The sequence below is a fragment of the Furipterus horrens genome, unplaced genomic scaffold (genome assembly GCF_987537825.1).
Source record: "Furipterus horrens unplaced genomic scaffold, mFurHor1.1.pri manual_scaffold_6, whole genome shotgun sequence".
Lineage (NCBI taxonomy): Eukaryota > Metazoa > Chordata > Mammalia > Chiroptera > Furipteridae > Furipterus > Furipterus horrens.
In genome coordinates this window covers 90,278,702-90,330,224 of record NW_028327176.1, presented here as the reverse complement: position 1 = coordinate 90,330,224, position 51,523 = coordinate 90,278,702, and the positions used below count along the sequence as shown (strand labels likewise).

Genomic DNA, 51,523 nt, shown 5'->3' with positions numbered 1-51,523 from the left:
TCCGAGGGGAGTTCTTATCCGCATCGCACTCGTTAGTTACCTGCGGCTCCGGGAGGTGGAGGACCCTCCCCACTCCGGTCCCTAAGGCTCCAACTTTGCTGCAAGTGAGTTTAGGAGAGAAAACCGCCACAGACAGGAAAACGGAGCTCCCTGGATAACCTGACCCCGAATTTGCCCCAAAACCTGTCGTAAGAAGGTATTCGCCAAAATCTCCGCCAAGACCTTTCTGAATTTCTTGTCCCTGATGGAAAAGAAATCTTTTCCCAGTGCCATGAAAACAAGGTTGGAAGAATGAAGATGTTACATAAACTTGTGTGGTATAATACGATAGTTTCCAGGGAATATGTAGTTGATTGATAAAGAGGTTAATTGCCCCAAATTATATTTAATACCCATTGTGGAGTGAAGGATTAGCATCTCTTTAAAATCCACACGACCCTACTTCAGATTTGCTTCTGGTGGGATATACCTCCTCCCCTTCCTTCCTTTCTTCTGCCATTTTCCTGTGAACTTGATCTGTTAGGTTGAGTCATATGAAATTGCTCTTAATATAGATGAAAACTAGTTACACATTGGCAGTTCCATGTGTTTAACTGAATATATTTTGGAAAACTTTCATATTTTACAACATGCAAGGGAAATGTTTGATTAGGGTTGTAGAAGTCCTGAGATTCTCACTGGCTGGAGCAGTTTGCACATGTGCTATGGCTGGAGGAGTGGCATAGAGGAGTACTGGCTCACCACCTAGTTGTCAACTATTCAAGAATTTTGGAAACCAGTTTTTAAACCATTGGTAGTTTGAAATTGGCCATGGAGGAAATATTTACACCCTAGGAACTGGCTTCCCTTTCAACACTCCTGGCATCCAGTTTACCAGCACACCACTGGTTTTTTGTCTCTTCTTAGGCCAAGTGAAGTCGGTTTCCCCAGAACCATATAGAAACCCAAATAGGAACCGAGACTGCATGCTGGGGAGGCAACCAATAAGTTCATAGTTGTGGGAGGAAACATTGAAAACTTGGGGATGAGCTATCACTCACCATTATAGTTCACTTTAGTTAATAATTATTAAGCATTTACCATCTGCCAGGCATCGACGAAGCACTTTATATGTGTTAACTCATTTGATTCCCCACAATGACTTTATGACATGGTTATCATTAACATTTACATTTTTTTGGATGGAGACACTGAAGGTCAGCTAAATAACTTGGCCAAGGTTATACAAATAGTAAGTGGCAGAACTTGGCTTTGACCCCAGGTCATCTGACTCCAGGACATATGCTTTTAACCATTATACAACCCTGCCTGTATTATACCATTAGGTTATGCTGCAGTAACAATGCCCAAATCTTGGTGTCTCACAATAAATAGCAAAGGTGTATTCTTGCTCACATTACATATTGGCTGTGTATCAGCTGTGGTTTTTCTTTACATGTCTTATCCTGGGATCCAGGCTGAAGGAGCAGCCCCTATTGTGGCCTTTCCCCAGAGAAAAGAGCAATTCTAGTAACGTGATGATTCTGAAGAGTCAAGTAATGTGTAGCATACATTACTTCTCATCACATTCCATCGGCCGAAGCACATCACATTGCTGCTTGACTCAGTGGGGGCTGAGAAATAGGTTCCCTTTCCCCCTGGACACAGCAAGTCATGTGGCAACCTGTTCAGTAGTGAATGACTGGAAATTCTTTTAGGTTCCCCAAAAGTAGACCCTGAGTCAAGGATTAGTGGCAAGTGATTTATTAAGAAGTATTCCTACAAGAATTCAGAAAAGGAGTGGGGGAGCAGGACAAGGAAGGAAACAAAGCAAAGGGTATAATTTCAGACAAAGTCCTTGGCTAAGCCTCATCCTTCAGGGGGTTCTGGAGTATAAATTATACTTCAGGGTCTATCCCAACTCAAGGCCTGGGAGCTAGGCTTTCATATTTCCACAGTTGTCATTGGTTGAGGAGTGCTCCAAGGGTACATAAGCAACTGGGTGCTCTTGGCTTTCAGAACCTGTGTGAAGCAGCTCTAACAGATTGGTAGCAGTCCTTCAAAACTGGTCATGGGTGCATGGCCCTTAGAAGCAAAACCACACAGAAATTGGGAGAATAGACAGAATAGGGATCTGAAAAGATCTGGTCAGAGCACCAATAATGTCCACTAAAGGAACATTAGTGTCATCTACCACATTGCCTTTATTTTATACTGTCATACTCTGACATTATTTCTCCTATTGGCATATTTTTTATGCCAAGCAGAGGAGCCACAGTTTAGTCCTATGGAAAGAACAGGTGGCCTTGGCTGGGTAGCTCAGTTGGTTAGTGCATCATCCTGATACACCAAGGTTGTGGGTTCAATTCCCAGTCAGGGCACGTACAAGAATCAACCAACAAATGCATAAATAAGTGGAACAACAAATCTGATATTTCTCTCTGTCTAAAAATTGATAAATTAAAAAAACATAGGCAACGAGGAGTCATTCCAGGCTTCTCAGTAAATCAGTGTAGTATTTGATGAGCACAATGTGTCTTAACTCTGAAGTCTTTCCATAGTGAAGAAAGATGTGTGCAGTACTGCAATGCAATTCTGGCAGTAATAACCCAGAGTTAGCATAGCCTCCCCAGGATAAGGGCACAGTCCCCAATAAAACTGCCCTACTCAAATCCAGTTGCAAGTTCAGGGGTCCCCAGGCCATTCTTACTTCTGACCAATTGGCTACAAATCTCATGACCCCCTTAGGCACCATAATTTGCTAGGATGATTTACAGAACTCAGGAAAGTGCTATACTTAATGATTACAGTTTAGCTGTAGAGGATACAATCAAGAACCAGGTAAATGAAGAGACACATAGAGTGAGGTCTGGGAGGGTCCCAAACATGGACTTTCCATGAGCCCTCCCTGTGAAATCAGGATGCATTACCTTCCCAGCATGTCAATGCATTCACCAACCAGGAGGCTTACCCAAGCTTTGGGTGTCCAGAGGTTTTACTGGTCTTTCATTATATATGCATGATTGATTGTACTCAATCTCTAGCCCCTACCGCCACCCCAGAGGAAGTTGGGTTAATATCAGGGCTCCAATCCCAAACCCTCTAATCACATGGCTGGTCTTTCTGGTGTGACAAGCCTCCATCCTGAGTCATCATTAACATAAACTCAGGTGTGGTCTGAGGGCCCCACCATGATTAACAAAGATACTCCTATCAGGAAAATCGGGAAAGGTTTAGAAGCTCCCTTCTAGGAACCCAGGACAGAGACAAGATAGGATACCTTATTAAACAACATGTGTCATCAGATTACAGAATTATAATAAACCCTGAGCAGAATTGTTTTAACTCCATAGGTAGACATATATGTAAGAGCAAACATCTTACATATGTGTATCTGTACACCAAAGACAGAAAAAAATCTTAACTGCAACCAGGAAAATAAGATAACTTACAAAGGAACTAAAACAGAGTAACAGCAGATTTCTCCTTAACAGCAACAGAGGCTAGAATATAATGGAATGATATCTCTGAGAGAATTCTAAGGTAGGTTGATCTTGCTTCTTGGAAGGTTACACATAAAATATTTATAGGATAAAATAGTAATATTGACCTGTCATCATGTTGAAAGGTTAATCTGTTATTGAAGTTATCCATTTAAAACTGAAAACATTGTTAATGATTTCTGAGGTAAGTCATTCCAAAATATATTATCCCATCCCTCCATTATTAACAGGGGGTTCAGGTTCAACGTCAGTGTGCTGTTAGTGAGACTCTCAGGGGTGACTGAGGTCTGCATTCAATGGTCCCACGCTGCTGTACTTTATACTTTTCCCTGCTTTTCCTAATTCTGTCTCACTGCGGCAGCAGTTTTACTGAGCCTCTTGATCTGTTGCTGCAATTAATAGGCATTTGTCTGACTAGCGGTCATGGGCTTTATCCATCTTCCTAATGTCTATAGCTCACTAGTTATATGTGACAGCTTATATTTTCCAAAAATGGGCACCACAGTATAGCCCATCCAACATGCTTCCCTTTCAATGTAATGCTGACACGCCACCCATCATGTACGCTTTAGCTCCTTGAATCTGAGTGGGTCCATGATGCTGTGTGACGAAGCTCATTGAGGTGATACAGCTTCCACCTGGTCCTCTTGGAATACTTGTTCTTGAAACCTAATCACCATGCCACAAGGAAGGGGCATATGGTTTACATGGAGAGGCCCCATGTAGGTGTCTGGCAGACAGCCCTAGCTGAGGCGCCATTCAACAGCCAGCACTAGTGTCCAGCCAGGTGAGTGACTGAGCCTTCAGGTGATTCCAGCCCCAGGCTTAAAGCAGCCCCAGCGGATGCCCAAGTGGAACAGAGAAAGGCTGTCCCTGTTGAGCCCTGCCTAAACTACGAGTTTATACACAAAAGAAATGATGGTTGTTTTTAAACCTGTAAATTTGGGGTGTGATCATTCATAGCAAGAGATAACTGGAAAACTGTGACCTCTTTTTACCCTCTGCTTCATAGCTTCTCCATGTGACTTGGTTAGAGCCCTGTGGGAGCTCAACCCAAAGGTCTTCCTTGCCAATTGAAAGGAAGTTCAAACCTTATAAATTATTTCAAGTTTCCTCTTGCTCTAGACAAAGCTTCTTTAGTTTCAAGGAAGAGAAGAAACATTCAATTTACCTCAGGAAAAGGGGGTTTAATGAAAGGCTCCAGAGGACTCATGGGAATCCAGGAGCAGGAACTGTGGAGACTGCAACTGTCATGTATATTGTAGGAGCTCGTCTGCCACTCTCTGCACATAGACTCCACTCTTTTCTCGTCACAGAGGCTTGGCTTATTTATTCACCAGTTCAGAAGTGGATCATCACACCTTCCCCCACTTCCTACATCACAGCATTTATAATTCAAGTGCCCCTACTGATTCAGTGCCCAGTTTCCAAGTTTTGGCCAGGCATCTGATGGAAAGAGCTCCTCTTTGCTAAGCAAGTTCCCACAAAGCACAAGTAGCTGAGCTAATTACAACTGAACTGACCTTGGTCAGGCGTCCATCTTGGAGCAATTTGCTAGGACCCTGGAGGGCAGGTTTTGAGGTAAGCAGTCCCCCAAGAGAAGTGTGGGTGAGCCACACAGTGATTGACATCTCCAGAACACCGTCTCATTAAGGCTTTTAACTCCTCCCGGCCAGAAAGTGAAAGCTGTAATGGGCAGCATGAGGTCCAGAGGAGAGCAGCACACAATCAGGCCTGCCCGCCCAGGGGACCATCAGAGACAAAGGAGGATGAAGAGGAGCCGCGTCTGTCAGTAGATGGTGGGACCTGCAAGCCTTCATAAAGCTTGGAGGTAGCATTTCACCCCTGAAGGCTCCATGGTGTCCTATGTGCAGTCAGTCTCAGGAGTTCAAGAGATGCTGAGTTCAAATTCCAGTCTGCTAATTTAAAAGCTGTGGGACTCAAGACAAATTACCTGCTCTGAGCCTTGGTTTCTTCATCTGTAAAATGGGGTTAATAGTATCAGCCTCCTAAGGCAAGGGTGGGAATTAAATGAAGTAACTCTGTTAATTATTTCACCCAAGGTCTGGCTCATCACATCCACTTACTAAATGTGAACTGCCTTTTTGCCTCCACTTGGGATTTGGAGCTCCCCCTTCCAAATTGTGAAATGTGCTGGGACAAAGATCCCAGGACCAGAGGTGAAAAGGCTTCTCACCCCAGTTACACCCTCAATGGAGTTCCCTGCCTCGGGGCTTTGCACCTTGCAAAGGTGAAACAAGCCTGCATGGGTCCAGAGACACCTTGCTAGGGCAACCATCCTCACGTTTTTTCAGTTCTTAAAAATCTGCAAAACAGAATTAGACCGCAAATGGTTTGGAGTCACAACCAAGAAATGTGCACATTAGAAATCAATGAATAGAAACACATGGTGCAACAACATTGAAGCAATGCTCTTGGAAGGGCCCCTCTCATTTTAAGAGTTCACTGAAGTTATGAAACCAGCAGCAGATCCCTTGCTGTCCGCAGGCAGTTCCCAGCTCTGCACAGTGGCAGTTGGAGAAAGCCAAGGGCATCGCGCATCCAGTGCCAGCGCGGGGGCCGAGGGGAGGAGCCCTGGGTCGGGAGTCCCAGGCCAGCAGCTCAGTTCCACCTTGCTGCTGATGAGCTCCTGTGTCCCTGGCAAGTCGCTTTCCCTCTCCAAGCCTGGGTCTCCACAGCTATGAAATAGGAAGTTTGGGAGTGGAGGTATAAGGGGACTAAATGGTAATGGCAAAAAATACAATAAAGATTGAATTAAAAAAAAAAATAGGAAGGTTGAACCAGGATTTCTAAGAGGACTCCAACTCACATAGGAAAGGGGCATCTTAGTAATTAAAAGAATCCTCAGAGTCACCCACACATCCCTGTGAGTCCTGTCTCTCTCACTATCGGTGACGTGACCTACGTTTAACTCCATATGCCTCAGTTTCCTTATCTGTAAACTGGAGATAGTTTTTAGTGTAAGGTTGCTGTGAAGATTAGGAAAGGTAATCCATGAATGCATGTAACACAATGCCTTGCCAATAGTAAGTTTTCAATGAACGTTAGGTATCATTATTGTTAGTGAATGGGGACTTAATAAAAGATATTTTTGGAAACACAGCTTCATTAATCATGTTGACCTCCGAAGCTCCGCAGGCCAGAAGCAGTGGGTTTCTGGAGTGTCAAAAGAGGAGCAAATTCCAGTTTGTACAGCAGTCATTGCTTTCTTTCAACCAACAAGTTTCCCTTTCTGATGTGTTGGGATGAGCGTTGCTCAATAATCTTGAAAGCCAGGCTTTGGGGAGGAGGAAATGCTTTTATAAATGTTTTCAGCCTGGAGGATTTGGTGATGAAGGCTAGTGTAAGCGAGGCTACAGAGAACTCAGTATTTCTCTAACTTTCCTGGGAGGCAACCAAACACGGAATCTTGGGCCCTGTCCCAAATCTCCTCGATCAGACTCTCAGTGCCCTAGTTACTGCTTCTTGCCAGGAAAGTTTAGGAAACCCTGGCAGAGAGGCTGCGCCTCCCCTCAGGCCCTGGGCATTGTGGGGACAGAAAGACAGGGCAGGGGAAGCAGTGGGCTCCGTGTGTGAGAACTGACCCCCGAGGTGGCATGGGGAGGCAGGGGAGAGAAGGGAGAAGTGGCCCTATTAATGAGGTGACTGGATATTATCTGTTAGATGCAGATTAAATGGGAACAAAGAGGCCTAACTGGCTAGTTGTCTCCTCCCTTTCCAGCTCCACTCCCTGAGGTGGGGCTCAAGAGGCAGATTAAATCAGTAAAGGGAAAAAAAAAAAAAAAAGGAACAGTATCTTTGCACATCTAAGTGTCCTGTGAGTGAATTGTTGCTCTTATTATGTCACATCATTATTGTCATCAAAATGTCGCATCCTTGTCATCAAGAAGTCTCCAGCTCTGAAGCCTTACAAGTCTGAGGTCACTCAGGAGCTAAATCAGGTCTGGGTGCCTTTATATCCAGGGAGCTGCCCTTTGCCCTGGGAGCGAGAACCAGAAAGGACCCTTCCCTTCTAGTCTGGCTGGGAAATGGCTTGGGGGCAGGAGGCTGGGGATAAAGTCTTCCCCAAGGGATCACACAGACACTAAACTCAATGGGTGAGCCCATGCAGATGGATTCTGAAATTCCCTGATCAGTGTGCATCCTTGGCCTTGGTGTTCTGTGTTTCCCTCTGGTCACATCGCTCCTGTCTGAATGTCTGGTTCATGTCCCTGGGGCTCCACACACTTTCCGAGTGTGACTCCCTTTTTTTCTCTTCTAGTCACTTCTCACATTGCCCTGGTACAAATGAAGGACTCTCAAATTCTGGATGTCTAACCCTTTTGATTATTAATTGTGGAAATAATCATTATAATAAATGCAGATTTGAATAATCATTTATACTTGTTACAGTTTTTTTAACTGTGGTAAAATACATGTAACAAATTTACTATTTTAACCATTTTTAAACTGTACAATTTGTTGGCTTTAGTACATTCATAGTGTTGTGCAACTATCATCACTATTCATCTATTCTGGAATATTTTCATCACTTCAGAAGGGAACACTGTGCCTATTAAGCAGCCTTTCTGTATTTATCCCTGCCCCCAGCCACTGGTAATTACTAACCTGCCTTCTGTCTATGAATTTGCCTATTTCAGATATTTTGTAATAATGGAATCATATGATACATGGCCTTTTGTGTCTGTCTTCTTTCATAAGTGAAACAGCATAATGTTCTCAAGGTTCATCCATGCTGTAGTATATATCAGTACTTCATTCCTTTTTAAGATTGATTAGTATTCCATTGTATTGATATACAACACTTTGTCCATTCATCTGCTGACATTCTTTATACTTTTAAAGTACTTTTATATACATTATATTATCTGATTTTTTCAAAAACTTTGGGAGGTAGTCAGGGCAGGTACTATTTATTATTATTATGGTTCTTCCCTTTTTACAGATGAGGAGACCGAGGCTTAGAAAGGTGGAATTACTTGTCCAAGGTCCCAAAGCTGGTTAATGGCAGACCCAGAACCCAGGTCTATTGAGTCTGGGTGACCAAACCCTTGGTGGACAGTTTGCTTTGTAATCACTAGTGGCGTCCTTCCACCTGGAAGATTCTGCTTGGACGTGTGCTCACTATGAAAAGGCAGGTGAGGACCAGTGAGGGTTCAACCCTTGGACAGGCCTAATTTTGTCCATTGGTGAAGTTGGTCACTGCCTACAAGACCAGATCTTGCCAGGCCTCTGCTCAGACCTCACTGAGGACTCCCCTCCCATCTCTGCATGAAACACACTTGTCTTAGAATTCTATAGCTGGCTGGAGCCCAGAGAGGGCAGAGACCAAGTCTTGCTACGTTTTACTCATCCCCCACCAAGCCGCGCTGTTGGGGCTCCATAAGTGTTTGCCCTCTGAAATATTTTAAGAGGATAGGGATTCTCTGAGTTTTGCTCTCCCTCCCCAGCAGCACATTACCAGCAGCTGTCTTCCATCAGCCAGAGCAATCCCTTTTGGTTTGTTACTTGGGATGAATAACAAGCAGTTAGGAGCTCTAGCTCTTTAGCACAAATTTGCAGGTCTTTGGGGAGTGAAGTCCTGATCTGCTGCAAGAAGGGTTTTATTCCTGCTAAAATAACAACAAAACCACATAATGAAAAGCTTGGAAAACTGAACAAGTCAGCAAAAAAGACCCGTAATCTTACATAACTGTCATACTGTCATAACTGTCTTACATAACTGACATAACTGTCATTTTTAAGAATTCCCTTCCACTAGAATTCCTGCTTATCGTCATGAAAATAATACAAAATATTTTACTATTTTAAAAATCACCTACGATCTCACACCTAACGACAACCACTGTGAACATTTTGCATATTATTTTTCATTCTTTTCCAATGCCTTCTTTTCATAAATGGGATTATACAAAACATACATACAGTTCTCTTAGTATATTTGTACTTTCTGTGTCACTAATTTTTTTTCTAATAATAAAAGCAATGTATATTATTGAAATTTCTGGGAAAATACAAGAAGGAAATAAAAATTACCTAGAATGTTTCTTTCACAAATAGAAATTTTAACATGCATTTATTTTACATAGTTGTAATCCTACTAAATATTGTTTAAAATTTGTTCCCATCTATATTATAAGAATTTTCCAATGTTGCCTCATAGTCTTTATAATTAATTTTATTTTTATTTTCATTTTTAAGAGGTAACACATTGACATGGTATAATATTCAAAAGATTCAGACGTTCAGTGGAAAGATTTCTTTTCACCTCGCTCCCCATTTGCCCGGTTTTCCTCCCATGGCGCTCACTGGCACCGTTTCCGCTGAACCCTCCCTGCGGGACCCTCTACGCATAGCTAAACAACTGCATGTGTACTTACTTGTGTTTCTTCCCCAGCACACCCTGCCCCCCATTTTTTAAACAAAGAAAAATGAACTACCCTGTTCTTCCTCACCCTCCTTTTTAATTCAACAATATATCTTACAGGACTTCCTATTTATATTCAGAAAGAGCTTCCTCAACTTTTTTTTCACAGCTCACACTCCATAAATGAATATTTAAGTTGTTTCCAATCTACTGCAAACAATGCTACAGTGACCAACATGGTACATATATCATTGTACCTATGTGAGCATCCATCTGTCAATAAACTCCTAGAAGTGGAATTGTGGGGTCAAAAAGAGACTGTGCTTATAATTCTGATGTTATGGCCACGCTGTACTCTGTAGGCTGGCAGCCGCAGCTCAGTCTAACCCAACGTCTAGCCTGCTTATTCTTCCTATCTTTTGTTGTCTCTAAGTAACAGAGTTAGGACCAGCTTCAGGCATAAACCAATTGCCCTTTTAGCCAAATGTCATCTGCAATCTATGGAAAGGCCTATCCAATGATAAGCACTTGCTGGGTGCTGAGAAACAGATGCAGAGGACACAGTGCTGGCCTTGGGAGCTGGTCTGGAGCTGGTCGGGGCTGGAGGGCTGGAGGTGGAGGAACAGCTATGTAAACGCCCCGCAGAGGAGGAGGTGGGTCTGGTTTTGTTCTTCTTAAGGCAGCACCCAGCTGAGCAGGGTGGGTGGCCATCAATCAATACACATCAAGTGGATAACTGCTATGAGGACGGAGGGAAGAGCATGGGAGTGGGGCATTGGTCAGGGCAGGTTTCACAGAGGAGAAAGAACATCTGAGGACCTCTTTTCTGAGGATTGATTTCACCAAGTGAAATTCTGGGCCAGAGTGCCTGATTATCTGTTGGCCTTCTGACTCTCAAAAGGTCAGTTTGTTGAGGCAGTGACAGGGATGATCTGGGTGCAGGTTGCATGGGTGGGGTTCGGGAGTCCCACTGATCAGTCCTGGACAATGGGCATCTCCAAAATAAGGCAGAGGGCCTCTGAGTTAAGACAGAGGAGGGCAAGGGAGAATAGCTAATAAAGGCCGCCAAGGATAAGTTCCCCATTTCTGGCTCTGGTGCAGAACACAGCTGCTGTGTGGGGAATGACCACTTTCCATGCCCCACCCCAGACCCAGGTACACCCTGTGCAGGCCAGAGTACACACCCTGCTGGCACAGGCTGCAGGAAGGATGCCCACTCTCTGCCCCACCAACCAGATTGCAAGCCCCAGAAAGTGGTCCCATGGCTCATAAGCTCTGGCTGCCTCCCCAGGAATGCAGGTGCCTATTTCTCTCTTTGGGGCAGAAACCAGCATAGTTTCAGCTCCTGTAGTTCATTTCCCAGAACTTTATTTTATTTTTAAAGATTTTATTTATTTTCAGAGAGAGAAGAAGGGATGGAGAAAGAGAGGGAGAGAAACATCAGTTGGTTGCCTCTTGCACGCCCCCAACTGAGGGCCTGGCCCGCAGCCCGGGCACATGTCCTGACTGGAAATCGAACAGGCGACCTTTTGGTTCGCAGGCCAGCACTCAACCCACTGAGCCACACCAGCCAGGGCCATAGAATTTTAAAAAGAACAGTTAAAGATCTGACTCTCACAGAAAATCAAGTACTGACCCATCCCCCACCAGCCCAGCCATTTTACAGATGAGGAAATTGAGGCCCAGAGAGGGGAGCGTAGACTGCCTGAGGTCACACAGAGTTAGAGGCAGAGCTAGGTCTAGAAACAGGACTACTGTTTCTGCATCCCATGCTCTCGGCTCCCAACAAGGGGGATGGAGGTCAGGATGGTGCTTAGATGTGACACTGGGGCCAGAGAGGAAAGACGAGTGCCAGAGCTGGGGGCAGAGGCAGAGATGGGGTGGGGGTGAGGGTCAGCTACCTACACCTGTTCCAGTTGCTGCATCATAAATCCTCTAGGAATTCCAGATATTTCACTCATGTCCAAGTTCTCTGAATGGAAGCAGGTTTGCCAACATGGGTTTCAGGGAGGCTGAAGAAGCCCAGAGAAAGGGGGCTGGACTGAAGGAGAGGGTGGCCAGGACACAGGTTCAGAGAAGCACCTGGTGGGGGCAGCTGTCCCTGTCTGCACTCCTGGGGCCCAGGATGGCTTCCAGCAAGAACTTGGGGCTTGCAGACAATGTCCCTGGAAACCCAGCCAGAGTGCGGAGGGGTGGCGGCAGGCCCAGACCCCTCCGTTTCCTGGGCAAAGGGTAGGTGGCTACGCCTCTCCTCGCCTCTTAGGACATTGCTGCCCTTTGGAAGCTGATCTGAGAATTTAACAGAATTTAATTTTACCTGCATAAAATCCTTAGGAGAGTCTCACCTTGGAATTCAGCCTCTGAAATACTTCTCTGGATACCTCTGAGCTCCTGGCTCATCTCCAGCCAGGGATTCCTGAGGGGAGAGGGGCACATGCATTTCTTTCTCTTGAGTTAGAAGAGTATTTTGCCTACCAGAGCAGACAGACCTGAATGAAATGATGAAATAGCAAAATTGCCTCTTCAGTGGCTGGGGGCCAGAGGATCCTTGGCTCCTAGTAATCCTCACAGCTGCCCTTGCTGTGAGGAGCTTTGTAAGTCCCCATTTACAGAGAGGGAAACTGAGGCCCAGGGAAGTCTTGTCACTTGTTCCAGGACACATAGAGGAAAGAACCTAAGGCCAGAGCTCCATGGCTATTTGCCTAGACAAAATGGCTGCACCCATTTTAGGCCCTCACCCTGAGGGCCCAGCCTCACCCACGCCCCAACTCCCATGCCTCCCCTGGACAGCTGACTGGCTCTTCAGCTATAAACTCACTCTAAGAAATTGAGAAGACCTGTAGACAGTGTTTTTTCAGACGTTTTGAATTATAATTTATAGTAAGAAATGCGTTAGTAAACAGACACAAAACCAAATTCATAGCCTTTAAAATAATTCGTTACTATTTTTACAAATATATAAGCCCAAACACAAGTTTTATGAAATAATGTTCCCCCTTACTGCCTGAGACATATCTGGCATTTTCTATTCTCTGCTATGCTGTTATTATTTTTGAAAAGCACTCATGTGAATCACTAAACTGATTCTGTGACCTGAAGTTTGAAAAACACCTTGGTGAATGGCAGCGGGCGGGCAAAGTAGACAGTGAGAACCCAGGTACTTGATGCAGATGTTGAACTGTGCCATCCGGGAACACAGGAAAAGATACACCTGCCTGGGTCTCACCCTCACACACAAAACAAGGCTGATGTGAATTAAAGGCAGAATTGGTACCTTGTAAGTATTGTTAGTCTAATATTAGAGCTGCCATAACAAAATACCACAGACTGGGTGATTTAAACAAATATACTTTCTCACAGATCTGGAGGTTGGAGGTCTTAAGATCAAGATGCCAGAGGCTTGATTTCTCCTAGCCCCTTGGGCTTACAGACAGCCACCCTCTTGTTGCCTTTTCAGATGATGGATCCTCTAGGCATGCTTGCCCCTGGTGTCTCTGGGTCCTGATCTCCTCTTCTGACTAGGACAGCAGTTAGACTGGGTTAGAGCCCACCTGAAGGGCCTCATTTTAACTTAATTCCCCCTATAAAGACCCTATCTCTAAATACAGTCACATTCTAAGGTACTGAGAAGTTAGGGCTTCGACATATGAATTTGGGGTGACCCAATTCAGTCCATCACAAGAACCTACTATGTGCACAACACATTAACTCATGCATCTTCATGGGCGCTGGAGGCCTTATTCCTGTTTTAAAGGTGAGAAGGCTGGCGTTGGGATAGGCTGGTCATGGCTCATCGTCTGCCGGCCACAAGTAACAGTGCAGCATTTGGGTTGTCTCTGCCCTCCAGCATGTCGCCTTTCAGGGGCAAAGCAGCTGGAGCTGGGCTGAGTTTTAAAAGGCCAGCTTGCAGGTGGGCAGGAGATGCGTGAAGCCAGAGGAAGGTGGGAGGCGGTGGGGAGTGGTTGGGTAGAATCTTGTCCAGATGCAATGAAGAAAAGAGCTCTTTACACAAGGGTGGTGAGAGGAAAGGGCCTCCTAGAACTCAGTCCACCCTCCCGTTTCAGTGGTGAGGAAACTGAGGCTCAGAGCAGAGGGAGTGAGGCAATGCTCACACGTTGCACCTCTGCGTGTAAAGGTCTTGTCCTCTCCCTCTCAAGGCCAGGCAGCATTGTTGATTTCTTTGTGTTCCAGTAGGGCTCTCAACACCATTCAGAATGGAGGTGAAGGTGTTTCTACAAGAGACTCCAGACAAAAGACACTGGGAGGAAACAGGACAGTGAGGGAGGCATCTCAACTTTATGCCCCACCTCTAACGTGTAAAGGTGTGCATTACACCTAAGGAAAAAGCAAGCACATGAACACACACACACACACACACACACACACACACACACACTTTTAAACTTTCACTCAGCCATTGCTCAGCAGTCAATATAGAGTGAGCCTCAGAGTGCCTTTCTCTCCCTAAGCTCCTCTTCCTCTTCTGCCAGTGTCCACTGGAATTCTCCAGGTTCTCCCATCTTTCTTCCAGTTAGGTTTTTGCTAGACAAACTAGCAAAAATTAATCATCTTTCAAAGTGTCTGTTATTTTGCTAAAAGACCTGCTCAATGGTGTGCTAGTAAATGTTGAACAACCAGCTCTCTGGGAGAAAAAAGATAGATTTTTACACAATTTTGAAAGAATCAATAATAGTAAAATTGTGATAAAATATTTAGGAAGTGATGAGTTTTGAGTACACATTACTTTTGTTTTTAATTTATTTAATTGTGTGTTTTTATAGCAGGCATTCTTAACAGGGGTGACACTGGTTCCTGGTGGGGGAGAAAGTCTTACTTTTTTAATATATAAAGCACAGATACATATCCAGTACATAAATAGACATACAGTATATCTGTCATATTAAAATTTCATGGGGCGGATGATAGAAAAAAAAATGTCTAGAAATGCTTGTTAAGAAGTAATATTGAGCAAAAGGTTCATATAACTTAATTTTAAATGGTGCCTGGGATTAACAGCCAGCTCACAAAAATCCTGAATATTTAACAGTTGGCTCTTCCAAGCCTGTGGGAGCCAGCTGCAGCACACCCCAGACCTGCCCACCTGGGGTGAGGCAGGAGGGAACAAAGTACAGAAGGGAGAGAGGAACCCCCTCTGCCACCCAAGAAGTACATCTGGCTGATAGGAAAGATGATGTGCCATGGGATATTGAGAGGACAAAGAGAGTCTCCGGACCCCCGGCCAACCAATGGGGCTGCCCCTCTGTCCCTGGGTCCTGGCCCCTGTCACCTCATGAGGTGGTTCCCATGTCCCCCAACAGTGCCAGGGCCTAGTCAGTGTGGCAGATGGGTGGTGGCGTTCTGCAATGTCCTCCCACCCAACAGAGCACAACAGAGATCTGTGCACACACCTTCACCCTTGCCCTGGAAGGGAGGCTGCGAGATGCAAATCATCTTTGTTCGGTGCCTCTGGTCGAGTGGTTCTGCTGAAAGGCCTACCTCAGGCTGGTGTGGGGGGCCAGCGGGGAGGGGCGCAATTTCCCAGTGGGAACCAGAGGGGCCCATTCAACCGTGTTCCTCCTCATAAGATGTTCTCAGGGAGAATGATGAGGATCACACAGCCCTCATTCTTGATTAGGTTGGGCCCCTGGAAACTTGAGTGGCTTTGGGTACCCTTTCAGTGAGAGGAAGTTGGGGACCCCAGGCATGTAGTTCCCAGTAGACACCAGCACAGGGCCCTAGTCAGGCCTCCAGCCCCTGCAGGTGGAAGGATAGGGAAGCAGGACGCCCTTCCTGGGAGCATCGAGGGTGGCTGCTCCTAACTGCTTCAGGGAAACCGGTCCAGAGTCAAAGACACTTGGTTTTCTGCCAACAGAGCAGAAAGAGGAACCTAGGAAGAGGCAGTTCCCTCTTCCCTCTACTCTGTCTCTCCCCCTTTCTTGACCAATGAGGAAGTGGGGGTCTTGTGAATCCTGCACAAAACCTGTGCATGGTCCTCAGAACCTCATTTTGCAAAGGCCCAGCTGCATCCCAGAGGGTCAGGAGAGAAGCCGTCCCACACAGAGACGTTCCTCTCCAGCCTTATCTTTTCATTTTCCTGCCTGAAAAATGGGCCTGATCATTGTCTACCCACCCGGTTAAGGAGTAGGAGTTACTGAGTGTGCATTGAGTGCTCTGTGGTTGTGGGGACGGGTCCGTCATGGCCCATTTGTGCCCCTAGCTACCCCGAGGCTTCTTTTTACAAAGGTCATGCATATGGTTCACTCATTGACTCACTCTCAAAAAACTCCATGAGGACTTGCTCCACTCGCTATCCATAGGACTGCTGTTGTCCTTCCCTGGGCCAGTTCCAGCTGTGGAGCTTTTTCAGGCCTCCCTCAGGAATCCCCTGAGGCCAGCCTGTTAAGAGCTGAGGGTGGCTGGGAATCACACTAGCGGGTGATGGTCAGCCTCCAGCATGATCTAGGAAGGGTTGGCCACAGGGCTCCAGGCTGGAGCAGTGGGGGTCGAGCAGGTGGGCTGCATGCCTGGGAGGGCTGGCCAAGGTCAGCAGGCCAGAGTTCAGGAGGAAGACTTGGAACCCTGTTCTCATCGCACCCTCCCCACCTCACAGGCTTAGCACCTGCTGCTCCCTCTTCCTCTTCCTTCTTTTTCATTTGACTAACTCCCATTCATCTTTCCAGTCCTAGCCCAACCATCACTCCCCCAGGAAGCAGCTTCTCTCATGTCCACATTTATGACAAGTCTCTGATTACAGTATTCATAGCAAAGGGAACCTGTTTGGAGTTAACTTTTTTGAGAGTGAAAATTTGATTAATGCCCATATCTTCACTAGAAGCCTCCCAAGAGCACATAGAATGTCTGGTTTCACTCATCATTACACCCCAGTCTAAAGATTTATTGAATGAATAAATGAATGAATGAATGAAATGAGCCAGCACCCTCCCCATGTGACGGTCTCCACTTTGTGTTTCAATCAACTGTTTACAATGATTGGGTTTGTATTCAGGCTCTGCCACTTAATAACTAAATAATAACCCTTAGGCAAATTATTAAATGTCTCTGTGCCTCAGTTTCCCCACCTGTATATTGAGGGAATAGTAAATGAGTTAATGCATGTGAGATGCTTAGAGCAGGGTCAGGCAGATAAGTGCTCCAATGAATGTGGGTGCTGTTACTGTATCTGTATCTCTGGCAACCAGACCCCGCGGCCTGGGGCATAATATGTGTTCAGTAAAGGCTTATTGATTGAATCAGCAACACTTGGGATTGGTCCTGGAAAGAAGAAAACTGAGAGATGGGAGAGTGTGAGACACTAGGTGAGGATGGAGGGTCCCCAAGGGTGGAGAAGCTAGGCAACCAGAAACTCATCAACCCCAAAACCCCCTTACCTTAGCCACGCTTTTCCCAGCTGATGGCAGCAGTTGATTCCAGCAGCAGCAGTTGATTTCAGTTCGGTTGTTTCCCAATACTCAGAGAACCACCAGCTGGCACCCCCTCCTTCCCAAAGGTCTGGGCTTCTGCTCCACCGCCTTCCTCTCAGCTTCCAAGTTTTAACAATGTGATACTTCAGCATTCTCTCTTTGCCTTTTCAATTCTTCAGTTCCTAATTCACAGTTCTTCATATTAGATTCTCTCTGTTAAAATGACCAGTGTACTTTCTATTTCCTGACTGGACCCTGACTGATAAATTTATCCGATCCCTGGACCTGAGTGGGGTCAGGCTGGGAAACAGGCAGAAGTGGGCGCAGCCCCTCACACTCCACTTTGCCTCCATTCAGAGGACAAACTGCTGTTCAGCCCCCTGCGGGAATCCTCGAGCCTAGAGAGGGGCGTGCTGCTGGCAGTGATATCTGATCAGACTGGAAAAGCGGGGCCAGCAGTTAAACCACACAAAGGAGCTGTGGCCCTGCACAGAGCTGCCTGCTTGGGCAAATGCCCAGACAAACGCCCAGACAAACAGTTGCATGCTCTGGGCCCCGATGGAGGCGGCTCTAGAAGTGGCTGAGCCCCCAGAGTCTCTCCTTCCTGGACTCCAAGTCTTCCCTCATTCCCTTCAGGATTCTCTGGAGAGGCTGCCCTGTTCTACTCTAGCACTTTCTGGTAAAACGTGGAGCTTTCCTCCCTGGTGCATGTCAGAGACAGTGACGGGAACATGAGAAGCTTCCCGAAATGCCCCAGAGGTTCAGGTCTGGCCCAGCTTTTGTATTAATTAAAGCTCCCAAATGATTCCACTGTGCAGTCAGGATTGAAATCCACAGAGTCAAAAGAATGTATTAGAACAGCAACTCTCAAATTTGTGAGTGCATCAGGCAGGATTACCTAGAGGGCATGGTCAACCACAGACTGCCAAGGCTGCCCACAGGTTTCTCATTCAGTAGTTCTGGAGCAAGGCCTGAGAATGTGCATTTCTTACAAGTTTCTGGCTGATGCTCTTGGTCTGGGAACCACACTTTGAGAACCCCTGGCTACAGAGTCAGACAGCGAAGGTTCAAATCCCAGCTCTGCTGATAATCTACCTATGGGGGCTGAAAGGTTGGCCGGAGAGCCACACAGAGTACCTACCCTTTATAACATTCAATGAACTTGTTATCACTACAAATACGATGATTATGAGGCGAGGCTACAGAAATCTTGAGTTACAGCATGCATGAGTTATAGCATCATTTTAAACAGAGCCTCAGCTTCCCGACTGTAACATGGGAATAATGACACCCCGGCTCAGCCCACTTTACAGGCTGTGGAAGGATCAAAGGAGTTCCCTCATGTAAAAGTGCTTTGGATACTATAAAGCCCAGTAGAGAGTTTTATTAGAGTCGAGCCCCATCCTGGAGCCACAGGCAGGGCGCCCCGCTCATCAAGGGCACCTGAAAGAGCCGCTTCAGCTGCCAGTGAGAGGAACTCCAGGGCCTCCCTCCAGCTGCCCGCATGCTTCCCTGCCTCCCTCGGGCTTCGGCACAGCTGGGTGGGGCAGTGGCTGGTAGCTCTTGAAATATGTAAGGGTGCTGCGGGCCCAGCCACCCCCACCTCACCAGTATTTCTGCTAAGAAAAGGAATGTGGTGGCAGAGACCAAAGTTTTGCGGGGATTTCTCTCCCCAGGCCCTCACCACACGGTGGCCATCCAGCTGCCCTTCCTCCTTGATCCTCCTGTTCCCTCTCCCACCTGCCCACCCAGGCATCTCTGCCCACTGGCCACCGGGGAGAGGACATAGGCAAAAGCTGCAATCCCCAGAGAGCCAAGAGGACTGGAGGAAACGACTCTTCTGTTCAGGTTTGGAACTCGTCCACTTGGCTCCATCCATTTTCAGTTCAACTCACTGACATACATTGCACGTCTGCTAGTATGAGGCTGACAGACTAATTAATATTAACACTTCCTGCATTAAAAAAAGAAAGAAAGAAAAGACATTTTGTAAAGAATGGCCTCGCAGGGACTGAGTGGGGAAAGCTGGGAGCCGCTGGCAGTGAGCAGGTGAGCAGTGAGTGGTCCCCACAGGGCCGGTGGGGAGGGGCAATCAGGCTTCGGTTGACTCAGGACCATTTGGCAGAACAGCCCAAAAGCCTCAGAATGTGCTTCTCTGACCGGGGGGTTCAGGTTTAGGAATCGATCCCAAGGAAATATCACAAAATGAATGGCCTGGTCTGAGCCTTGGCTCCAATGGCAGGTGATCTTGGGCAAGTTATGGCCTCGTTTCTGAGATGGGGCTTAATAATCACATCCCACCCCACAGGGCTGAGGAGGAAACGAGACAAGGCCTTGCATGCTGTAAGTGTTCACCGACGTTAGTATCTTGGTAGAGGTTCCCCCAGATGCAGACCCCAAGATGGGATTTGGGAGGTGAGCGTGGGAAGCACTGGCTATGGGTGCTGTGCTGGGAGGGAGGGAAGACCCCCTGTACAGCAAATCTCCCGGCTGCGCCAGGAAGGAACAGCCTGCTTGGGAAACTCCCGCCCACAGGAGAGTCGGGAATGCAAGGGGTACCTAGGCATCTCTGTTCCTTAAAGTCTTGCTTTTAACATGCTCAGAACTATTTGCCTCCAAAATTCTTTTACGTGAGAGAAAAATAAAGTTTTCATTGGTTTGACTATGCAGCTGAGTCGAATCTTCATCTGAAGCCGGAGGCCAGTGGCTGCCCCTCAGGAAGTTGCCCAAGACCTCATGGCACAGGCAGCTGCTGCGGCGCCAACATCACATCAGGGAAATGATCTCGCCAAGGGGCCCTGCCCACCTCCTGGGACCTAATGCCTCAGAGAAGAAAGTCCCGCTAGGCAGGGTTTCACCCCTTTTACCTCAGTCCTCAGGTGTCCCACACCTCCTTGCTGCTCACAGCAGCCATGGCGCCTCCCCAGGCATGTGGTCCGTGCCGCCAACCCTTTTCTAGGTGCTTCTTCACCATTTACTTGCGCGGGTGCCCTTACCCACTGTTAGGCAGCAGCCAGCACATCTAGCAAATGAGTTGGTGTGACTGGGTTAATGCGTCACCCTCCCAGGCAGCAAATGTGCCTCTTGACAGGGCCAGAGACAAGGCCACACACCCAGAGCCAAATGACGCAGAGATCACCAGTCTGGGTTCCTGTTCTCTCCCATTTCCTCCTGCACCCCATCCCCTCCAGTGGCACAGCTGGCCCTGAGCACGGCTGCGACCTCAGCAAATGCCAGGGCCCCACCCTCCTCCGCCATCTGGCCAGAGCTGCCATACAGAAAGCGAAAGGAGGCGTTGGATCAGAAAGAAAAATAATAAAACCACTGAAAGAGAAGAAACAGCTGGCAGAATATTGGAAAAATTCCCAGGCGGGAATTCCCAGCCCTCAAGGGCTCTGCCAGGCTGAGGATATTCTTGAAGGGCAGTCTTGAAATTCCTTAACTTTGTTGCCAGTCATGGGAGTCCCTGCCCCAGAGGAGGTACATATGCACAAAGTTGGAGTTGTGTTTTGAGGGTCAGAGCAGAGCTAGGGTGGGAGGGAAAAGTTAGGAGTAAAGGGAATAGGGGAGGGGAAGGGCCTGGACCCTGGTAGGCGGCCAAACGATGCCTGAGGGTCCAGGCCCTTCTGGGATTCCAGGAGGTGGGGCCCTTCCCTGAGGCAGAACGCAGCCAGCAAGGAGCAGGCTTGGCAGAGCCGTGTGGCTGAGATGGGGTGCGTGCAGGTGTGGGAAAGGGCTCTCTGAGGCTTTACTGGCAGCAGTCGGGTGCTGGCAGCCAACAAGTCAAGGTGGCTGCTCTTACCTAAGCCAGACTGAGATCCTACATCCTTTCAGGAAACGTGGCTGAACACTGGAAGAGGCTGAATCAGGGATCTGGCCTGTGCTTCTGGGGTCTGGAGCAGGCACGCAGTGGTGCACCCGCACAGAAGCTGGCTCCAGTCGCACAGGACCTGCAGGCTGGCCACCAACAGGGCTGGCGCTGGGGTGGCTGATGAAATGTGGAGGGTCTCGAGGTGCAGGGCTGGGAGGAGGGGACAGGGGCTGGGGGAGAAGAGGAGTGGGTCTGTGGCTCACCTGAACACCAAATTTGGAGATTGGCTGACAGAATTTGGAGAAAAGGACCGAGGCTAAACCTTGTACAAACCGTCACGTCTTCCTGCAGAGCCTGGGAGGCCCTTCTCACCCCTCGCTGTAGGCCGAGGGCTAGACCCACTAGCAAGGCCCCTCACCCCTCACAAAGCACAATTAAAGATTAAAAAAAAAAAAAAATCCACAGTAAACTGGTGGTTAGTCCTCTTTGATGGGAAGAAACAATTTCTGCCCATTAATTCTGTTCATTAATTCCAAGCAAGGTTTGGCCTGAGGAGTATTCTAAGCCCTGTCAATGGATTCTCCTATCTTCACTTCTCTCCCCCTCCTGTGTGACCCCAGTGGACTGCATGGCCCTGAACCCCCTAGTCCCTTCAGCCACTAGCCCCCAATTGACTCCACACATGCCCCAGATAAATTTTCCAAAAACACTGGATCCCCCACTTCCCCTGCCCAGAGTTCACCCTGCAAACCAGCCCCCATTATCTGCAGCCTGACCTCGCCCCCTTTCTCAGTGAGGGGAGTGGGATGTCAAGGTCAGAACACGGGCCCAAGTTTGAATTCTGCCTCTGCACTCGGTGCCTACGCCTTCTCATCTGTGAACTAGAGATAATAACCATAACTACTTTATGGGGGTGTTTTGAGGATTAAATGAGTATATAAAGTACTTAAAACAGTGTCGGACATGCAGTAAGTGCTCAATAAATGTGAGCTATTACTTTTTATCTTGTTTTTCATAGAATGTCCACAGAGGACAGATTTTTGTTTTGTTCACCAACTTCATCTCGGTGACTTGAGCAGTTCCGAGTTCATGGTAGGTGCTTAATGAATGTGTGTTGGATTTATTTATTGCTGTAAACCCTCTGTGCCAACCTGTAGCATACTTTATACACCCTTACCTCCACGCCTTGGCTCATGGCGTTTCTGCTTCTCAAAGGGCCTTACCCCATCCCTCGTAATCCTTCCCAACTACTTCCAATCCCCAGCTCCAGCCTCCCCACCCTTAGAGGCCCTCCCTGAACTCAGAACCTGCACCAAACAAGCACTCAGAAAAGGCTCATTGGTTTGTGGCTCAGATTTTTAATGCTTTGGCTCCAAAACAGAGTTTCCTCACTGACTTGGCACTTAGCACTCACTGCCACCTCAAGTGGCCCCTAAGAAGTGGAGCACCCTCGCTGCTATATATGTCCTTTATCTTGCGGCTTTGACATTCAGAGAGGGCTTGCCACGTGAAGTCACCTGAATAACTAGACATAACTGAACACATGGTCTCCAAACCACAGTTTCTGGGCCTCCTCCTTGGAGAGTTGAGAGACATGGCATCTGTTTGCCCAAGAAATACGAGCCCGGCAGCCCCACATCCCCAGGCTGCTTTCCACCCTGGATGGGGCCACAGCTGCCTCTGACTTGGCTGTTTACAGGCTAAAAAAAGAAATTCCATGGTGACCAGTTGACTCAAGCCAGCTCCCAATGTGAGGCAGTAGTTTCAAAGTAATCCCTGATGACACCAAACGTTACACCAAACGTTCTCCACCCCGTCCTTAGTAAAAAGAAAAAACAAGAGTGAAACTGGAGCAGGCAGATGTGTGAGTCAGCGCTGCACGCCCGGAGTGTGCAGTGTCAGAGCTGGAGATGGATTTGCAAGGTGTCGGCCCAGCATCCCTTCCCCAGTGGCTTCCTGAGAAGGCCCAGTCCACCATTAGGAAGGTCCTCTCTGGAAGGCTGGGGTGGGCAGAGGACAGGGGACTGGTCCAGTGTGGCCGGTCTGGACCAGGCTGTACATGGGTCTCCTTGAATTGCATGATTTCATGTTTCCTCTGCAACCAGCAGGCAAGTACTGATCACATTCTAGGCCTTCTTCTGAGTGCATTACATACATAGCTGTCTTTCAATCCTTCCACACAGCCAGGAAAGCAGGCCCAGTTTTCTGCCATTTTACAGGTGAAGAAACTAAAGCCTGAACTGCCCCGCCTGCACCACTTGAAAATGGTCAGGCTGGGTGGAGCCCAGCCATGCTGGGCCCAGCACCCTGTCTCTGAGTCCTGGGGAAGTGGAATTCAGTGCAGGCCCTCCCTTCCCATGGGAGCGCCACCTCCTCCCCTCCAATGCAGCTGCCATGCCTCCCGCCTCCCTGTCCCCACTAATCTGTGTGAACTTTGCCCTCTACCCCAATTCACCCAGGAGAAGGGCTCACTGATAAAGAGGACATCGCCCAGGTTTATAGTTTCCGCCTAGCCTCTCTGGCGACACCTGAGACTGCTGCTTCCCCTTGCCCCTCTCCCCGCTCACAGTCACACTTCACACTCACGTCCAGCCACCCTCACACAGTTACACCAGTCACACACATAACACATTCACACATATGTCACATATGCATACACAGAGGCACGCACGCACACAGTCACCCCTCTCTGGTGGCTAATGCGTGAGGACTGACAGGCTTGCAGATTTACTTACTAGAAATGACACCTGCCTCTTGCTGCCAGCAAACCTAAACCTCCCTTGCATGGTGCAGTCAGCTTTCTTCCCCACGCTGCCACCTTGTGACCTGAGCCCAGAACTGCGGGCTCTGTGTGGGGGACTAGCACTCGCAGGGAAGTTCCAGTAGCCAGGTGGGCGGTTAGGGGAGACCACAGCCAACCGTCACCGTCTACAGATGGTCCACCTGAGGGAACAAAGATGGCTCCTCCTTCCCCGGTCCTCACAGGCACATCCCGCTGGCCTGGGACATGACTGGGTGCACCACTTGGACCGGCGTGTAACAGGAACCTCATGGCAACTAAGCCTACAGTCATCGTACAGTCACGGGATCATTGGCCTACACCTGAGCCTTCTTGACATCCTTAAACCATCCTAATAGTGGGTCTGGCTAAACCTGGGTGAGGAAGGTTCGACAGCGGGTGCCTGGGTGACCTCTGACACTGACCCAGGAGCTGCTCTTCCCTCCTCCCCTACAGCCTGTGGCCTCAGGCCCTGAGCTCCAGCTCACAGAGGCAGGTGTGACTGGCTCTCACCTTGAACTCACTCGCCCCACCCAGGGACACTCTTCCAGGTCTCTGCCTTTGGTGAGGCAGCCCCGGATGTGTCCCCACCTTTCCTCTGAGCTCAGAGTCAACGTGTTCCAGGCAGAATGATTTCATCCAGAGTCTCATTTTTACTCAGTTTTATTTTTGGCCCTCAGTACGGTGAGAGGAATTAACCCTGCTCCCCAGGTAGCAGCTGTCATCATAGGTCCTGGCTCGCCCCCTCGTGTTATGCATCCCCTGGCCCCGTGAGTCACTCCCATTGCCCTGCCCCAGAGGCAGCCATGCCAGTGGATCCTTTGTGTTCTAAGTGTGGGGTTCTGCAGGGGTGTGTTGCCACTATAGTGTTTAACCACTTTTTAACAATGTTATTTAATCTATTTGGGGACACGGTTAATGGACACATGTTAGAGAGTGACAGCACCTTGTGGTCGCTGAGACTGCATTAATGATTATGGAAGTGACTGCACTTTTTCTCAGAGTTGTTTCCTAGAACATGTATCCTCAGGATTGTGGACCATGGGCACCTTGATTGGCCCTGGCTGTTCAGCGGCCTGGACCCTCACCTCAGCTCTGCCACGGCCTTACTAGACCTCCAGCAGGTCTCTGACGCTCTGACCCGAGGTTTTCATCCATTAAACAGCAGGTTACACTAAGGCTCCTCCAAGGTCCCATCTACCTTAAATAGTCTTTGACATTAAGAAAGCTGTCTAGGACTCACCAGCCTTAGAATTTATTCATCTAATGAATTCGTACTGAAACTGTCTCTGAAGCCATCTTCCCCATTTGCTACGTGACACTGGGCAAGCTATGAAACCTTTCTCTGCCTCTGTTTCCTAAGAGAGATGATGATAGCACCTGTTCTCCAAGGACTGCTGGGTAGATCGAGTTAATATAGGTGAACAGTGCCTGGTACTTCCCAAGCATTCAGTAAAGGTTTTTTTTTTGTTTGTCTTGTTGTTTTCATTTAAACCCTAACCAGCCCTATGAAGTAATAGAATTAGTTCTGTTTCACAGATACAAGAGCAAGGCTCACGAAGCACAGTAACTTGCCCAGGCTGCATAAATGGTATTGCCAGGAGCCAAATCCAGGTCTCCAGACTGAATGTAGGGGTTTTCCTGCCAGACACAGCCACAGGACCTCGATCCCCCCAATGTGCAGCCTGGAGATGCCATGCACAGCCTCCCGGTGCTGATCTGAGTGACGAGGCAACCCAGGGGCTCCTGTGGAGACAATTTTGGCTCTGGTGGTCTTCGGTCCTCACGGACATCCTTCGCCCACACCGTGACCTGTATACCCACTGGCCCTTTCCGAGAAAGAACTTGCTTCCTCCAGGGGCTTTGGAGATCCATGTTTACCAAGAAGCATCTGACCAATGTGAACCCTGATACCAGGCCTAGTAACAACATATCCATACAGCGCAGTGCTGGAGGCGCACGGGCCCGAGGGTCAAGTCCCAGGTCTGTCCTGGCTATGGATATCCTTCTCTAAGCTTCAGTTTCCACAGGTGCACAATGGGGGTAGTAACTGTTAATGTGGTTGTGTGAGGATTACATTTGTGTGACCCCTGCAGAACAAAAAGTCTGTTAGATAGTCCCACGCTGCCCTGGAGGACAGTCACCCACTGTATGCATTTAACATTGTTCCCTTCTCCTCTAGGAAAATGACAGTCTGGACTTGCCACCCTTATAAAAAAAAACCTTATTCTTCTTCTGGAGTTGCCCACGCTAGCATTTCAGTGATGGAATGACCTTTACAGGCCATCTGGTTGGTCCCAGTGTGGCAAACTTGTCTCAGCTGGAAGAACACTGGGGCCCATTTGTGCCAGGGCACAGGCTGCCATGTGAGCAACATAACACCTCTGGCCCAACTGACCCCCTCCTCCAGATGGGCAAACCAACTAAGTGAAAGGAAGGTCCCTTCTCTCCACTCACCTGTTTCTCAGGACTACTAGGTCGACTGCCGTGGAGCCAGGGTTGCATGCCACCTGACCAGCGTAGGGCATGGCCTACATCACACTAGGGTTCATGCACTTATGTCTCTTTTTGGTATTCTTTAAAATTATACCAATAGTAGATTTCAGGAAACAATTTTCCCACAAGCCACTCGACCTCCACCTCAATGAGTAATTTAAACCATGAAACCAGTGCTTATTTGTTACTTTAGCTATTATAATAGTACATGCTTGTTTCTGTTAGAAAACAATGGAACCCCAGCTGGTGTGGCTCAGTGGATTGAGCACCAGCCTGTGAACCAAAGGGTCACCGGTTCAATTCCCAGTCAGGGCGCATGCCTGGGTTGCAGGCCAGGTCCCCAGTTGGGGGTGCAAGAGAAGCAACCACACACTGATGTTTCTCTCCCTCTCTTTCTCCCTCCCTTCCACTCTAAAAATAAATATTTTTTGAAAAAGAAAACAATGGAAATATTTTCTGGAATCCCAAGACAGCCAGCTAGAAAACAAGGCAGGCCAGAAGCAAGCAGAGTAAAGAACACCTTTTAAGTGAGGGAAAAGCCCAGAACAACACCTACGTAGTAACGGCAGTCGGACTAAGGACAGCACAAACCAGGAACCCTGGGAGTGCAAAACGAGGGGCCCCAAAACCCCACCTAATTGGCTTGTTTATTCACAACCTGCCCACTGCCAGGACTTCAGGGCAGGGTAGGCCACAAAATAGGAGAGTTTGTCCCCAGTGGGGAATGGTCAATACCTCAAGTTGTCAGGAGGGAAATGCAGCATTGTGGCATCATGGGCACAGTCTCTCTACACATTGGGAGCTCAGGGACAGGCAGCTGACAGCCCCCTGTGGGCGCCTCAGTGCAGGGTACCTGCGGCCCCTCCTGTCTTGACATGGTGCTGGGCTATGACTCAGAAACGGGGGTTTCAAATAGGCTTAACCTTCCTACTATCTTCCTGACCTTGAGGGAGGCACTTCCTCTTTCTGGAATTCTGTTTCCTCATTTGCAAAGTGGGGCCATGTCACCTCTCTAACACCTGCTACATACAAATGGAGAAACTTCCAACCCCCAGCACAAATAAGGCAACAGGATCGAAAAAACTACTTATGAAAGTTAGAAGCCATTGGATCAGTTTTCCCTTTTTTGTTTATATGTCCTTTAATTTTTCTACCATGGTCATGAATTACCTTTGAATTAAAAATAAGCAAGTAAAGGGTAACAGAAAAACAATAAAAAAAATAAAAATAAAAATGAGTATTAAAGGTGATGAAGTGGAGCTAACATGAAGGAAAACACTGAATTTGACAACTTCCAGAGCCACCTCTATGCCAGGGACAGCTGTCAATACTTCACACGTGTTACCTCAGGTTTTGGTCCCAACAAGCCTGCAAGGGAGGCAGTGTGGCCCCCACTTCTCAGCTGCACAGACTTGAGTTCCTAGAGAAGTCAAAGCTTCACTGCTATGAGGCTGTGGTGACATGTGGGGCTGTTATCAAGGGCAGCCCTCCAGCTCTGGGGAGAGCAGGAGCTTCTCCCTCGCCTGCTCGTGGCCCCGGAGCCCCGGGGGAAAGCCTTCCCATCAGAGCCACGGGCCGGGAACCTGCTTCTGGGAAACCCGCTCTGGGTCAAGGTCAGGTAAATTTATTATTAAACAACAGCCTTATGCCCAGGCAAAGTTTTCAGTGTATGAACTTACTTTTAAAACATTTCTGTATAAAAACACTTCGTGCACTTGGTATTCTCCACAGTAGCAACAGACTGTATTCTCTAAACAAAAAATTCTAATTATCCTGTGATAAGAAACACCTCCTAATGATGACTTCGTTTCCTTTTTTATTGTCATCACGCTGGCCAGGGAGCTGAACTGACTTTAGGGATGGAGATACTAGATGTCTGTCACACAATGATTTAATATTTCCTTTTCTGAAAAATTTTAAAAAATGGACAAGTTAAATTTCTAACATCCTGCCATTTATAAGCAGATTGCTCCTTTCAAAAGGCAAATACTGATAAATAGTATTTTTGAAATCCTGGGGCCAGATACCCCACCTGTTCTCCCATGCTCGAGCCGCCGCCACCTGTGGTCAGCACGCCCGCGCCCTGGTAACACAGCGCCCCCAGCCCACATCATTGCCCCACCCTGACACGGAAACTGATGGGGCAATGCTTGGAGATGCCCAGAGGAATGGAGCACACGGGTCAGTCCCTCTGCAGCCTGGAACACCCACCTTGAAAAGAGTCCACACCATTCTCATGCTCATAGGTGTCTGCCTGTTGCTCAAGAATCCCAGTCCGGCCGCAGTGAGAGAAGTGATAGAGGAGAATCGGGGAGCCTTTGGGGCTGGCACGGGCACAAACCACCGGGTGAGTCAGACTTGCACTGACTGCTGGAGCCAGTACTGTTTGCACTCTGTCTGAGGCTTTATCTGCCAGGGAGATGGGCAAGTGGCCAGAGCCCTCTCAGGTGAGGACTGAACAGCCTGGCTGCGGCATGCTGCCACACCTGATGGCCACTCAGCAGGAGCACTGGGCTGGAAGTCAGGAGGTCGAGTGCAAAGATGGCCCAGTTGGGCTCCAGGAGTCTGAGTGCCTGGCTCCCCACCCTTTGCCTCAGGCTCTCTGTCTGCAGAGCAAAGGTGTGGGCAGCAGAAGGAATTCTCTCACACAGACAGGAGTCTCCCAGACATTTGATTGTATTTAGAACATATACATCGATCTAGTGAGTTTTAAAAGTATCTTTTTAAACATAAAAACCTACTCAACCATATGTGTATTTTAACGTGCTGAAATAAATTTGTCCTTCTGGGTTGTTCTGGGGAAGACCTCCCTATCCTGTCACTTCTGGGACTGCAAAATGAGGTGTTAAAGAATGTTACCACTTGCATTTACTTCTCTGTACAACACAAAATTCAGGAGAAATTGGGTACTGAGGTCAACCTAAGACTGCATTCCTCAAAACATTTTTCCTGTCTTTCTAAGCCAATGTTATCTACAAATACGATTTATAGCCGTATCATTCAAATTAATATATTTTATATTATGTAAGATTCCATTCCAAAAAAAGGTATGGCTAGTTTTCAGGTTTGAAAATCACCATCCCTATCAAAAAAATAAAATTAAAAAAAAAAAAAATCAAAATCCTTGATGAATTCTAGGTTCTCCTCTGGCTCAGACTTTCTAGTCACCTCCAATTCTAAACCCTGAACAAATTCATAGGGTCTTAAACTTGTCAGGCCACATAAAGCCTCAGTTTCTTGTCTTCGCTTTTATGCACATGGCTTTTTTCTTTATACAGCTAGCTTTTCTAGCTAAATTCCATTTTTCAACACTTGAACTCAAGTACAACCTCTTCTACACAAAACACTTCACATGGCTCTTGGACCTAAACCTGTTTCTTCATCTTTATGGTGAGATAACAGAGTGTTATCTCCCAAGTGGTTCGTGAATGTAAAATGTTTAGCAAAGTGCACGAGTTCAAGAAATGCTAATTATTGTCACTCTTGTCTATTAGTCTTAACTCTTGTCGGACTGGGAAAGACTTTGGAGTCAATGGAGATTCATTCGAAACTAAATAAAGTGTGATTTCAGGCAAAGAATTTGTCCTCAGTCTCAATGGGGCAATACTGCCTCCTAGTGGGCGGTTGGGAAACTGATGTGGGTTATCTTATAAATTGTCATCACACTGGCCATAATTTTCTTTAGGGATGGAGGAGCTACTAGATACCTGTCACCCAAGATTGCCCACCCTCACAGGACTAAACCTATTACTGACATAAAATACTTAAAGTATTTGCTAGGCCTGGCCAGATGGCTCTGTTGGAGCATTGTACCATAAACTGAAAGGTTGTGGGTTCAATCCCTGATCAGGGTGCAGCTGGAGGTAATCAGTAGATGATTTTCCCTCTCAAATCAGTAAACATATCCTCAGGTGAGAATTTAAAAAAAAAAGTACTAGCATAAGGACATTACAGAATGAATGATTAAATGGAATGAAGACATGGCCTAGACAGGTATCACTGAATTCATTAGTGTGTATTTGGACTACTCAATTTTTCCTAATCATTATTCCCTTCTATCAAAGGATGAATACTATTTAATACTTTAATAGTATTTAAGTGCCAGGTACTGTTTTGATTATATCTTATGTATTAATTCAAACCCTCATAACCACCCATGGGACAGGCACTTCATTATTTTCTCCGTACCCCATGTTATAGGAGTTATTTTTTATTCATTTATTTTTTTGAGACAAAAAAGGGGAGGGAAGGAAACACTGATTTATTGTTCCACTTACTTATGTATCCATTGGTTGCTTCTTGTATGTGCCTTGACTGGAGATCGAGCCCACCAATGTGCTCTAACAAACTGAGCTACCCAGCCAGGGCCTTCACATGGTTTTAAGGACCGGCTTATTTGTGAGAGTATTATACTTCATTTCTCCAGCTCAGCAGCCAGTTATTTCTCTTGGCATGTTATCTCTACTTCAGTTAAGCTTTCCCCCTCATCATATTTACGCTCTAATTTTTATTTTGGTGTCTACGTGTGCCTTCCCTCTTTTCTGTAGGTCAAGTATGAAACGGCTTCAAGCATCAACTTCTTACATCTAGTGTTATACCTAACACATACAGAAATACATACCATTTTATAAACTCCTTTTCTTTATATTAAAGACTTCATATGGATTTTTCTTTTAAATGAACATAGAAAATGGGTTTCACTTAAGAAGGATCACTCCTTACAAATTTTTTTTACAAAAGGGGGCCCAAATCTGATAGGGTTGAGACCACTCAGAGCTTTTGGAGAAAATGGCAGATAACCCCAACATCACAGGGTGGATAATGAGAAAAAGCACGATATATGTGCTCAGGATATGGTAGTTCAATTTTAATTCTTTTCCTGTCCAGATGTCTTTTTTGCTCCCACACTTTGCCCAAGGGGTATCCCAACTCCAGCACTGTGAACAAACTGAATGGAGCAAAGCACCATTTTCTGGTGACAACAGTCTCATCCAACTGCTGTGTAATACCAAGAGGTGGGTGCGCAAGGAATGCTGGGAGCTTTCAGTCAAGCTCTATGGCTTCTATACAGAAACCACCAGGCTGCCTCTCCCAGCAAGGTTAAGAGGCAAGAACAGGGACGCACTGAGGATGTGGCCAGTGGGCAAGAACCCAGGCGGAGAGCACAAATGTGCCTTGTTCCATATACAGAAACACCTGGAGGAATGAGGTAGGGAGTGAGGACACAAATAGACCAATGGGACCACTATGAGATAAAAACAGACTTGAATCCTGGCTGCGCTTTACAACCACCTGGGGGACCTTTATAAAGTATACAAACACCAAGTTCTCACCTCAAACTAAATCAGAGCCTCCAAGGATGGGGCCCCAGGACCACTGACATAGTGATCAGCACTATTCTGTGAGGTGTTCCTGTTATCCCCAATTTCACAAATATTATTTGTAGCCCTGGCTGGTTTGGCTCAGTGGATTGAGCGTCGGCCTGCGACCTAAGTGTCGCTGGTTCGATCTTCCAGTCAGGGCACATCAGAGAAGGAAAACTCTGATTCCAAAAGACCTCCGCTGCCTTGCGGCATACCTCTTCAGGGGAAAGGCTAAGGGAGTAAACCCCGACAGAAAATCCGGAGCCGGAGTCCCTAAGGCGGTTTGACGTTGTAGTCAACACCGGCAACTCCTGCGGCGCACCTGAACCCAAGCTGTATTGACTCCGTCTTTCCCTTGGATCCTTCAGCTGCGAAGAGAGGGGGGGTCTGCTGCATGGGCAACAGCAGACCCTCCATATCACCCTGCCCAGGCTCTGTAGCTTCAGCTCCACTGGAGAGGACACTCCAGCGTCATCGCAAGATGTCGATTCAACACGGGAGGAGACAGATACCGTGTCACTCCCGAGTCAGACTGCACAGCCATTCTCGGCGGTGCAGATAGACTCTTAAGAAGCTACACCATCGTCTCTCGAGATGGACGGCTGCCGACGACAACGATTTGTAGCCCAGGCCAAGTAGCTCAGTTGGTTAGATACACCAAGGTTGCAGGTCTGATCTCCCGTCAGGGCACATAGAAGCAGCAAGCAAAAGACGCATAAATTAAGTGGAACAACAAATGAATGTTTCTCTCTTCCTTCCCCTCCCTCCCTCCCTAAAATCAACTCTAAAAGAATTACTTATAAATTTTTGGCACAGTTAAAGATGAAAACTCAGACCTAGGCAAACCTAATTTGAAATCCCATTTTAAAAGAGCCCTCTAACACTATTTTAACCCTTCATCTCTTTTCCATAAGCCTAGCCCTAGATTTCAGAAGCCCACTTTAACTCCTGACCTTGGACGGCTCAAATCAATATCCCCTCAAACTAGACAACAGACTTAAAAGTATGTAAGGCCCAGAGCCAGGGGCAACACTCCCAGTACGCAGGGGGAATGCATGAATGCACACGGGGCACACACTTGCCTGCCCAGCACCAAGAGGCAACTTTGCTAAGAGCTTCCTTGAGTGCTTTACTGCGCACCAGTTCCTGTGAGCCTGCCGCATGACAGCCCTTCACAGAGCACCGTGGCATGCCTTGCCATGTGCCATCTACACGTCATGACACTACGTTCTCAGATCTTTAACAGCAGCAGATAGTTTTTTCCTATTGTTATCCCTACTTTGCAGGTTAGAAAAATGAAACCCCAGATATTATATAGTTGGTCCAAAGTCACCCTACCTACTGGCTTCAAAGCCTTAACATACTGCTCCCTAGAACTTGCACCTGGATTAGCTGTTGCGGCAGCCCTTGCCCCAGTTCTGTCACGGTACCTCTGTGGGAACTTGGGCAAATCCACCCTCTCATCTCTACACATTGACTGAGACTATGGACTCAAGGCTTCTTCCAGTTAAATCCCCCTGGTCCTGTACCTAGCATACTGTTCCAGCTCAATCATTGACAGCCTGTGACCCTGGAAAATGTGTCCAGCCTCCCCTGTACTGCAGTCTCTTCAATAAATATGATCGCGTCACCTTATTACTGATATCCCTCTGCATCTTTTTCAACTGTTGTCAAATTCACAAAGCTGGCTGTTGTTCAGGAACCAGTCTTGGATGGTGCACATGTACCTTTTCCCTTTCCTTCCATACACCCCTATTGGGAATCAATCAAAATAACTTCAGGAAAAGAAGAGAGCATTCTTCCAAACCAAGACCGCAGGAACTAGTGGACAATTAAAGAGCTTTAAGCACAAAGTCCACTGTCAAAATACAAATAATCAAATGTGCCTCCTTAACCAGTATTTTTCACCCCAGCAACTAAGAAATACTTCACAATAGACTTGGGTCAACCGGTTTAGATAACAGAGGGTCCTATCATGAAATCTCTGCAACAGCCTTGTCTGGCCATGTAATTCCTCTGGGGTGTTCCCAAGCACACACACAAAAAAATGTGCGCACTTTTAAAAGTTTTTCAAGTTAATTTAAAAGCTCCTAAAATTTGATGTTTACCAGTGCTTGTCTAAAAAGCAATACTCACCGATATTGTTCTCATGCTCCTAAAGGGTTAATACTGGGGTTAAGACCAGGAGACTGGGGGTAGCCATAGCAACTAGAGTTTTGAAGCATGACAAGATTAACAGTTAACATGGACAAAATCAATGTCAACCCACCCACAATAGTTCTGTCCTTGACAGTGACATTTACTCATATTAAATTGAGTATCACTTAGCATCAAAACAAAGGCCTTTGCCTAAAAATGTCTTAATTGAGCTTAACAACTGTAGTACCAGCCCACATGGTGGTACACATGGTTAGCATTTTGTAGCTGTAAAAGATAATTGCTCATCACATATGCCTTTCTGTAAGACAAAAACTTCAACTTGCCTCCAGAAAGCCTGGAAGAGGTCATTAATTTCCAAAATACATACATTTAGTTTTACAATTAAGATGTGTCCTGAGCCCCAGCTGGTGTGGCTCAGTGGATTGAGGGCCAGCCTGTGAACCCAACTGTCATCAGTTCAGTTCCCAATCAGGGCACATGCCTGGGTTGCGGGCAGGCACTTCTCCCTACTTTCGACTCCAAAAATAAGTAAAATCTTAAAAAAAAAAAAAAAGAATGTGCCCTGAATCCTGACAATCACGTAAGGGCAATTAAACAGCATTACCCCTGAGCTGAGAAAGTGAAAATGTAGTGGAAAACAAGAGCTTTGGAGTCAAGGCTGGCCTGGGTTCTGAATGCACCATTTGTTTAGTAAGATGCATAACTAATGTGAGGAATTACCTGCCCTCCCTTTACATGATGCCTCTCAAGTGGTTGAAGAACATGGATGTGTGAGATACGCTCATCAGCTCTCCAACTGGGGACCTGGCTGCAACCCAGGTTATGTACCCTGACTGGATATCAAACCAGCAACCATTCAGTTTGCAGGCTGGTACTTAATACACTAAGCCACACCAGCCGGGGCTAGAAAATTTTTTTTTATCTCTTTCCTGACCCACTCAACTCTTCACTGAAGCTTCCAGCACCCCTCCCACCCTCTTAATGTTCTCACCCAAGGACATTTTTCCATTGCTTCCAGAGAGGAAGGAAGAGGAAGGGAGCAATATTGATGAGAAAGCACTGACTGGCTGCCTCCCATTTGTGCCCAGACTGACAATCAAACCCACAACCGTTCAGTTACAAGACACTGCGCCAACCAGCTGAGCCACACTGGCCACTAACGCCAAAGATTCAGTTTTTGGTTCTCTCCAATCAGTGTGCTCCTTTACTCCTTAATACTTACAGAGTAGGTAACTTCTACTCCCAACCCAGCTTCTGGAAGCCAATTTCATGTCAAATAGACTGCTATACGTACACTGCCAACTCAAGTCCTACCAGGAGAGCCAGTTCATTGTCTTGTCCCCATTCAACCCCAGACAGCTGGCACACACGAGCCAGCCACTTCATTAGCAGTCTAACACTCCCAACTTTCTTGGCCTTGCTGCCAGTACGGATTATCCCACACCTGCTTATTTGGCCGTATGGCTGGAAGTCAAATCATCAGGCTGGACCTACTTCAAGTTTTAGAATCCTACCAGCTTTACCTTAAAAACCCTAGTGTAGTTGCATACTCAATCGCTGCTGCCCTGTAAACTTCTACTTCATATTCTTTAAATAACAGCCTTCCTTTATCTGTGATCTCTGCCTTCACTACCCACCCCAATGCCATGGACTTTTCACCTGCTAAGTGGCTTTTCAAAGGGCCCCCAACTAAAGATTTGTACCCCATTCCCCACCAAGTGCCTGTGTGTCATGGACTGCCATGTAGGGAAAGTATGACCTTTAAAAACTATTGAATGACAAATCAACATTCCAATTTGTATTCACTTGTAAAGCACTATTGTTGAAACTCTACATGAATGGTTTTATCTAAAAATAAATTTCATCATAAATTATGATGGCAGAGACAGCTGAAATGGGTTAAAATAAAGCTATCAGCTGCCTAAGCTTAAAAGGATTAGAAATAGTTTCCTAAGGGAAATTTTCTTTCAAAAATCTTTAAACTTGAAAAATTTAATTTTTATACTTATCACTTCCACTTGCTTATCCAAATAACAAATAGTAACACCACCCTAAAGAAATAATAGCACTGAACAACTTTTTTCCTTGGCTCTGATTTGAAGTTGAGGGGCTTGACAACAAATAGCAAAATACTAAAAAGGACACGAACACACCCCAAATAAAATCTGAATTAAGTATATTCTAAAACAAAGGTGCCTATTCACAAGAATAAGACTTTAAAAACAGGGAAAGCCACCTAACAGGCTGTTTTTCTGGAGGGCTTAATTTTGTTCTGAAAATAAAGTAAAATATTCTCTCCGTCTCACAACCTCTCCAATGACCACAAGGAAGCGAAGTATCAATGTTTCCAGAGATTTTTCACTTCAAAACTAAATACATATACAGTAAAAACACTAAATAGATTCTAAGACCTTAGTAAAACACTTATACACTTTATTTTTGTCAAAACTAAAAAAAAACTAATGAGAAAAGTAATGTTTTATACACGTACTTCATGTAAGTCCGAGAAATCTTTTTAGTTATGCATCCAGATAAAGAATTTTCAATCTTTTCTCAGAATCTCACAAGTGTGTTGCAGTTTAATTCTTCTGAGATGTCTAATGGATCTTTAAATAGGATGGAGAATTTGTCCTATTAACTCATTATTTAACACTACCAGATTGTTTTGATAAAAATATACAACCCGTTTTTTCTTCAGCTATTTTAATTATAAAAATCTTTCATGCCTCCCCAATGGAAGTCCAGTACAAAAATATACAACTGGAGGACATCACCAACTAGATCTGACAACTAAATCATGCTCAGGATTCAGAAAAATAAAAGCACATGAAGACAAAGCATCAAGCCAGCAGTTCTTGTATAAGCAGGCATTTTATCACCTGGACGAGGTCTTCCAAATAACACAGGGCTTGAGACTGTGGAAAACTGAGACAATGAGCCTGGAATCAGGCTGTACAAATTTTGAAAAACTTCTATGATGAACACTACTTCTGATTTAAAAAAAAAAAAAAAAAAAAAAAAAAAAAACCTTATACTAAAATGAACCATGACTCTACAATAAAAGAAACCAGGATTTCCCATCCAGATATAGGGTATGTCTAACTAAAAGGGTGGAGATAACATCAATCAATCAATCTTTGTAAGGAACGGTAAAAAGTACATAAGAGTAGATAAATTATCTCATAAAATTAAAATTGCTCTTTACCTGTCTTCATTTTTCTTAAGACATGGAGCTCAGAAGTAACCCACAAGCCGAGAACCATATTACATGCTCCTGAAAGCATAAAAACCAACTACCGTAGTCCCTCTATATCACGGTTCACTTATCGCAGGATTTTTAAAAATACAGTATTTATTGCGGACTTTTCGCTATATCGTAGGATTTTGCAGTACTGTATACATGTGTTGTTAAAAGTTACGTAGGTTTAAGTGTAGAATAAATGTAAGGTTTCTACTTAGGCGGGGGGGGGGGGGGGGGGTCTAGAACGTAATACCCATGATAAGCGAGGGAATTCTGTATAGCCGTTTGGTTTCCTTAAATTATCACCAGTAGTGACCTCTAGTGAGCATCAGTAGTCATTACACCACAGGTCAGTTTTAGTGACTGCTTTCATCATCATTGAATTCAGAGGATGCATGATATTTATATGGGGACATTTATAGTAGCTTCAGAACTTTTAATATAGCCACATCTAAATGTACAATGTACATTTTTTGCAAGTCATAGATTTGTGCTGGAGCTTTTACTTAAAGTGATTGCAAATCTGGAATGCCCAACCCCTCAAACACAGTAAGTCCGAGGCCGACTTTATCCCAGCTTCCGCATTACCCACACTATACCCATAATTTATTATCCCTAATTAAGACCCTGGAAATTTTATATTGCCCCTGAAGTCCATATAAATGTCCATTTATAAGAGCAGTGTAATTACTGACATACCATTATTACCTCCATGACTTTTTAGCTATCTTGCCTTATTCCTAGCAGGAACAGTATTTTAGGTAATGAGATAATACCGAAAGACAAAAAAGCCCAAAGTCAGAGCTTCCATAAATCAACAGGTAATCAATTCTAAGTGTCTTCGGTAACAAGACTCATACTGAACTTCAATGATACCAATTCTCCCTTTTGACACCAATGACTCTCCTCCTTTGTTGATGTTTGCATGACACGTAAAGGACCAAAGGTAATCATTTGTTTAGGACCTACATCTTATAAAATATTCTTACAGATTCAACTCAATGCAATTACTTTTATCATACTGAAGTTCCAATAATCCAAAGCTATCATAAAATAGCACATTTAAGGAAACCAAGCCACAAGACTGTTGCATTATGATTTAATCTAATTGCACAAAATTTTGAAATTACAGCTCCTCTGGATTTCTAAGAGGAAGGTTATGCATGCCTCCATATTCAAGTCTGCACTGTTACATTTGAACCATATAGTGAGTTTTACATTGTAATGGATCAATTTAGAATTACCATGCAACACCTCAAATTATATAAAATGGAAGCGATTTTTAAAGCTTTGTGGAAAGCTCTCATGCTAATGCTAAAAGCCTTTTTACGGACAACTTTGGGTTATAATGTACTAGGTTGCTAAACTTGAAAATGTTCGTCACTGAGTGTCACTGATTTGAACTGGCTTTTACTAAAAAGTGGTAAGAACTATCACTTAGGTGACAACCGAAAATTCCCTTCACGTCAAAAGCCTCAATTTTGTTTCTTATATGTGGAACCAACTACTTTTCATGGGACAAGAACTATGGTAATAGTGGGTCTGACTATTAACACAGTTATGCTATTATTTTATTAATTCAAAAGCACTTTACAAGAAAATATAAGTATGGCTTCCAATAGGAATGTTACACCTGAACTTGATACCAAGCTCACAGATTTTAGTTTTGCAAGGAAAAACAAGCTTTCATGTTAAACAACAATTTGTAACCAAAACTTTAATCCCAAGGATTCTCACAAAACATATTACAAATGACAGCATGAAAAAAAACTTCTGCACAGTAACTCAAAGTTCAGCTCTACAATGTACCCTTAAACTGGCAGGACACTGGTGTTTTGAAGTCTCAAATTTCCAAATGAATGTTACAAAGAGCTATGTATTCATATACAGCAATCACATAATCAATTTATGACCTAAAGCAAAGAAAGGTAAACTTTTCTTGAAACTTCTTAGATGCTACACTAACTGGACAACCTTTGCCCAGTATAAAGACTAGTTGAAATTTTTTAAACCTCTTATCTAGTTTAAGAGTGCAGCTTTTAATTTTTACCTGGTCTGTGATCACAGCAGCATTTAAAGGCTGCCTGTTCAACTACAGCTGCATATTATATCCCAGCTATGGAAGTCTTAAGTTCAGTTTTTGCCAGTTTAGTTTCCATAATACTAAAATCACACTTTAGCTGGGAGGGGTTAAGAGGTTTATCATCAGTCTATGCAAGACTCAAGTTCAAAGGAAAACAAATTTTGCTTAAGGGAACATTGTAAAGTAACAATTCTTGTTATTACATGCCTCATATGATCCATTTTCAAACCATAGAGAATTACATCTTTATGTAACTGTTCCAAGACAAACAAAAGTGAACAGCTAAAACATCTTAAAAATGCACCAAGCTTATGAAGTCTCAAACAAAACTTGAATTTTCTGTACATACTCCTGTCAAATGAAATTATATCCTGTACACCACTCCTCTTGCAAACTGGTCTTCTATTTCCTTTCATTTGACCTAGATCGGCTAAAAAAAAAAAAAGAGAAACAGAAAAACAAGTTCCATCTGTAACTTGGTGACAGAGACAAAACATCAAAACATTTTTATGGTAGAATAGGCTTAAGACCTATTCCTGTTTTTAGTACGTTATGTATGCAAGGTTTTAAATGGCTCAAGTCATTTAAAATCTTACCTACGAGACCTAGAGAAAGATCGGGACGGCTTGTGATTTCTCTCCCGAGACAGTGATCTCTCTCTTCTCCTATCTCTAGAAAGGGACCTAAAAACAGAGGCAAGAAAAATAAGACCACTAAAGATTACACACAAATATTTCTAGTAAGTCTTTGAAAACTGAGAGCTAATTCATTCTTACAACTTAATACTGGTTCTACGTACCACACTTCACTCATTACTTATGCAAAGATCTATTGCTATTAATCAAGTTATTTGGAAAACAGCTTAGCAGTAACAGCAACACTGCCATTTCTGAGAACATGGCCCAAAAGTCATTTACCTGCTACGGCTGCGTGAGAAGCTTCTCCGTCTTGGAGATCTAAAAGCAGAAACAGGAAAGTTAGGCTAATTGTCAATTAGTATTTATGGTGTGAGGCATTTCCCAACTTTTCAATCTCACTGTTGGGCCCAGTGAATGTGCCGGAAGAACTGGCACCCATCGTCCAAAAATTTAAAAATAAAAAGGGGGTGGGGAGAAGAAAAGAAAATAAAGGCACAGAAGGATTAAGGAACCAAAAGCTCAAGTGAAAAGCAGGTATTCCAACCATGGACTCACTTTTAACAAAGAATGCTTCACAGCAGATCTGTCCAATGCAAAACTTCATGTCAAACTAACTTCAGTACCCAAAACACCACACCAAAATGTAGTCCCACAAGTAGTTCCAAAAACAGTACCATAAACCAGTATTTGGAACCCATGCAAACCTACAAGTCCATGACAAGACTCAGGTACCAGGTGGATAGTGTCATTTTGTGAAAACGCGGTAGGTGTAAATATTGATGCCATTAAGTGCTACATTAGAACTGCATTTGTGATCGTCACATTTAAGAGTGTGTTTAGACTTATCAAAATTACCTCAGTTGGCCCGCTTTTACCCCCAAAATTTTAAAATTTGAAAACTGTTAGTAAAACCATTTAAAGGTGATAGGAGTCAACAAAATTTTGCTAGAAAGGAAAGCTAAGTCTGTTAGTTATTAAAATTTTTAGTTTGGCATCTCACACATGCAAATGAGTTTCATTTGAAGGTCCAAGTTACATTATGAGTTCCCTATCACCCTTAAAAGTTTTATTCAAGCAATATATATGTACATTACCATTCAATTATGCACAGCCAGCCTTTGATCCAGAAAAAAGAATTACTTTAAGCCGCTTACTCCTTATTTTAACCAGCAGTAAACTGTATTAAGCAGGAAAAACTTACTAGTTTTGGGTTTCAACAAGCTAGAAATGGTGAGGTGAGGCTGCCGGACTGACGGCCAGGAAGAATTTGCTGAAAAGGTTTTGCCAGATGTTGCGTTGGATTTAGTTGGTTGGCGAAGGGGGTGTTGTGGATTTTTCCTGCTTTTTTGTTAGCCGAAGGCTGCTGCTGTAGTTGTTGTGAAGACATTTGGTAAATAAACAGCTGAGCTGATTGGCCAGGAATGTGTGGGCGGTCGAGGTGGCTGCTGCCGATTTGGTTAAGGTTGGAGAGAAGGCTGAGAGAAAACAGCATGCTCGGGAACCAAAGGGCGGTGCAACCTGACGACTGGCCATGCCTGGGTCATGTGAAACGACACCAGCCAAGCTGAATGGGGCGCGCTGGTCACATGACGCTGAAAGGGCTAGTTGACTGGCTAATGCAGACTCAGAGGGTGGTGAGAAGAGACATGATGGTGACTCTGTAACGGGGTTCATTTTTATTAATAGATGGACCAAAAAGCACAAAAAAAAAAAAAAAAAAAATGAAAAACAAGCCATCAGTACAACCATCTATTAGCTAACAAATACTCTTTATTATGATGGGCAACAGCGTGTTGTTTTTCAAAATAGCAAAAGGGGCAAGATTTTGAACTCCTATCTCCTAGAAGGACTTCACTCACCTGTAAGAGGTAAATTCAGTCCTACAGAAACTATTTTGGAGCTTTGAGGAGATGTGGAGTTAGCATCCAGACAACACTGCCTGGGCCAAGAATGATGCCATTTTCAATCATAAAAAAAAACTGATTCTTCTTCTATGTGGGTTTGAAGAATAGATGACTGGGTTTACTTTTTTAGCCCCCTTTATTGGTCAGTGACTTAAGTTAGTTTCAGAAAGATTTCTATTTTACCAGTTGTAACATTAAAACAGCTGCCTGACTGGTAAATATTACAATCGTGCTAATAGTAGAAAACACATTTTTGTGAAGAGCTAGAGTTGAATGTAATGTTTGTCATTATGGAGTCAAGAAATGGAAAAAGGCCTAAATTGAAGTATAAGGGAAGACTTGGAAAGATGCAACTAGAAGATGAACTAGAAGACAGATCCAAGACAGAAGTTACTGACTACCAACATGAACCTAAAGACAAAAGCCAACACTCAGCACAACTCACATACCCCAAACTACACCCAGCAAATGTTTCATAAAAACCTCCGATTCCTTCACGGTAAGTTTAAAACCCACCAACAAACTTTGAGAAATACCTGCTCCTATTAGCTACTCCATTACACCAAACCTCTGAACACGTTCTCTCTCAAGTACCTGCGACGAGGTGGAGGACTCCTTCTCCGATAATCATCTCGAGGGCGACGACCCCAAGAGGGAGGTGGGCCACGATTCCGACTTCTCTTTTCACCATTAGACAGTTCCACTCTTACTCGGCAGCCACACAGCGTTCTAGGGAGGAAGAAAAATTAAATTTAAAGCGGCCAAAATAAGAGATGTGTATTAAAAATAAAGCAAAAAACACTTCTAGTTAGCTTCTTAGCAAAGACTACTTTGATCTCACCCTATACTTGCTGGTCTCCCCACCCGACCCCTGACCATGTAAACAGCAATAAATAGGACAAAAGACTTTTGGCCATTTTACATCACCCCTCCCCCTCAATCATCGTGAAACAAAATTGCAACAAACACTGGGTTTAGATATGCCACATATTTGGACAGTTATTGGGAAGAGGTGGAACCCTGAAAATGGTTCTGCAATCTACTTGGATAAAGCTTTTTTATAAAGCCAACCCTCAAGACCATTTAAGAATCTTATGGGTTAAGAGTCTTCCTTTATTTCATGAGATCCAACGGTTTCACATGCCAAGTAAAAGAGAAAAGGCAATACCTGTTCACTATTAAAACTCAGGTATTACCAGTCAGCTAATATGATACTAATTAATCACTAAGGGAAATTGCTACACACTCTACACTTCCTAAAAGTACTTCAAACATGTAAAAGATAATGGTGCAATAAGCCCCCATGTCACCTTCATCCACCTACAATTATCAGTTCATGACTATTAATTACTTAAAATGATTCCACGGTTTAAAAAAAAAGAAGAATTCAAAGGTGACAACAGTTTACTAGAGAATTTAGATTAAAATGTTTTAACCATTTTTTGGATGCAGCTCTCCACCCACCAAGAATGACCATTAAACGTCTTTATTATTTTCTTCAGTGGCCAACTGAATAAAAAGAAACTTCCTACAAAGCTCTACTAAAACTGTTCAGTCCACCTTTTGATTGCAAAAAAGGTTTATGTAAATCTCCAGTAACATCAATTTCAGATTCTCAGAAGCCACTCAGAACCACATATCCTGGAGATTTTAAATCGCAGAAACTCAAGCAACATATTTACTGTCAGTATTAATCAATGATTAGATTACCTCCCATCTAGCTCTCGGACAGCATCAGCTGCATCTCGAGGATCTTCAAATTCAACAAAAGCAAAGCCGGGAGGGTTTCTGGCAACCCACACACTTCGGAGTGGTCCATAATAGCCAAAAGCTCGTTCCAATTCAGTCTTGTTACCGTTGTTCCCAAGATTACCTACATAAACCTTACAATCCAATGGACAGGAATCACGATGCATTTCTGTTTAAAAAAAAACAATTAAAGATTTTACCAATAATCCACACAATATAAAAGAGCCTTAGGAACCACTACCAAAATACTAAAAGCCAAGCAAGTAGAATTACCACCCCCGAAACACCGATTTCTCCCTAATTGTTACTGATAACCGTCAGGAAGCCAGCACAAGTTGCTTGAGGAAAAAAAGCCTCCTTGAAATCAAGGTGAGGGGAAAAATAAATAACACTGGAGGAAGATTTACTACAGTGTTAACACTGAGTTAGGGACTTTACCTGTTATTTCAATTAATCTCAAAAATAAAGCACTTCAACAAGGAGGATAACCTGCTCAAAAACCAATCCTGAGGCTCAAAAACCAAATGAAACAATGCTGGAGACAGCAGGTTAAGGCTAAACCACTTAGAAAAGTGATGAAAATATGCCTTATAAGCCAAAACTTAATCAGCTTCATTCCTCAAGCAGCAAGACAGTGTGTTAGGTTTTTAAATTCTTTTAATAGTTTCAGGTCAATTTTATTTTTGAGAATACTTTAAATACAATAAATTATGCTACAAAAGAGGTGCATGGAAAAAATACCTAATGTTTAAGTACATATGGAACTAATTAAATTTATTGCAAGAACAAAGCCCAATATATCAATTTTATAAATGAGTAGAAAGCAATGTCCTAAAACATTTCTAGTTGTACTTTTTTCATCACAACCAAATATGAATGGTTTGTAAAAAGCATGCAACCTGAAGTCAGTTTTCTCAGGTTTTTAAGTTCTTAACACCAAAATGGTATTAGCCCAAATGTCCATCAACGGATAAACAAAATGTACCATCCATACAATGGAATATTACTCAGGAAAAGTACTGATGAATTACTACAAAGGTAGACGAATCATACAGTTATAGAAACCAGACACTAAAGTGCCTGGTTATTAAATCTATTATTAAATGTCCAAAACGGGTAAATCCAGAGACAGATTAGTGGTTATATTTGTTATTCAGGAATTAACTACACCTCAAGGGCTTGTATTTAATTACTTAAAAGTCGCTAGGCAATGATCCCAATCGCCTTGCAGGCTAGTTTCAATCACAAGAGTGGCCTCTTCAATAACTGAGCTCAAGGGCTTATTCAGAAACACCACGTTCTTCTCACTTTGGGCTTATCCAGTAAAAAAAGAAAAACCACTCCAGATACAGCCTATTTGCGTGACCCCACCCTGGGCCGCGAAGTTGAGACCAAAGCCCTCGCCTCAGGTCTGCGGGTTAAAGGGAAGCAGCTACTAGAACAATGCTGCCCACAGAAGACTGGTTTAAAGGAAAAAAACTGGGTTCAAGAGGAATAAAATCAAATCAAATTAGAACATGAAAATAAAAGTGAGTACAGAAAACGCTTATATGTATCAACAAGTCTAGTCTTGGGTAGTGATTTGAGGAAATGCCAGTGGCTTAAGAAAACGTGGGGCCAAAAATAAAAAAAGGGCGCCATAAATTGAAAGACCGCGCGGCATGGAGTACAGTACGGTTACCAACCCCCCACCCCCGCCTCAACTCTCGTGTAGTCCCAAACTCCGGTTCAACCCCCAGTAAAGGATTATAGATACCTCAACTTTAAGGCCAAAATACGGCCTCGGGTGGGCATGAAGCCACCGCCACCGCCCCGTGCTCAACATCACAAAATGGCGGCGGCGTCCCTTTGTCTCAATCCGGCGCCGCCATTGGGCCTGGCCCCACCTCAGCCCTGTTAAGTTTCTTTTCTCCCTTCCCTCCTTTGGATGCTGTTTTCTTACCGAGATCTTCAGCTAGAAACGCGGCGGCTTAAATCCACACACCTTCGGACAGCTCTTCCGCTCCCCTCCGCCCGGCTCCAAAAGCTCCTATCTCCTGTCCGGCGTCCACGAAATGGCGGACCACCGCCTTCTCCTTGCTTTTATTTATACGGCACGTTGGAATCACATGATCGGACGGGGTCGCCCAATGAGAGGCCGAGGAGGCCGTGACATCGTGACTCAAACGCGCGCCTGGATTGTGGAGAGGTGCGCAGTCGCGGTCTCGTGGCCCCAGAGCTGAGGGTTGCTCCGGTGTTGTTTCCCGCTTTTCGATCTCCAGTTTAGTCTCCTCTGCCTCATCTCCGAATAGGCTGGAGTTATTAACACTACTGCCATCACCCCCCCCCCAAAGTTCCTAATAAGATTTATGTATTAGATGAATTCATTACTTGTTTCTCGTCAGCGGTATGGCTGGAACTAAGACTATCGCGTTTACAGACATGCTTCAGAGTTGCTCCCAAGGTCACTGAGCTGTGTGACCGAGCTGCCACCGGATTGTGCCCGCCAAGTCCTACACTTATGGAAAAGCCCGATCCTGGGAAGTCTGCTCGACTCTGGCTGGTTTCCCGCCTCTCGCCCAAACTGCGGGATTTGGCAGAAACGGGTGGCGTCATCAGCCTGGACTCTAAAAATGTTTAATAGAAACTCCAAGGCAAATGATCCTGGTCAGCCATCTGGAAACGGTCACCTTTAGCGAATAACAATAAAATGAAGTCCCTGAAGAAGATTGAATTTAAATTCCGAGCCCCTAAACAAATGCCCGAAAGGCACTTCTGGTCTTCCTCCTGGAAAGGGGGCTAAGGGTGGGGTCCGCGCGCCACTCACGCCTTCCTGTTTTCCACTTCCCCTAGGAAGACAGAGCCGCGGGGATGACTAACTATCGGGAGAGAAATACCGCGACTGAGTTACAAAAATCACCAGATCTCCCTCTCCCGAACAGTGAGCTCAGCTAGGAAGTGATGCCCTCAAACTTTCTCCTCTGCCCCCTTGCAATGGAGTCTAACTTACAAATTGCTAAAATATTTAAATCTGCTTTCAAGGGGGAAAAAAGGCAAAAAAAAACCCTGTAATTTCAGTCATTAGCTGACAAGTATGTCAATTATTTTTCTTATCTCTCCCAGATGTTTTCGTTTGAAGCCCGATCTCTTACTGTAGCTCTAAAAGTTTTTTACGGTGTGGGGGGAAAACATGAAGATTTGATCACGTTTAGCCTTCGTTTTCTCACTTGTAAAATGGGGATTTCATATAGCAGAGGAAGAGGGGGATGGGAACTCCAGCTGCTGAGCTAGGCCCTGTGCGACCTTACCTGGGGTGTGTGTGGAAGGGGAAGGGGGTGTCTGGCAAACCCTCTCTCTCTCTCTCTTTCACTTTTTCTTTCTTTCATTCTCTAAATGTTTTTCTCTTCTGGTTCACCTAAGTTTGTCTTCACTTGCTTTCCTCCTCTATGTAAGTTTTTCTCTTCTTTATAATTTTTTCTTCTGCCAAAGCAAGGAAGTCCTGGATTTGGACGGCAGCCCCACCACCAGTTACTGCTCAAGTATCTTGAAAAGAATCCCTTCCCCTGTCTCAGGATTAGTGTCCTCTCTGTAAAACGGGATAATAATGCCAGCCTTGCAGGGTTGTCAGATGCTGGCGCCTCCCACAAGAACTTCAGCTTTTGTCTGTTATGGCTCCTGCTGCATCCCCAGGGCCTGGGAACAAAGCTGGCACACAGCACAGGCCATCACTGTGTATTTGTTTAATTATTTAATTAATCAAAAGAAATACGTGTGTAAATCACCTGGCACAATCTTTGCTCAGAAAGTACTGACTCTTTTTAAATGTTCCTTTCCTATATCAGTATCCCATCCTTTCTCACCATTCTTCCTGCTTTGCTTTTTGTGTAACGCTAGCGTAGCTTTCATCTTTCAATGGAGCTCCCTTAATTCCTCCAACTATATCTGAATAACATTTTGAACCTTCTCTGGCTATCCACAAACAATTGCTATCTTCTGGGAACTGCAGCCAAATGAATTATCCATTTAAACTCTGGAATATTTTAATGTTCCTGATATTTTAAAATTATATTTTATTGTTTATGCTATTACAGTTATCCCAGTTTTTCCCTCTTTGTCCCCCTCTACCCAGCCCCCCGCCAGGGCCTCCATTCCTTTGATTTTATTTGACCACCAGCAATGCTTGTCTAGACCCTAGAACCACATGAAGCTTCAAGAGGACCTATCAGAATTTCTTGGTAGTGCCGAGGAATGGAATCATATGTTGTAGTGAACATCTCTTGATTTTCTTGGGAGAACTACCCTTCTCACAAGCAGACCATGTTATGGATTTAGGTGTGGTTGGGCCAACACCCACTTTTTCATGGGTAGGGACACGACTATGCCTGGTTAATTAAATCATTCCAGTTCCTAGCCCCCACTTCCACCCCCATTAAAAATGATGACTCATCCAATCAGAGAAGAGGTCTGCTCATTTCCTCTGACTAGTGGGTCCTGAGCCACAGCCGTCCAGTTTCCAGAGGGGAAGAAGCAGCCTGTGGTAGACCCAACCTAAAGGCAGGGAGAACTGAGAGATTGGGCATAAGGAGCCCTTGACCTGTCCTTGAAGAAGCCCTGAGCCCAGTTTCACTTTTGGAATTCCCAGTTATTTGAACATACAAGTTCCTACCCCTTCCCCCAACTTGCCTAAGCCACTTTGAGTTGATTTTTTTTCCTTTCAAGTGCACACAGAAAGACTCCAAATATAGAAATTACTCTGACACTCACTTCTCACTGGCTCAAGTTAAGAACCACGGCATTAACTTATCTTCCAATTCTAAAAAATTCACCCATTACCAATAAACTAAGTCCATTTTTAGTTTAAGAAAAAAGTTACTGATGGCCAGACATAATGCCTATATATAATAATTAATACTTGAAATACCGTGGTTGCCTTCAAGGAAAATCTAATTAAGAGTATAGAACATAACAGTAGTTCATTTACTACTTGGCTCAATGTCCTGGCAGGAAGCAGATAGCGCAGTCAACAAAGGGTTATTACAGAGGTGTGGGCAGCATTAGGGAAACCAACCCACAAGGGTAGGCAGGACTCCCAGAGGCAGCTCTTAGTCCCAAATGGGCAAGAATGAGCAGGGCTACCAGAACTAGGGAAAGGCCGTAGCTATGAAGAGAAACTGTGGCAGCCAGTTGTAGGTTGTTATTTGTTTGTTTGTTTGTTTGGAAGGAAGGATCAGAGGTGTAAGAACTGGATTATTCTCTCTTCCCATAGCCCCATTGTTTATTGGTACCTTCTATAGTCCAAAGCCATCTGGAAACATGAAGGCAAGAGGTGGGTGATGAAAGCCTAGAAGTCAGTCTCTTAGGGCACAGAGCAGAGGAGACTGGAAAACTAATCTAGGACCATGCTGTTTAATCCAGAAGCCATTAGGCACATATGGCTATTTGAGTCCGAAATGAGATGTGCTGTATTGGGTTGGCAAAAGTTTGTTTGTTTTCCATAAAATGGTTCTAGTTTCACTTAGTTGTCTTTAACGTCACTCAAAACAATTTTGTTAGGTTGTATTGTGACAGCTGTCATATCAGCGTGCATTAAAAAAAAAACATACAAATTAGTGAATTTTTGTGAAGCCTTTTTAATATTGAAAATGAAACAAAATATACAACATTTTTGGAATATTATGCTTTATTATTTCAAGAAAGGTAAAAGCACAACTGAAATGCAAAAAAGGATTTGTTCAGTGTATGGAGAAGGTGCTGTGATTGATTGAACGTGTCAAAAGTGGTTTTGGAAGTTTCATGCTAGAGATTTCTTGCTGGACAATGCTCCACAGTCAGGTTGATCAGTTGAAGTTGATAGCATCAAATTGAGACATTAATTGAGAACAATCAACGTTACACCACATGGGAGGGCCAACGTATTCAAAATACCCAAATCAATAAAGTAATTGGTGAAAATGAAAAATGTGTCTTTTATTTTATGGAAAAAAACATGAACTTTTTGGCCACCACAATAAATGTAAAACACATGCTGGATTTCAAACAGTATTAAAAAAAGAAAAGAATGTAAAATATCTCATTACAAATTTTTATATTGATTACATGTTGATATGATAATATTTTTGATGTGTTAGGTTAAAAAAACTATATTATTAAAATTAACTTCACCTATTTCTTTATATGTTTTTTAACTGTGGCTTATTAGAACACTTAAAATTATGTGTGGCTCACATTATATTTCTATTGGGTAGTGTTGATCTACCAGGAAAAATGGAAAATAACCACACACAATCACAACAAATAATCATTTAAAAACTCATTTAACTGTACACTTTAACTTATATGTAGAATCTAAAAAACAAACAAACAAAAAGAGTGAACAAATAAAACAGACTCATAGAAACAGAGATGATTACCAGAAGGGTGGGGTTGGTGTTGCCATGGGGGGGATAGGTGAAAAAGGTGAAGAGGAATATAGTCAATGATAGGCTAAATTTGCATGGTGATAGATAATTACTAAATTTTATGGGGTGATCACATTGTAAGGTATAAATATGTTGAATCACTATATTATATACTTGATACTAATATAACTAATATAATATTGTATACAAACCATTCTTAAATAAAATTTTTAAAAATCAGCAACATTTTTATAAAATAAATTCTCAGAAGGAATAAATAAATAAAAGCTCATTTTAGTTCCAAATCCTGGACTACTATGTGAACAGTGTTCCTGCCAATTCCATAGTTTTAAGCTTAAATAAATGTTTTTGACACTTTGAGATATCACCCTCCTATGTATTTTTATATGATTCCCTGAAAGAGTTTTTGGATTATATTACATAGTTAACAATCATTTATTCATTCAAGAAGTATTTATAGGTACCGTCTATTTTCCAAACACTGATGGATTTGGAGGAAAACGTAGTAAGCCAAAACAGAGCCTCTAGCTGCCAGTATGAGTCTAAGTTCCAAAAAAGAAGGAAATTAGAGAAAGAATCACACAAGTAGTTGTGACATTATTTTTGTGAAAAATGGTCTGGAGAGGAAAATGGTGCTTTAAGAACATATCATATCACCTAATACAGGAAACTAAAGAACACAAACAAAGGAACTAAATAGAACAAAGAGCAGAATAGCAGTCAATAGGGGGGAGGGGAGAGGGAAAGAAGGGGGATAAGTAAGGGAAGGGTTTAGTCAAAGAACCTGTATAAATGACTCATGGACATGGACAATGGGGAGGAATATGATTGTGGGAGAAGGGGTGCGTTGGGTCGGGGAGAGAAATGGGGGAAAATGGGACAACTGTAATTGAAAAACCAAAAAAAAAAAAAAAAGAACATATCATAGGAGAGATTGGCCTGATTATGTGAACCAAAGAAGGCTTGTGAAGATTCAGCAAAAGCAAACTTGTGAGAGTGAGATAATGTTCCTGGAAGAGGGTACAGAATGTATGAAGTTCTTGTAGTAAGTTAGAGGAATTAAAAAAAAAAAAATCCAGTGTGGCTGAGCACAGAAGTGAGGGAGACTTCAAATTTTATTAATACTATGTAAAATGTTCATTCTACACATGTATTTAGCCATGTATTAACAAGTACTTACCACGGACTTACTAAGTGCTTTCAATGAAACAGATGAGCCTTGACCGGTGTGGCTCGATGGACTGGGCATCATCCCGCAAATTGTAAGGTCTCTGGTTGGATTCTGAGGCAGGGCGCATGCCAGGGTTGAGGTTCTGGTCCACCATTGAGCACAAACGAGAGGCAACCGATCATTGCTTCTCTCCCTGTCTTTCTCCCATCCTTCCCCGCTCTCTAAAAATAAATAAATAAAATCTTAAAAAAAAAAAAAAAAAGCAATGATGAATTAGTCACATTGATTCAGACAATAAAAATTGGATATTTATTATATTTCTCTCTGGAAGGCTTAGAGAGCTGCTGACGGGTTGGGGGTCATCCTGCAAAGCGAAAAGCTCACTGGTTCAATTCCCTTTCAGGGCACATACCTGGGTTGCAAGTTTGGTCAGAGGTCG

The 51,523-nt window shown here is 44.5% G+C and overlaps 1 protein-coding gene and 1 long non-coding RNA gene across 2 annotated transcripts; both read right to left on the bottom strand.

Annotated features, from left to right (window-relative positions):
- Positions 1-12,734: 12,734 nt before the first annotated feature.
- Positions 12,735-28,616, bottom strand: LOC150006927 (uncharacterized). Its single transcript, XR_016511770.1, has 3 exons — positions 28,589-28,616; positions 17,259-17,473; positions 12,735-14,128 (listed from the first exon to the last, which is right to left on the bottom strand). It is a non-coding gene; the product is annotated as an uncharacterized LOC150006927 (long non-coding RNA).
- Positions 28,617-38,684: 10,068 nt separating this feature from the next.
- SRSF3 (serine and arginine rich splicing factor 3) lies at positions 38,685-45,582 on the bottom strand. The gene is made up of 6 exons (XM_090282307.1): positions 45,458-45,582; positions 43,477-43,684; positions 42,361-42,495; positions 40,142-40,180; positions 39,821-39,907; positions 38,685-39,654 (listed from the first exon to the last, which is right to left on the bottom strand). The coding sequence occupies exons 2-6, from the start codon at positions 43,680-43,682 to the stop codon at positions 39,627-39,629; spliced, it is 495 nt and encodes a 164-aa protein (XP_090138433.1). The 5' UTR covers positions 43,683-43,684; positions 45,458-45,582; the 3' UTR covers positions 38,685-39,626.
- Between the last annotated feature and the right edge of the window lie 5,941 nt (positions 45,583-51,523).

What these genes read in the sequence shown, in the direction of transcription:
- SRSF3 (XM_090282307.1), bottom strand. Translation starts at nt 43,682, where the DNA reads ATGCATCGTGATTCCTGTCCATTGGATTGTAAGGTTTATGTAGGTAAT. An exon ending in GTCCGAGAGCTAGATGGGAG is followed by an intron (nt 42,496 to 43,476) that starts GTAATCTAATCA and finishes CTTCCTCCCTAG; the next exon opens with AACGCTGTGTGGCTGCCGAG. An exon ending in AGTCCTCCACCTCGTCGCAG is followed by an intron (nt 40,181 to 42,360) that starts GTACTTGAGAGA and finishes TTCTGCTTTTAG; the next exon opens with ATCTCCAAGACGGAGAAGCT.